Source organism: Spinacia oleracea, chromosome 6, assembly GCF_020520425.1.
Source record: "Spinacia oleracea cultivar Varoflay chromosome 6, BTI_SOV_V1, whole genome shotgun sequence".
Lineage (NCBI taxonomy): Eukaryota > Viridiplantae > Streptophyta > Magnoliopsida > Caryophyllales > Amaranthaceae > Spinacia > Spinacia oleracea.
In genome coordinates, this window is record NC_079492.1 from 62,688,465 (window position 1) to 62,760,553 (window position 72,089).

At 39.1% G+C, this 72,089-nt stretch overlaps 3 protein-coding genes across 3 annotated transcripts; 2 read left to right on the forward strand and 1 right to left on the reverse strand.

The window, feature by feature from the left end:
- The first annotated feature begins 8,883 nt into the window (after nucleotides 1-8,883).
- On the forward strand, nucleotides 8,884-10,464 carry LOC110801801 (uncharacterized). The gene is made up of 2 exons (XM_056832276.1): nucleotides 8,884-9,433; nucleotides 9,599-10,464. The coding sequence occupies exons 1-2, from the start codon at nucleotides 8,884-8,886 to the stop codon at nucleotides 10,462-10,464; spliced, it is 1,416 nt and encodes a 471-aa protein (XP_056688254.1).
- A 7,920-nt stretch (nucleotides 10,465-18,384) lies between these two features.
- LOC110801799 (uncharacterized mitochondrial protein AtMg00810-like) lies at nucleotides 18,385-18,891 on the reverse strand. The gene is made up of 2 exons (XM_056832277.1): nucleotides 18,523-18,891; nucleotides 18,385-18,459 (listed from the first exon to the last, which is right to left on the reverse strand). The coding sequence occupies exons 1-2, from the start codon at nucleotides 18,889-18,891 to the stop codon at nucleotides 18,385-18,387; spliced, it is 444 nt and encodes a 147-aa protein (XP_056688255.1).
- Nucleotides 18,892-20,065: 1,174 nt separating this feature from the next.
- LOC110801798 (G-type lectin S-receptor-like serine/threonine-protein kinase At1g11300) lies at nucleotides 20,066-36,903 on the forward strand. The gene is given in 10 exon segments (XM_056832278.1): nucleotides 20,066-20,086; nucleotides 20,214-20,267; nucleotides 20,371-20,458; nucleotides 20,549-20,740; nucleotides 21,369-21,523; nucleotides 21,627-21,837; nucleotides 21,932-22,126; nucleotides 22,129-22,171; nucleotides 36,421-36,568; nucleotides 36,670-36,903. Coding segments are annotated over 10 exon segments (1,341 nt in total).
- Nucleotides 36,904-72,089: the final 35,186 nt, after the last annotated feature.

Here is a 72,089-nt window from a genome sequence, read left to right on the forward strand (position 1 = left end):
GGTCTCGCAAATCTTCGATGGACATGTTTGGAGGTGCGAATCGAGGTTAGGGAAGCGGAGATCCTTGAAATGAGGGGCGACGGACGGAGCTTGGAGTTGCTAGAGGTGGTGATGTATCTTCGAGACGCACTAGCCATTGATTCCCTGATCAGCACCAAGTGGCAGGACCAGTCCTAGGCATAAGATAAGCTAAAGTTTAGGTTCCCAAAGTTTCAGGCATTACGTAGTCTAGACTTCGACTCTCGACATTGGTTTTTCACTTTTTCGCTCTTTCTTCTGTCGGTACACTTTTTTGGGGGGTTTTTTTTTATTTTGGTCATTCTTTGGATTTTCGAAACACTTGCCTGTGTGACATTCATAGTTGTCAGCATGTTCGGTTTTGGTGCCGAGCATTGCCGTCGTAGGAGGCCTAACGACGACACAAAGAGTTATTAATTTTTCGCGAGTCGCCTTTTGAAATCGAGTGCTTTTCTTACGCCCTCGTAGCAATTCTTTTGATGAACATTTTTTTGTGCTATGTACTTTCTTTTTGCTTGGGCACCGAGGCTGCTGCGCCTGACCAGAAAGTCAAGCAGCAACTTCAGCGCCCAGCAGTGGGCGTGAGAAATTTTGGCGCCCAGCCAGGGGCGTTGAAAATGCGTCCCTGGCTGGTTCTCGTTTTCTGTTTTCTGATTATGCGACTTCGATTTGCGTGCTTGCCTAATAACGTCCTTTACGCGTAACAGCGTTCGTGGGACTCGTTACAGGCCATCCCGAGCGTCGCTTACTTTGTGGCTATCATTCGGGTTTGCGGAACACGTGTTTCGGTATAACTCTTTGGCAAATTAGTCTATGAATGTTTGGGCAATTTTTAAGGTCATTGGTTTTCTAGGATAGTTTGTCACACACAATCACATATTTCGCTACACATAACTACAATACAAACATGGATTTGAAAATTAAATATGCCACGTAGTTTATGATAGGCTTCTATGGGTAGTATTTGCGCCTGGCTTGGTACCGCTTCTATCGTAGATCCAACACATGCCCCGGTCGAGGTAGTGTCTTCAACAGACGAATTTCACTCAAGAGGCCAACTCGCAAGTGCAAGCCAAGGGGGCAGGCAGGCGAGAGGGACCTAATGGGCGAGCGATTGGGTTCGGGATAGGTGTACTACCTGCACAAGTACCGAGTGGGAAACATGCGCGGCGTATTCACCCCCCTATTGGAGAAAAAAGGTATCCTTAGTCCCAACTCCCTAGGGAGCCGAGATTCGTTATGCGATTCTGCCCGTTCACATTAATATGCTGATTTTCAGGTCGTCCCAACTTGATGGGGAAATAAACGCGGGGTAGGATCGTTTCACCCTTCGGCTATTTTGATTACCTACAAGCACGAGCATTTCCTTCACTATCCCTAGTGGAGTCGCCACTGTGAGGGGGTCGAAAAAGCGCGAAGGCTAATGCGTGACCTTGTCCCTCGTGGGTGTGACGATTCTTTTTATTCAATCAAGTGTAATTGGATTTCCTGTGAGTATACACCCAATTGACTAGTAATATAGGAGTCGCCATTCAGTTTTTAACAACAATGAGAAAAACTGACAAAACCCGGTTATCGTGACATAAAGGGAGTGCAATTATGTTTGACCACGACGGCCGTAGGTTCCCTTGTGATCCCTGGTGTGGGGATCTCTCAATATACACCCGCAAGGTAGAGATTGAGGGTTCGGGGGACTGTAACTACCGAGAGGAGTAATTCGCTCGTCGATAACTCCAGAGGCAGGATATCCTTACTAGCTCAGCATAAATAATTGAAGGGACATGCGTTAACTTATTAAACTAATCTGAATTGATTTTAGCAATATGCAACATATAATACTAATTCGACCGTGATTATCTGATTTAAATAGCATTAAGGGACCTAGCATGATAATCCGATTTCCCAAAATATTATATTTATTAGGCGTGATAAAACAATCATATTAGGTTAGTTTAACAGTTCATAAAAAGGGCGAGGAAAGCAGTTAAATCATCGAAAAGGGACACATCACGACGCACCCTTGAGAGGTGCGTCACGGTTCTAAGAAAACTAACCACTTTGACTTTGCTATTTCTCCTTTTTATTTAACGAATCTCGATTATGGGACAGGATACGTTCTGTTCGATTTATGGATCGATTGCGACAGAACGCGTGAACAGTTTCGCAGCGAGAGGCTTAGGCTAAGGGGTTTAGAGTCAATACTTAGAATATATTATGTGTTGTTGTGTGTTGTTTTACGTCGAAACTAGGGGCCTATTTATAGGGAAGAGTTTGTGGAAAAATAGAATTGCAGAGTTCTAATCCGCAAAGAGTTAGGAAAAGAAACGTACCCAGGTATTTTCAGCGCCCAGGCCTGGGCGCCGAAGATTTCGGCGCCCAGAGCCAGGCGTTGAAAATAGGGTCTGGGCAGTTTTTTGTTTAGTCATATTCGGATTCTAAAATCCGTAGAGTTTGAGATTAATTTGAGTCTTTTAGCGCGTATCAATTTGTGACGGAATGCGTCTGGGCCCGTTACGAACTCTAGGCTCGTTAGGATTTAAATTAATACGTAACTCTTATTTCCGAATCCTATTAGGAATAGGATTCTCGCAGTTTTCTATCTCATTTAGGATTTATGTTGGAATGCAACACCTAATTCTGACAGGTTTCTATCTTTTATGATTTGCCACTTTTAGAAGCTACCTTTTACGGCAGTTACTTTTTTTAGCAGGTTTCCATAAATAGCAAGTTTCGGGTGAAATGAAATGGGGAATCGAGATTCGTTTATTTTATAGGAGATGCGTTGTCAAGTGGAGTTTTTATGCTTTCATCATCGAACCTTTCCCTTGCGGGAATGGGGACAAAAGTAGGCGTCTACAGTTAGCCCCCACTTTGACTGAGTCTTGGAGTAAGACGATGGTCAAAGTATTAGACGGAGTGCGTCACACAAGCCATGGTATATGTGACATGTTTTGCGAGGGTCTCACGAGCCCCCGAGTGATAACATTTGACTTAAGGGTCATCACTTGAAGTGTCGACATATCCCTCACGTGTCTTTGGGATTTGTCAACTGATAGTATAGAAACTTCCTCACTTTGTCATTGGAAGGATCTAAAGACGCGTAGAAACTCCCTCACTTTGTCATTGGGAGTAACTACAGATGTTTTCGAAATTAAAGCTGTAAAGTGTAATTGGGCCTGGCCAAGCCCAATCACGAGGTAAAACGTTTTTTAAAGATTCTCATTTTCAGGGTTAGCTAAACGAGAAAGCCCCCTTGTTTTTATAGGATGTAAAACGAAGGAAAATCCAACAAACCAATCCTTTAATTTTTGGAAAAAGGGAAAACCAATAAAAGTTATCGCTGCAGCAACTAAGGACCTGCGCTGTTAGTGACGTAGACCCCGCCCGCTGAAGGTGGGCGAGCCTGTCCTCTGAGGGTGGACCCCCCGTCCGATAGAAGTGGACGAATCCGTTTGATGTTTTTGAAAATAAGGACCTACGCGGTTTGTGATGTAGACCCCGCCCGCTGAAGGTGGCGAACCTTATCCGCTGAGGGTGGACACCCCGTCCGATAGAAGTGGACGAATCTGTTTGATGTTTTTGAAAATAAAGACCTACGCGGTTTGTGACGTAGACCCCGCCCGCTGAAGGTGGCGAACCTTGTCCGCTGAGGGTGGACACCCCGTCCAATAGAAGTGGACGAATCTGTTTGATGTTTTTGAAAATATGGACCTACGCGGTTTGTGACGTAGACCCCGCCCGCTGAAGGTGGCGAACCTTGTCCGCTGAGGGTGGACACCCCGTCCGATAGAAGTGGACGAATCTGTTTTGAAATTTAATGTAATACCTCTATTACAAATACACTCTTTAACTCGAGTTCTTCTCAAACACGAGTTCCTCACAGCAATCCCCGTTGATTACTGTGCTCCTCTTTCTCACTCTTTCTCTCTCTGACTTAACTCTAAGCCACTCAAGGATCACTCAACCCTTAACCCCAAAATACAATTTTTATAATAAATTCTAGTACGTAATAAAGCTTATACGCAATAAGAAACTCAAGGAACACACTTTTGTAAGCCGACTTTTTTAAAACGCTTAAGCTCTTTTTGGAATATTATTTTCAGAAATCAGTTGTGTTTGTAATAGTGAAAACTCTTCTCCTTTAATAGAGGAGTTTTACATAGGATTAGTTACCAATGTTTCCCTCAACTCCCACTAATTTTTACTGCTCAGTAACTTAGGCTTAGTTGGAGAGAAACAAGGGAGAGAATCCTATGTTTATTTTTATTAAAATAATTTTATTTATTTTCCAAAGATTTTCTAATTAAAATACTTTATATGAGGATCTCGTCTCAGGAACTCGCCTTAGGATTTTGCCCTCCGAAACTTGTCGAATGATTATTTTTTCAAATTAATGTCTGATATTGATCAACTGACTTGCGTATATTCCACTTTGCTTAGTTTATCCAACTCAGAATCTCCCTAACTTAGCACTGTCCATCAAAGGATCTCGGGACCTAAATAGCAACGTAACTTAATCAATAGTCAGGAGTTTACTTTGTCATCATCAAAACTTTAGGGTCAATAATATTCCCTCCTTTTTGGTGATGACAACAAAAGCAAACCTTCACTAAACATAGTTATAACCATTCAACATAAAATAAGTTATTAAAAATAAAATTAATTAATAAAATAACCTTATAAATTTTTAACTTACATTGAGAAGAGAGTAGTAAAACATGGACTTATGTGATCATTTGAAAGTGTTTGCATTCATTTCCCCCTGGTGGGATTTACAAAATGTAGGAAAACACAAGACTAATATATACCATTTATAGCCCCCTCCGATCAACGGATAAGTGTCAACGTACTCAAGTTGAATAAAAGACAAAAGATTAAACAAACCAAGTTTTAGAGATACAATTTTTAGAAGTTCCACTTAAATAGAAGAAATAAAAAGAATAACGTTTCCCAACAAAGGGTTACATACCAAAAGAAAAAGAAAAAGTTCCATCAAATAAAAAGCATAATGTAACACAATGGATAGGATCTGGTAAGAGAGGTAGGGGAAGAAGCAAGTTTAGGTTCTTCAACAAGATCCTCAAGCCTTGTGACTGTCATGTAGGGGATGTGGAAGACTTGAACCCATATTCTGAACCACAGACACTAAAGCACCCACTTGTTCCTGTAGTTGAAGCACCCTAGCATTTATAGTTTCTTAAATAAGTACCATACGATCCATATCTTTCCTTAACTGTACCACCCGTTCCTTGAGTCCCTCATTGGTGTGATCCTTTGATCCCAAGGAACTCGAGGAACCAAAAGCTGCAAATCCACCAAAACCTGTAAAGTTTGAAGAAACTGTTTGAGGGGGAGGAACTGGGACTAACCATGGTGGAGGAACTGGGATATCCACCTTAGGGGTAGGAACTGGGGGTGAGATCCTCTCAAGCATATCATGTTCCATTTCCTCCTTCAATTCCCAATTACTACTACTTCTTCCAATTATTCTTCCTCTTCATCATCCTCATTATCACAAGATATATCAACAAAAGACGGAGGACGGATCACATTAGGATCCCTAATGACTATGCTAATGCTCATTGGTTTTCCTTTAGGAACACCCTTAGGAACACCTTTAGGAGACCCCTTAGAAACTACCCTTTTAACCTTTACTACCACCACTAATTTTTTCTTCTTAACAACTTCTTCTTCCTTCTCACTTTGTTCCTCTTCCTTATCACCCGAGGGCCAGCATAATTTCCCATTCACCACTTGTAATTTGATTCTCTTCAATAAATCACGTTGAACAATTTTCTCACTTTTGAGAGGCAATTCTCCATAATCACGCAAATCCACAAAAAAACTCTGAAATACCAAGGTCAACAGAGAAGCATTGCCAACTCTATAATCGGAAGGAACACAATGGTATAGCTGTTTGATAATTAATGTAGGGAAATTTATTGGAATTTTGTGTTTAAGACAATACATTAGGAAAACATCATAGAAGGTTCTCTTTTGTGTTCGAGGAACAATCTCTCTCCTAACAAGATTAAATAATATTTTTTGAATAGGGAGTGGGAATTGGTTTTGGTTAGTCAATGAATTTGTGAAAGGTCACCACCAATGGCCTCTACAAGTCGCTCATTAGTGACGACACCAATTATAATTTTGGTTGTCTTCCCCTTAACATACAAATCATAACCTGCATTTAGCACACCCAAAAACTTCGCAATATAATCGGCATTAAAATCAAACGAAGTTCCATTGACAATACTATAGCACACACCATTAACACACCTAAAGTTTGCACGAAATTCATTCATAGCCTCTGGAATAATTGGAGTTCTAGAATGGACACAAAATAGGCTTACCCAATTTTGATGGGTTAGAATTTCCATGAGTTCCTCAAAATCGTTTCTCTGACACCATGTCTGATTAATAGCAAACCCTTTTACCAAATTTGCATCCTGATCCGAGAGGACCTGTGTTGGGGAAACATCCCCCTTAGATCGACCACCACCTTCGACCACGGTGACCTCTCACCCAACTGTTCTCAAAACCGGCGCCCCAACCACTGTGGTCGAAGGTGGTAGTCGATCTAAGGGGGAAGTTTCCCCAACTAAGGTCCTCTCGGGTCAGGATGCAAATTTGGCTAAAGGGTTTGCTATTAATCAAATATGGTGTGAGGCAAACGATTTTGAGGAACTCATAGAAATTCTAACCCATCAAAACCGGTAAGCCTATTTTGTGTCCATTCTAGAACTCCAATTATTCAAGAAGCTATGAATGAATTTTGTGCAAACTTTAGGTGTGTTGATGGTGTGTGCTATAGTAGTGTCAATGAAACTTCGTTTGATTTTAATGTCGATTATATTGCGAAGTTGTTGGGTGTGCCAAATGCAGGTTATGATTTGTATGTTAAGGGGAAGACAACCAAAATTAAAATTGATGTGGTCACTAATGAACGACTTATGTAGGCCATTGGTGGTGACCTTTCACAAAGTTCATTGACTAACCAAGACCAATTCCCACTCCCTATTCAAAAGATGCTATTTAATCTTGTAGGAGAGGGATTGTTCCTCGAACACAAGAGAACCTTGACAAACCTCTATGATGCTTTTCTAATGTATTGTCTTGAACACAAAATTCCAATAAATTTTCCTACTTTAAGGATCAAACACCTATCCCATTGTGTTCTTTCCGATTATAAAGTTGGCTATGCGTATCTAGAATTGCCTCTAAAAAATGAGCAAATTGTTCAACGTGATTTATTGAAGTGAATGAAATTAGAAGTGGTCCTCGGGTGACGAGGAAGAGGAACAAAGTGAGAAGAAAGTAGAAGTTGTACTGTTCCTAAAGGAAAACGAATGAGCATTAGGATAGCTATTAGGGATCCTAAGGTGATCCGTCCCCCGCCTTTTGTTGATATATCTTGTGATAATGAGGATGATAAATAGGAAAAAGAATTGGAGGAAACAGTAGTAATTGGGTAGGAGGAAATGGAACATCCTATGCTTGAGAGGATCACACCCCCAGTTCCTACACCTAAGGTGGATATCCCAATTCCTCCACCACAGTTAGTCCTAGTTCCTCCCCCTCAAACAGTTTCTTCAGGCTTTACTGGTTTTGGTCAGGGGCGGATTTAAGCCTGGCCTGCCTGGGCCAGGCCCCCCCAAACATAAAAATCAAAGTTAGGCTTTTCTATTGGGCCCCCCTGAAATATTTACACAATTCAGCCGGATGTTATCCTGCATACTTATAAAAAAAAAAGGACAAAATATATTATACAATTCATCAATCCTCTTGGATTTCTTATTCAGGGAATCACGTGGGTTTGTGTTTTGATTGGTGTATGTCACTATGTCAGACAAGAAGAGTAGAATACTACGGAGTACTTTTTACTTTTTCATCTCTTCCCCAAACTAGAAAAGTAAAAATTCTATAACATTTAAATTTTTTAAATTGCTGAAAATTTGCTTCCCATAGACCAAGAAAGAAGAAGCTCGAAGAACCAAGAAGGAGAAGAATTAAAGAATCATTGTTTCACAAAATTCCAAATTCTCAATTGGGGGTATTCTTTAATCCTTATTTCCTCTCTCAGTATATGTCTATATTCTGAGTTTTATTTGATTATTTGAACAATTAGGAATTAGGGTGTGAATTTTTTAATTTAAATAATTATATCTATTATGTTGTTGGCTTGTTGTGCATTCTTAATTTATTTTGTAGATTTCTCCTAATTAATGAATTAATGCAATTGATAATTTATGTAATTGTTGATTTGTTTCCCTCTGAAACTGTTCGAATTTCACTTAAAAATGAAAGAAAAGCACCATTGTTTTGGACTTTGCGGATTTTGGCTTCCAGCCTTCCACTAATCCACTATGCCTTGTTGGCATAAAAATGTACAATTGCAAATTAACAAGCAATTTGACATTATTAATTATTGTAATTTGATTATACTACAATTGCTCAATTATTTATAGTTTTGTGCTACAGTTGCAATTTGACCTTCTACTACAATTGTAATTTGACTATACTTTAAGCAATTGTAAAATCCACCATTGCCAACTAGCAAAGTAGCAAGAAGCAATAGTAGAACTGGATTTGTAATTTGACTACATTATTTGGACTTTTTGGGATTCGGGAGTAACCAGAGTAAGTACATTGTACATATATATACTACATATTTTGGCAGTCGTTTATTCATGAATCAATTAGTTAATTAGAGATAGAGAAAACAGTTAGATACCCTAAGTTATCTAAATAATTTTGGCATTTGTTTGTTTTAATGATTAAAGAGTAATGTTCTATGTATTTTCATTGATTAAAACATGTATGTTCAACCTTTCAGGTGGTTTTTGGTGATAAAAGTAGTCAATTATGGGCAAACAAAAACATATTACGTCGTTTTTTAATAAACGAAAAGACCCAGAGAAAGATACACCTACATCTACTGGAGAAGAAGGGCCTTCTTACATTCAAAGAACGAATGATGGAATTCCGTCCACTGAGGATGGTATAACACAAGAAGAAGTTCCTGCAACGCATAATATCAATATTGTGGATATTGGTATCAATTCTCTAGAACGTGATCCGGGATTAAGTCCACCAATGTGGGTTTATCCAGTTGGAAAACGAGATGAAATACGAAGAGCTTATAAGATTTTGAAGGTCTATCAACCTCGCTTGAAAAGATACCCATTGTCGGGGCAAATACAACATCGTCGTAGTTTTCAATGTGCTTGGTTTGATACGTTTCCTGACTGGTTAGAGTACTCACCTTCAAAGGATGCTGCATTTTGTCTACCGTGCTATTTATATTATGAAATACCTAATTCCCGAATGGAAACCTTTACAGTAAGTGGTTTCAAAAATTGGAAAAGGGTGAATAACGGAAAAGATTGTGCTTTTCTTACTCACATTGGAAAAGGTCCTTGCTCATCACATAAAAATGCAGTTCAATCTTTTAAAGGGATTCGGAAACAAAAGGGACATATTCGCAATGTTTTGAACAAGCAAAGTGAAGCACTAATCAAGCAGAATAGACTACGTCTTAAGGCCTGAATTGATGTGATTCGTTTATTAACTCTTTAAGCTTGTCCTTTGAGAGGCCATGATGAGTCTATCCATTCAGATAATCAAGGAAACTTTCTTGAGTACAGGAAATTTTTTGCCTTGTACAATAAAGATGTTGCCAAGGAAATAAGGCAAGCTCCATATAATGCTAAATACATAGCTCCTTCAATTCAAAAAGAGATTCTTCATATTATATCTTGTAAGGTTCGTAATTACATCAGAGAAGAAATTGGAGACTCAAAATTTTGTATCATTGTTGATGAGGCTCGAGATGAATCAAAGAGAGAGCAAATGGGTCTTGTTTTGAGATTTGTTGATAAACACGGGTCAATTATGGAGCTCTTCTTTGACCTTGTACATGTTTCAGATACTACAGCGGTAACCCTCAAAGGTGAGTTATGCACTGTTCTTGCTCGAAATAATTTAGCAATTGAAAATATACGTGGGCAGGGTTATGATGGTGCTAGTAATATGAGAGGTGAATGGAATGGGTTACAGACATTATTTCTTTCTGATTGTCCATATGCTTATTATGTGCACTGTTTTGCACATCGCTTACAACTTGCGTTGGTTGCTGCCTCTAGAGATGTCAGTCATGTTCATCAATTTTTTTCTCACTTGAGTTTCATTGTCAATGTCATATGTGCATCTCCTAAACGACAAGATGAATTGCAAACAACAAAGGCAATTGAAACAGAGTTCTTGTTATCTATTGGTGAGCTGGAGACCGGCAGAGGAGCTAATCAAAAGGGTACTTTGAAACGTGCTGGTGATACACGTTGGGGTTCACACATTTACTCTATTCGTAGTTTGATTAAAATGTATGATGCAATAGTGTCTGTTTTGGAAAAAATTAAGGTTGATAAGTCTTGCAATTATCATTAGCGTGGGGATGCTGATGGTGCTTTGGATTTATTGATTTCATATGACTTCGTATTTATTGCACATATGATGGAGAGTATCTTAGGAACTGCTGATGTCCTTTCTCAGGCTTTGCAACAAAAAAATCAAGATATTGTTAATGCCGTAAAGTTAGTATCTACTACTAAATCACTCCTTCAAAAGATGAGGGAAGATGGTTGGAGTAATCTTGTGGAGAAAGTTGGATCTTTTTGTGAACAACATAATATTTTGATACCTGATATGAGTTCTCCTTACATTGCTCGTAAAGGGAGAGCTCAACATCAACCAGATCAGGTAACAATGGATCACTATTATCGGGTTGAAATATTCATTGCTAGTATTGATAAACAGTTGCAGGAGAACAACCACAGATTTAGTGAGAGAGCAATGGAACTCTTGAAGTTCACATCAATGTTGGAGCCAAAAGAGGGGTTCAAAAATTTTGATGTTGATCAAATTTGTTCTCTTGCAGAAAAGTATTATCCAATGGATTTCACACCACAAGAGATTCACAATTTGAAATATCAATTAGAACACTTTATTTGTGATACAAAGGATGATCCCCATTTCACAGAGATGTCTACCTTACAAGAGGTGTGCCAACAATTGGCACAAACAGGATTGTCAAGCGTCTTATTCTGACTCTTCCTGTCTCGACAGCTACCGCAGAGAGGGCGTTCTCAGCCATGAAAATTATGAAGACAAGACTAAGGAATAAGATGGAAGACGATTATGTTACAGATAGCTTGGTTATCTACATTAAGAGGAAAATTTCTAAAACATTTAGTATAAAGTCTATTATTGATGATTTTAGATTGTTGAAATGTAGGGCATTATTTTGACTACGAAATTAAGAAGTAACACACATGTTTTGAAATGTAGAAACGATTTATATTATCATTATTTTGATTAGTATTTATGTGATTTAAATTTGCGAAGAAAATTTCCCTTGGCCCCCCCTAATAATTGGTTCAAGATCCGCCACTGGTTTTGGTGGATTTGTAGCTTTTGGTTCCTCGAGTTCCTTGGGATCAAAGGATCACACCAAGGAGGAACTCAAGGAACAGGTGATACAGTTAAGGAAATATATGGATCGTATGGTGCTTCTTCAAGAAACTACAAATGCTAGGGTGCTTCAACTACAGGAACAAGTGGGTGCTTTAGTGTCTCTTGTTCAGAATATGGGTTCAACTCTTCCACATCCCTACATGACAGTTACAAGGCTTGAGTATCTTGTTCACGAACCTAAACTTTCTTCCTCCCCGACCTCTCTTACCTGGTCCTATCCATTGTGTTACATTATGCTTTTTATTTGATGGAACTTGTTATTTTGGTATGTAACCCTTTGTTAGGAAACGTTATGCTTTTTATTTCTTCTGTTTAAGTGGAACTTCTAAAAATCGTATCTCTAAAACTTGGTTTGTTTAATCTTTTGTCTTATATTCACCTTGAGTACATTGACACTTACCCGTTGATCTAAGGGGGCTATAAATGGTATATATTAGTCTTGTGTTTTCCTACTTTTTGTAAATGCCGCCAGGGGAAATGAATGCAAACACTCTCAAATGATCACATGAGTCCATGTTTTACTACTCTCTTCTCAATGTAAGTTAAAAAAATTTAGGTTGTTTTATTAATTAATTTTATTTTTAATACCTTATTTTATTTTCGAAGTTTTAATTTATGTTTAATGTTTATAACTATGTTCAGTGAAGGTTTGCTTTTGTTGCCATCACCAAAAAGGGGGAATATTGTTGATCCTAAAGTTTTGATGATGACAAAGCAAACTCTTGACTATTGGTTAAGTTATGTTGCTATTTAGGTCCCGAGATCTTTTGATGGACAATGTTAAGTTAGGGAGATCCTGAGTTGGATAAACTAAGCAAACTGGAATATACGCAAGTCATTTGATCAATGTTAGACATTACTTTGAAGAAATAATCATTCGACAAGTTTAGAAGGGCAAGATCCTTAGGCGGGTTCCTGAGGCGAGATCCTCGTATATTATGTGGACCCTCGATGTTTTAGAGAAGGAATAAATTGTGAAGACTTCGAGTGAAGCTTCATAAAGGTGCAAGCATGAAGACTATGACATATGAGTTTATGTTTTAGGATTTATGTGAGTATTTAATATTGTCTATGTGTAATTTGGAACATGAACATTTTAGGTACGTTTTAATCGAAAATATTAACTGTAAATATGAGTAGTTTAATTAGAAAATATTTGAAAAATAAATAAAATGATTTTAATAAAAATAAACATAGGATTCTATTTTATATTTTCCTTGTTTTCCAAGCAAAAAGATTTTTCCTTGATCCTAAGATTACTCCCAGTATTTTCAATTGAACGTGCAAACTAGTGGTTGGAATTAGTCTCCCTTGTTTCTCTTCAATTATGCCCAAGTTACTAATTAGTAACAGTTAGTGGGAGTTGAGGGTAACATGGGTAACTAACCCTAGGCAAAACTCCTCTATAAACGGAGAAGATTTTTCACTATTACAAACACAATTGATTTCTGCAAATAATATTCCAAAAAGAGCTTAAGCGTTTTCACAAAGTCGGTTTACAAAAGGGTGTTCCTTGAGTTCCTTATTGCGTATAAGCTTTATTACGTATTAGAGTGTATTATCAAAATTGTATTTTGGGGTTAAGGGTTTAGTGATCCTTGAGTGACTTAGAGTTAAGTCAGAGAGAGAAATAGGAGCACAGTAATCAATGGGGATTGCTGTGAGGAGCTCTTGTTCGAGAAGAACTCGAGTTAAAGAGTGTATTCGTAATAGAGCTATTACATTAATACAAAAAAATTGTGAGGTTTTCCTTCTTGATTAGTGTCAAGAAGGTTCCTCAGTTTCATATATTTCTTTGTTAATGATCGTTGTTTTTATATTGTTTAAATTCTGTAAGAAACTTACCCAAATTCCCAAGAAACAATTCCCCTCTCTTGTCAAGTGTTCCTACTTAACTATTACGGTTGGACTTAAATCTTAATGCAATGTGCTATACTCACTTCCCATAGGGTTTCTAAACTCAATTCCTTTTGTTCATCAAACATAACAGCTGATCATGAGGTAAATAATTCATTTCTCAGCTTCTTGATAACTGAAACCTTGTTTTTCTTTCAAATACCAGAATTTCTTCTGGCACAATTTTAACATTCCTGTGGACACGATGTTTCCACTTATGGAACTAACCATTGTTGTGAAAACAAACACATGGTCACTGCTTTCGTCTTGGAAGAGCACTTCAGACCCATGAATTGGATGTTTCATTTCCGGTAATAATCAACCTGAAATTTTCATCTAGGATAGGACCGCCCTGTTGCGTATCGGACCTTTGGATGGCCATGTGTTTGTTGGAGTATGATCGATGTACTGTTTTGCACCAGTTAAGGGTTCGTTTTGAAAATGATGATGAAGGCACAATTAATTAGTTTGGCATTTTCTTCTGTGAGGGAAAAGTTATGAAACACTATGTATTGACTCATGAGTCATGATAGTGTCCTGTTAAAACACATTGGAAAGATGATAAAGGGCATTGGACAGTATTACGGAAGACCCTACAAACTGAGATTTAGTGTGATATGTATGGAAGTGTGGATAATTTGGGAGTTGTAACATAACTACTTTGTCAATTCATAGTTGCTTGAGGCTCTTTTCGGAATGAAAGAATAACCAGGAATTGAATGCAGGGAATCAGAATAGTGGGTATGACGTGACTACACGTGTGCAGTGTGGTACTAGTACTACTTAACGGCAAGAAGATGGGTTTTTGTGGCTTAGGAATATGGCTGCCAACTTGATTCTATAAAGTAGATGACACCAGGCACCATCAAATAGAGTATTGCACTCACAATGGTTGATGGGTACTTCTGCATTACACAATCAAATGAAGTATCAATTATACGGTGACATCTTCTGTTCTCTCACCAAATATATAATCTGTAAAATTATTTCTAGGAACGTTGATATGTATGGTTATTGCTTTAGCAGGGAAGACAACAAGCCAGGAAGTAAGTGGAAATGTTACATGGTTGTTGCTAGAACAAGTCATTATGAATTCCATGACTTACTAGCTGCGACTGACAGCTTTTCTGAAAGCAACAAGTTCAGTCGAGGTGGTTATTGGCGTACAAGGTAATAAATCGCTTTTACTAAGAAGACTTAGGTAGTAGAACTTTATGCAGATAGAAATCATATTAGGTATCCACATTTTTGAAAGTTGTATGCATACAAGGCCAGCAAGAATTTATGATTGAGTAGTTGTGAACTTGTAATCTTGAAACTTCAACACAGAAATCTTGTCAGATTGTTGCCTTGTTGGGCATGTTGTGTAGATGGGGAAGATAACCTATTTGATTTATCCGTTTATGAATACATGCCAAATAAAATATTTATGTATTCAGAAAAGCTAGTAATTGAATGGGGTTAGGGCCGCAGGTGAAGGTCAAGTTGCCAAGTTGGTGTTTAAAGAGGAGAGATTGCTTTGGCCTTCAGTTGCGTTTGGTTCGCATAATGGTACGAGTATAGAATCGTGAATGAAAGGTGGTGTGGGGTTGGTACTTGATTCTTAACATTATGTGTTTGGTCTTGTACGTGAATGAAGTTTTGTACGGGCCAGCTGTTGGGGGGGGGGGGGGAAGTGATAAATCCAAGGAAATTTTTACTTCTTCCAAGGAAATCCACATTTTTTCAAAGATAATTTCCTTGGAAGAAGTGAATTATTCCTTGGATTTATCATTTCCCGTGGGGGGGGGGGGGGGGGGGGGGTTAGAGCGATATCCGAGAATGAATTATCTCATGTTCTTCATAAATTTTCATTACCAATCATTACATCTTATGGGTGGTATTGGGTGAGAATCAAAATTCATGAAGAAAAACACAAGTTTGATATGAGGTTGCATTACTGTGAAGATTATTACTTCATATATTACTATAGATAGTTAGCCACCAGCTTGTACCATCTACCAAGGAGCTGTAAGGATTTTTTGGGAATGCAAGAATGCAGCTATACAAGGACGAAGTATTATTATTTAATGCTATTTATCAGTTGTGGGCCAAATACAATTACAAACATCACTCCGGCCAATTGTCCTATGCTTTCTGATGGGCTTATATGTGGACTGGTTTTTTTAACACAATGATAACAGGGGCCAGGCCCTTTGGGTTGTTGGGTGGAAGTTTCAAACGTAAGTAGAGCATCTGTATTTTCTTTCCTTTTAGATTTCAACATATGGGGGGAAAAACTGTAGACATAATGGTTTATGTGCACACTCTTGTTCTCTTTCTCTGTTGGTTATTTTTCAGTTCTGTTTAGCTCGAGAAAATATTACAACCACCCAATTTCTTAGAGACCCTGAAACAATAGAGTCTAGTGATGACATTTTTGTATTTGGTATATTTATCCCCATAAACTCGACGGATCATTATGCTGGAAAATGGTATAACACAAAGGCTGTTGATACATTGTAAGTGGTATGGGTAGCCAACAGGAATAACCCAATTAGTGATTCTTCAGGGGTATTTAGAATATCAGAAGATGGAAATCTTCAACTCTTGGATGGTAAAAACAAGGTGTGTTGGTCGTCAAATGTATCTCAACAAGGAAAGAATACAGTTGTTCAGCTTCTGGATACAGGAAATCTTGTTTTGCGTTGTGAGACAATCATTTGGCAGACTTTTGAGCATCCCACAAATTCACTTTTGCCGTACCATTCATGAGAGTGTGACGAACAAGCAATACCTATTTTGAAGTTGAAATTTGTGAATCTACCAGATAATGTTGTGTGGTATTCCGCACATGGAGCTGATGATTGTAGGATTATGTGCTTAAGGAATTGTACATGTGATTCTTATTCTTATTATCCAAGTATTGGGTGTATGATCTGGAATGGCAGCTTAATTGAGACAAATGAGTTATATACTAGAGGCTTCGATCTTTCCCTCCGTTTGGCTTATTCAGAATAAGTTACATCTCCTCTTCTTAGTTTCTTGCCCTTTATGTTATTCCCACAGACTTGTATTGCAGAATCATTTGGGTATTTAATATTCTTGTACATGATATTAAAAATTTGTCATGTTCTGTTTTCAGCTAATACTATCCCTAGGAAATGGAAAATAATTCTTATAGCGATGATCGTTATTAGAATAGCTACAACTTTTGTACTCATGTATAGTGTATGGTGGTGGATATTTTGAAGAAATGGTGATTCTCCCCCAATTTATTTGAGTTATACTGCATGTTATATTGTTAATCGAAACTCTTTTATGGCTATATTTTCTAATAGAACGTTTTTATTGTTGTAGAGATGAGTGTTACAAAGTCTATGCCTAAAGGCCGAAATAGGGAAGCTGTAGTTGGAGATTTACCGGTGTTTGGATTGAAAAAGTTGGCAGCCGCAACAGACAATTTCCAGGAAATTAACAAGCTTGGGCGAGGTGTTTTTGGCACAGTATACAAGGTAACTACATTGAAAACACTTTTTTTACCCTAATGTAATTTATTTTGTCTGTGGGTGATAACCAGGAACTGAAATCTGAAAAATGTTGTATATTCCTTTGCAGGGAAAATTAGAAAACGGGCAAGAGATAGCGGTTAAAAGACTTTCAAAATCATCTAGGCAAGGAGTTGAGGAGTTCACGAATGAAGTGTTGGTGATCTCAAAACTTCAGCACAGAAATCTTGTCAAGCTGCTGGGATGTTGTTTTGAAGGGGACGAAAAAATGCTTGTGTATGAATATATGCCAACTAAAAGCCTGGATGCACTTCTATTTGGTAATTGTGTTTACATCGTTAGATTAATCATTACTCTTATTTGTAATTTATCATCTTGTTAGTTATGGCTAATTCCAAATTCTTTGAATCTCAGATCCTACATTTCAGATAATTCTGTGCTGGAAAAAGCGATTCAACATTATCCTAGGCATATGCCTTGGACTTCTTTACCTGCATCGAGATTCTAGAGGAAGGATTATTCACAGGGATCTTAAAGCAAGCAACATATTGTTGGATGACAATCTCAATCCTAAGATATCAGACTTTGGAATAGCAAGAATTTTCGGAGGCAATCACAAGACCAAGGTGATACCAGCAGGATTGTTGGCACCTAGTGAGTTCTTAATTTGCTCGTACAAAAAATCTGTAAACAAAATAGAATTTAACCTTTTTAATTCTGAGTAGAACTAAATCCATGTACTCCTACGGCCCGTTTGGTAGTCGGGAATAAATGGTGGGAATGTGAATAAATCTAAGTGTAATTTTGAAAGAGAATAATATCATGGTAATGAAATTTTGTGTCAAACTTTGTGTTTTTCTTTACAAATTTGCATTCCCACCTAATACCACTCCCAAAATGGTAATGGATGGTGAGAGAATTGTAGTTCATGAGTTTTATTAAAATACAAAGCAATGCTTATATACATAGTACAGTAGGGTTAGGGTTTTTGGAGGCTTTCCATAATTACAGGATATTGTTACAAAATATAAAATATAAATATACGGTGTCTATCACACCCCCGGAGTCAAAGCGGGAGGTTCACGGACGCTTAGACTGTCCCGAAAATCATTAAAGAGTATGCGCGGAAGACCTTTGGTGAAGATGTCAGCAATCTGATAGCGAGACGGGACATGTAAGATACGAGCCTCACCCCGAGATACCTTTTCACGTATAAAGTGAATGTCCATTTCAATATGTTTAGTGCGTTTGTGTTGCATAGGATTGCCGGAAAGATAAATTGCACTAACATTATCGCAATACACCAATGTAGCTTTGCGGATCGGACTGAAAAGTTCCAAAAGTAGGTTACGGATCCAGCAAGATTCAGAAACAACATTGGCAACCCCCCTATATTCAGCTTCGGCACTAAAACGGGATAAGGTGGGTTGTCGTTTGGAGGACCAGGAGATCAGGTTGTCACCGAGAAAAACACAATAACCGGATGTGGATCGTGGAGTGTCAGGACAACCACCCCAGTCTGCATCTATATAAGATATGAGTGATGCAACAGATGATTTGTATAGATGCAAGCCAAAACTGAGAGTACCTTGAACAGAATGCGCTTAAGAGCATTCATATGCTTTGTCTTCGGATCATGCATGTGAAGACAAACCTGTTGCACCGCATAGGAGATATCCGGTCTGGTGAATGTGAGATACTGCAAAGCACCGGCAAGGCTACTATAAAACGTAGGATCATCATATGGAGTACCGGCGGTGGAGCTCAGTTTTGAGCCGGTGTCAACAGGTGTGGGTGACGGTTTGCAGGATGCCATACCTGCCCGTTCAATAATTTCCTCGGCATATTTTGTCTGAGATAGAAAGAGACCACCTGCATGGCGGGTTACTGCAATGCCCAAGAAATAACTAAGAGGACCTAAATCCTTCATCACAAATTCAGAACTCAGACGAGACATAATTGATAGACGAAGAGCATCAGTTGAGGCAGTCAGAATTATATCATCAACATATAATAGAAGATAGCAATATCAGAACCATGATGATAAATGAAGAGAGAGTGATCATATTTGCTGTGACAAAAGCCAATAGATGCGACAAAATCTGCAAATCGTTGATGCTAGGCTCGAGGAGCTTGTTTGAGACCATATAAAGATTTCTTCAACAAGCAAACATGATCTGGATATTTTGGATCACGGAAACCCATGGGCTGATGCATATAAACTGTTTTGGTGAGATTACCATGGAGAAATGCATTTTTGAGATCCAAATGATGAATAGACCAAGAATGGGATAAAGAGATGCTCAACACAGCCCGAATAGTTGCCGGTTTAACAACCGGGCTAAAAGTCTCAAAACAATCAACTCCCACCTGTTGAGATTGGCCATCACCTACAAGTCGGGCTTTATGCCTCTCAAAAGAACCGTCAGATTTCTTTTTATGACGAAAAATCCACAAAGAACGAATAATATTCACATTAGCAGGACGGGGTACTAATTCCCACGACTTATTTTCAATTAGAGCAGAATATTCATCTAACATTGCCAATTTCCAATTCGGGTCATTTAAAGCACTTACTGGATTTTTTGGCATTGGAGAAATGGAGGGAGGAGTGGTTGGGCTCAAATTGAAAAGTCGCTTTGGTTTAAATATACCATGCTGACTCCTTGTGCACATCTTTGTGGGTTGGGCGGACTGGGCCGAAGGGAGAGCAGTAGTCGGTTGGTGGGCCGAGCTAACTGCTGGGTTGGTGGATGGGGCAGGAGCAGGAGATTGGTGAGCCAGAGATGGAGGAGTAGTGTGGGCCGTTGGAGAGGGAGAAGATATTGGGCCAGGGTTGAATGGGGAGTTACGCTGCAAGGGGACAGGCGAGTGGACCTCTTGAGTTTGGGCCACTGGCTCCACATTAGGGATGGCCTGGTCTAGTTGAGACAGAATATAAGGTGAGGGTACATCCATGAATTCATATGAGATGGGGGTTGGGTTGTGGATTTTAGAGAATGGGAATTGGGTCTCGTCAAACTGAGGTTGCATTACTGTGAAGATTATTACTTCATATATTACTATAGATAGTTAGCCACCAGCTTGTACCATCTACCAAGGAGCTGTAAGGATTTTTTGGGAATGCAAGAATGCAGCTATACAAGGACGAAGTATTATTATTTAATGCTATTTATCAGTTGTGGGCCAAATACAATTACAAACATCACTCCGGCCAATAGTCCTATGCTTTCTGATGGGCTTATATGTGGACTGGTTTTTTTAACAAAATGATAACAGGGGCCAGGCCCTTTGGGTTGTTGGGTGGAAGTTTCAAACGTAAGTAGAGCATCTGTATTTTCTTTCCTTTTAGATTTCAACATATGGGGGGAAAAACTGTAGACATAATGGTTTATGTGCACACTCTTGTTCTCTTTCTCTGTTGGTTATTTTTCAGTTCTGTTTAGCTCGAGAAAATATTACAACCACCCAATTTCTTAGAGACCCTGAAACAATAGAGTCTAGTGATGACATTTTTGTATTTGGTATATTTATCCCCATAAACTCGACGGATCATTATGCTGGAAAATGGTATAACACAAAGGCTGTTGATACATTGTAAGTGGTATGGGTAGCCAACAGGAATAACCCAATTAGTGATTCTTCAGGGGTATTTAGAATATCAGAAGATGGAAATCTTCAACTCTTGGATGGTAAAAACAAGGTGTGTTGGTCGTCAAATGTATCTCAACAAGGAAAGAATACAGTTGTTCAGCTTCTGGATACAGGAAATCTTGTTTTGCGTTGTGAGACAATCATTTGGCAGAGTTTTGAGCATCCCACAAATTCACTTTTGCCGTACCATTCATGAGAGTGTGACGAACAAGCAATACCTATTTTGAAGTTGAAATTTGTGAATCTACCAGATAATGTTGTGTGGTATTCCGCACATGGAGCTGATGATTGTAGGATTATGTGCTTAAGGAATTGTACATGTGATTCTTATTCTTATTATCCAAGTATTGGGTGTATGATCTGGAATGGCAGCTTAATTGAGACAAATGAGTTATATACTAGAGGCTTCGATCTTTCCCTCCGTTTGGCTTATTCAGAATAAGGTACATCTCCTCTTCTTAGTTTCTTACCCTTTATGTTATTCCCACAGACTTGTATTGCAGAATCATTTGGGTATTTAATATTCTTGTACATGATATTAAAAATTTGTCATGTTCTGTTTTCAGCTAATACTATCCCTAGGAAATGTAAATAATTCTTATAGCGATGATCGTTATTAGAATAGCTACAACTTTTGTACTCATGTATAGTGTATGGTGGTGGATATTTTGAAGAAATGGTGATTCGCCCCCAATTTATTTGAGTTATACTGCATGTTATATTGTTAATCGAAACTCTTTTATGGCTATATTTGCTAATAGAACGTTTTTATTGTTGTAGAGATGAGTGTTACAAAGTCTATGCCTAAAGGCCGAAATAGGGAAGCTGTAGTTGGAGATTTACCGGTGTTTGGATTGAAAAAGTTGGCAGCCGCAACAGACAATTTCCAGGAAATTAACAAGCTTGGGCGAGGTGTTTTTGGCACAGTATACAAGGTAACTACATTGAAAACACTTTTTTTACCCTAATGTAATTTATTTTGTCTGTGGGTGATAACCAGGAACTGAAATCTGAAAAATGTTGTATATTCCTTTGCAGGGAAAATTAGAAAACGGGCAAGAGATAGCGGTTAAAAGACTTTCAAAATCATCTAGGCAAGGAGTTGAGGAGTTCACGAATGAAGTGTTGGTGATCTCAAAACTTCAGCACAGAAATCTTGTCAAGCTACTGGGATGTTGTTTTGAAGGGGACGAAAAAATGCTTGTGTATGAATATATGCCAACTAAAAGCCTGGATGCACTTCTATTTGGTAATTGTGTTTACATCGTTAGATTAATCATTACTCTTATTTGTAATTTATCATCTTGTTAGTTATGGCTAATTCCAAATTCTTTGAATCTCAGATCCTACATTTCAGATAATTCTGTGCTGGAAAAAGCGATTCAACATTATCCTAGGCATATGCCTTGGACTTCTTTACCTGCATCGAGATTCTAGAGGAAGGATTATTCACAGGGATCTTAAAGCAAGCAACATATTGTTGGATGACAATCTCAATCCTAAGATATCAGACTTTGGAATAGCAAGAATTTTCGGAGGCAATCACAAGACCAAGGTGATACCAGCAGGATTGTTGGCACCTAGTGAGTTCTTAATTTGCTCGTACAAAAAATCTGTAAACAAAATAGAATTTAACCTTTTTAATTCTGAGTAGAACTAAATCCATGTACTCCTACGGCCCGTTTGGTAGTCGGGAATAAATGGTGGGAATGTGAATAAATCTAAGTGTAATTTTGAAAGAGAATAATATCATGGTAATGAAATTTTGTGTCAAACTTTGTGTTTTTCTTTACAAATTTGCATTCCCACCTAATACCACTCCCAAAATGGTAATGGATGGTGAGAGAATTGTAGTTCATGAGTTTTATTAAAATACAAAGCAATGCTTATATACATAGTACAGTAGGGTTAGGGTTTTTGGAGGCTTTCCATAATTACAGGATATTGTTACAAAATATAAAATATAAATATACGGTGTCTATCACACCCCCGGAGTCAAAGCGGGAGGTTCACGGACGCTTAGACTGTCCCGAAAATCATTAAAGAGTATGCGCGGAAGACCTTTGGTGAAGATGTCAGCAATCTGATAGCGAGACGGGACATGTAAGATACGAGCCTCACCCCGAGATACCTTTTGACGTATAAAGTGAATGTCCATTTCAATATGTTTAGTGCGTTTGTGTTGCATAGGATTGCCGGAAAGATAAATTGCACTAACATTATCGCAATACACCAATGTAGCTTTGCGGATCGGACTGAAAAGTTCCAAAAGTAGGTTACGGATCCAGCAAGATTCAGAAACAACATTGGCAACCCCCCTATATTCAGCTTCGGCACTAAAACGGGATAAGGTGGGTTGTCGTTTGGAGGACCAGGAGATCAGGTTGTCACCGAGAAAAACACAATAACCGGATGTGGATCGTCGAGTGTCAGGACAACCACCCCAGTCTGCATCTATATAAGATATGAGTGATGCAACAGATGATTTGTATAGATGCAAGCCAAAACTGAGAGTACCTTGAACAGAATGCGCTTAAGAGCATTCATATGCTTTGTCTTCGGATCATGCATGTGAAGACAAACCTGTTGCACCGCATAGGAGATATCCGGTCTGGTGAATGTGAGATACTGCAAAGCACCGGCAAGGCTACTATAAAACGTAGGATCATCATATGGAGTACCGGCGGTGGAGCTCAGTTTTGAGCCAGTGTCAACAGGTGTGGGTGACGGTTTGCAGGATGCCATACCTGCCCGTTCAATAATTTCCTCGGCATATTTTGTCTGAGATAGAAAGAGACCACCTGCATGGCGGGTTACTGCAATGCCCAAGAAATAACTAAGAGGACCTAAATCCTTCATCACAAATTCAGAACTCAGACGAGACATAATTGATAGACGAAGAGCATCAGTTGAGGCAGTCAGAATTATATCATCAACATATAATAGAAGATAGCAATATCAGAACCATGATGATAAATGAAGAGAGAGTGATCATATTTGCTGTGACAAAAGCCAATAGATGCGACAAAATCTGCAAATCGTTGATGCTAGGCTCGAGGAGCTTGTTTGAGACCATATAAAGATTTCTTCAACAAGCAAACATGATCTGGATATTTTGGATCACGGAAACCCATGGGCTGATGCATATAAACTGTTTTGGTGAGATTACCATGGAGAAATGCATTTTTGAGATCCAACTGATGAATAGACCAAGAATGGGATAAAGAGATGCTCAACACAGCCCGAATAGTTGTCGGTTTAACAACCGGGCTAAAAGTCTCGAAACAATCAACTCCCACCTGTTGAGATTGGCCATCACCTACAAGTCGGGCTTTATGCCTCTCAAAAGAACCGTCAGATTTCTTTTTATGACGAAAAATCCACAAAGAACAAATAATATTCACATTAGCAGGACGGGGTACTAATTCCCACGTCTTATTTTCAATTAGAGCAGAATATTCATCTAACATTGCCAATTTCCAATTCGGGTCATTTAAAGCACTTACTGGATTTTTTGGCATTGGAGAAATGGAGGGAGGAGTGGTTGGGCTCAAATTGAAAAGTCGCTTTGGTTTAAATATACCATGCTGACTCCTTGTGCACATCTTTGTGGGTTGGGCGGACTGGGCCGAAGGGAGAGCAGTAGTCGGTTGGTGGGCCGAGCTAACTGCTGGGTTGGTGGATGGGGCAGGAGCAGGAGATTGGTGAGCCAGAGATGGAGGAGTAGTGTGGGCCGTTGGAGAGGGAGAAGATATTGGGCCAGGGTTGAATGGGGAGTTACGCTGCAAGGGGACAGGCGAGTGGACCTCCTGAGTTTGGGCCACTGGCTCCACATTAGGGATGGCCTGGTCTAGTTGAGACAGAATATAAGGTGAGGGTACATCCATGAATTCATATGAGATGGGGGTTGGGTTGTGGATTTTAGAGAATGGGAATTGGGTCTCGTCAAACTGAGGTTGCATTACTGTGAAGATTATTACTTCATATATTACTATAGATAGTTAGCCACCAGCTTGTACCATCTACCAAGGAGCTGTAAGGATTTTTTGGGAATGCAAGAATGCAGCTATACAAGGACGAAGTATTATTATTTAATGCTATTTATCAGTTGTGGGCCAAATACAATTACAAACATCACTCCGGCCAATAGTCCTATGCTTTCTGATGGGCTTATATGTGGACTGGTTTTTTTAACACAATGATAACAGGGGCCAGGCCCTTTGGGTTGTTGGGTGGAAGTTTCAAACGTAAGTAGAGCATCTGTATTTTCTTTCCTTTTAGATTTCAACATATGGGGGGAAAAACTGTAGACATAATGGTTTATGTGCACACTCTTGTTCTCTTTCTCTGTTGGTTATTTTTCAGTTCTGTTTAGCTCGAGAAAATATTACAACCACCCAATTTCTTAGAGACCCTGAAACAATAGAGTCTAGTGATGACATTTTTGTATTTGGTATATTTATCCCCATAAACTCGACGGATCATTATGCTGGAAAATGGTATAACACAAAGGCTGTTGATACATTGTAAGTGGTATGGGTAGCCAACAGGAATAACCCAATTAGTGATTCTTCAGGGGTATTTAGAATATCAGAAGATGGAAATCTTCAACTCTTGGATGGTAAAAACAAGGTGTGTTGGTCGTCAAATGTATCTCAACAAGGAAAGAATACAGTTGTTCAGCTTCTGGATACAGGAAATCTTGTTTTGCGTTGTGAGACAATCATTTGGCAGAGTTTTGAGCATCCCACAAATTCACTTTTGCCGTACCATTCATGAGAGTGTGACGAACAAGCAATACCTATTTTGAAGTTGAAATTTGTGAATCTACCAGATAATGTTGTGTGGTATTCCGCACATGGAGCTGATGATTGTAGGATTATGTGCTTAAGGAATTGTACATGTGATTCTTATTCTTATTATCCAAGTATTGGGTGTATGATCTGGAATGGCAGCTTAATTGAGACAAATGAGTTATATACTAGAGGCTTCGATCTTTCCCTCCGTTTGGCTTATTCAGAATAAGGTACATCTCCTCTTCTTAGTTTCTTACCCTTTATGTTATTCCCACAGACTTGTATTGCAGAATCATTTGGGTATTTAATATTCTTGTACATGATATTAAAAATTTGTCATGTTCTGTTTTCAGCTAATACTATCCCTAGGAAATGGAAAATAATTCTTATAGCGATGATCGTTATTAGAATAGCTACAACTTTTGTACTCATGTATAGTGTATGGTGGTGGATATTTTGAAGAAATGGTGATTCGCCCCCAATTTATTTGAGTTATACTGCATGTTATATTGTTAATCGAAACTCTTTTATGGCTATATTTGCTAATAGAACGTTTTTATTGTTGTAGAGATGAGTGTTACAAAGTCTATGCCTAAAGGCCGAAATAGGGAAGCTGTAGTTGGAGATTTACCGGTGTTTGGATTGAAAAAGTTGGCAGCCGCAACAGACAATTTCCAGGAAATTAACAAGCTTGGGCGAGGTGTTTTTGGCATAGTATACAAGGTAACTACATTGAAAACACTTTTTTTACCCTAATGTAATTTATTTTGTCTGTGGGTGATAACCAGGAACTGAAATCTGAAAAATGTTGTATATTCCTTTGCAGGGAAAATTAGAAAACGGGCAAGAGATAGCGGTTAAAAGACTTTCAAAATCATCTAGGCAAGGAGTTGAGGAGTTCACGAATGAAGTGTTGGTGATCTCAAAACTTCAGCACAGAAATCTTGTCAAGCTGCTGGGATGTTGTTTTGAAGGGGACGAAAAAATGCTTGTGTATGAATATATGCCAACTAAAAGCCTGGATGCACTTCTATTTGGTAATTGTGTTTACATCGTTAGATTAATCATTACTCTTATTTGTAATTTATCATCTTGTTAGTTATGGCTAATTCCAAATTCTTTGAATCTCAGATCCTACATTTCAGATAATTCTGTGCTGGAAAAAGCGATTCAACATTATCCTAGGCATATGCCTTGGACTTCTTTACCTGCATCGAGATTCTAGAGGAAGGATTATTCACAGGGATCTTAAAGCAAGCAACATATTGTTGGATGACAATCTCAATCCTAAGATATTAGACTTTGGAATAGCAAGAATTTTCGGAGGCAATCACAAGACCAAGGTGATACCAGCAGGATTGTTGGCACCTAGTGAGTTCTTAATTTGCTCGTACAAAAAATCTGTAAACAAAATAGAATTTAACCTTTTTAATTCTGAGTAGAACTAAATCCATGTACTCCTACGGCCCGTTTGGTAGTCGGGAATAAATGGTGGGAATGTGAATAAATCTAAGTGTAATTTTAAAAGAGAATAATATCATGGTAATGAAATTTTGTGTCAAACTTTGTGTTTTTCTTTACAAATTTGCATTCCCACCTAATACCACTCCCAAAATGGTAATGGATGGTGAGAGAATTGTAGTTCATGAGTTTTATTAAAATACAAAGCAATGCTTATATACATAGTACAGTAGGGTTAGGGTTTTTGGAGGCTTTCCATAATTACAGGATATTGTTACAAAATATAAAATATAAATATACGGTGTCTATCACACCCCCGGAGTCAAAGCGGGAGGTTCACGGACGCTTAGACTGTCCCGAAAATCATTAAAGAGTATGCGCGGAAGACCTTTGGTGAAGATGTCAGCAATCTGATAGCGAGACGGGACATGTAAGATACGAGCCTCACCCCGAGATACCTTTTCACGTATAAAGTGAATGTCCATTTCAATATGTTTAGTGCGTTTGTGTTGCATAGGATTGCCGGAAAGATAAATTGCACTAACATTATCGCAATACACCAATGTAGCTTTGCGGATCGGACTGAAAAGTTCCAAAAGTAGGTTACGGATCCAGCAAGATTCAGAAACAACATTGGCAACCCCCCTATATTCAGCTTCGGCACTAAAACGGGATAAGGTGGGTTGTCGTTTGGAGGACCAGGAGATCAGGTTGTCACCGAGAAAAACACAATAACCGGATGTGGATCGTCGAGTGTCAGGACAACCACCCCAGTCTGCATCTATATAAGATATGAGTGATGCAACAGATGATTTGTATAGATGCAAGCCAAAACTGAGAGTACCTTGAACAGAATGCGCTTAAGAGCATTCATATGCTTTGTCTTCGGATCATGCATGTGAAGACAAACCTGTTGCACCGCATAGGAGATATCCGGTCTGGTGAATGTGAGATACTGCAAAGCACCGGCAAGGCTACTATAAAACGTAGGATCATCATATGGAGTACCGGCGGTGGAGCTCAGTTTTGAGCCGGTGTCAACAGGTGTGGGTGACGGTTTGCAGGATGCCATACCTGCCCGTTCAATAATTTCCTCGGCATATTTTGTCTGAGATAGAAAGAGACCACCTGCATGGCGGGTTACTGCAATGCCCAAGAAATAACTAAGAGGACCTAAATCCTTCATCACAAATTCAGAACTCCGACGAGACATAATTGATAGACGAAGAGCATCAGTTGAGGCAGTCAGAATTATATCATCAACATATAATAGAAGATAGCAATATCAGAACCATGATGATAAATGAAGAGAGAGTGATCATATTTGCTGTGACAAAAGCCAATAGATGCGACAAAATCTGCAAATCGTTGATGCTAGGCTCGAGGAGCTTGTTTGAGACCATATAAAGATTTCTTCAACAAGCAAACATGATCTGGATATTTTGGATCACGGAAACCCATGGGCTGATGCATATAAACTGTTTTGGTGAGATTACCATGGAGAAATGCATTTTTGAGATCCAACTGATGAATAGACCAAGAATGGGATAAAGAGATGCTCAACACAGCCCGAATAGTTGCCGGTTTAACAACCGGGCTAAAAGTCTCGAAACAATCAACTCCCACCTGTTGAGATTGGCCATCACCTACAAGTCGGGCTTTATGCCTCTCAAAAGAACCGTCAGATTTCTTTTTATGACGAAAAATCCACAAAAAACGAATAATATTCACATTAGCAGGACGGGGTACTAATTCCCACGTCTTATTTTCAATTAGAGCAGAATATTCATCTAACATTGCCAATTTCCAATTCGGGTCATTTAAAGCACTTACTGGATTTTTTGGCATTGGAGAAATGGAGGGAGGAGTGGTTGGGCTCAAATTGAAAAGTCGCTTTGGTTTAAATATACCATGCTGACTCCTTGTGCACATCTTTGTGGGTTGGGCGGACTGGGCCGAAGGGAGAGCAGTAGTCGGTTGGTGGGCCGAGCTAACTGCTGGGTTGGTGGATGGGGCAGGAGCAGGAGATTGGTGAGCCAGAGATGGAGGAGTAGTGTGGGCCGTTGGAGAGGGAGAAGATATTGGGCCAGGGTTGAATGGGGAGTTACGCTGCAAGGGGACAGGCGAGTGGACCTCCTGAGTTTGGGCCACTGGCTCCACATTAGGGATGGCCTGGTCTAGTTGAGACAGAATATAAGGTGAGGGTACATCCATGAATTCATATGAGATGGGGGTTGGGTTGTGGATTTTAGAGAATGGGAATTGGGTCTCGTCAAACTGAGGTTGCATTACTGTGAAGATTATTACTTCATATATTATTATAGATAGTTAGCCACCAGCTTGTACCATCTACCAAGGAGCTGTAAGGATTTTTTGGGAATGCAAGAATGCAGCTATACAAGGACGAAGTATTATTATTTAATGCTATTTATCAGTTGTGGGCCAAATACAATTACAAACATCACTCCGGCCAATAGTCCTATGCTTTCTGATGGGCTTATATGTGGACTGGTTTTTTTAACACAATGATAACAGGGGCCAAGCCCTTTGGGTTGTTGGGTGGAAGTTTCAAACGTAAGTAGAGCATCTGTATTTTCTTTCCTTTTAGATTTCAACATATGGGGGGAAAAACTGTAGACATAATGGTTTATGTGCACACTCTTGTTCTCTTTCTCTGTTGGTTATTTTTCAGTTCTGTTTAGCTCGAGAAAATATTACAACCACCCAATTTCTTAGAGACCCTGAAACAATAGAGTCTAGTGATGACATTTTTTTATTTGGTATATTTATCCCCATAAACTCGACGGATCATTATGCTGGAAAATGGTATAACACAAAGGCTGTTGATACATTGTAAGTGGTATGGGTAGCCAACAGGAATAACCCAATTAGTGATTCTTCAGGGGTATTTAGAATATCAGAAGATGGAAATCTTCAACTCTTGGATGGTAAAAACAAGGTGTGTTGGTCGTCAAATGTATCTCAACAAGGAAAGAATACAGTTGTTCAGCTTCTGGATACAGGAAATCTTGTTTTGCGTTGTGAGACAATCATTTGGCAGACTTTTGAGCATCCCACAAATTCACTTTTGCCGTACCATTCATGAGAGTGTGACGAACAAGCAATACCTATTTTGAAGTTGAAATTTGTGAATCTACCAGATAATGTTGTGTGGTATTCCGCACATGGAGCTGATGATTGTAGGATTATGTGCTTAAGGAATTGTACATGTGATTCTTATTCTTATTATCCAAGTATTGGGTGTATGATCTGGAATGGCAGCTTAATTGAGACAAATGAGTTATATACTAGAGTCCTCGATCTTTCCCTCCGTTTGGCTTATTCAGAATAAGGTACATCTCCTCTTCTTAGTTTCTTACCCTTTATGTTATTCCCACAGACTTGTATTGCAGAATCATTTGGGTATTTAATATTCTTGTACATGATATTAAAAATTTGTCATGTTCTGTTTTCAGCTAATACTATCCCTAGGAAATGTAAATAATTCTTATAGCGATGATCGTTATTAGAATAGCTACAACTTTTGTACTCATGTATAGTGTATGGTGGTGGATATTTTGAAGAAATGGTGATTCGCCCCCAATTTATTTGAGTTATACTGCATGTTATATTGTTAATCGAAACTCTTTTATGGCTATATTTGCTAATAGAACGTTTTTATTGTTGTAGAGATGAGTGTTACAAAGTCTATGCCTAAAGGCCGAAATAGGGAAGCTGTAGTTGGAGATTTACCGGTGTTTGGATTGAAAAAGTTGGCAGCCGCAACAGACAATTTCCAGGAAATTAACAAGCTTGGGCGAGGTGTTTTTGGCACAGTATACAAGGTAACTACATTGAAAACACTTTTTTTACCCTAATGTAATTTATTTTGTCTGTGGGTGATAACCAGGAACTGAAATCTGAAAAATGTTGTATATTCCTTTGCAGGGAAAATTAGAAAACGGGCAAGAGATAGCGGTTAAAAGACTTTCAAAATCATCTAGGCAAGGAGTTGAGGAGTTCACGAATGAAGTGTTAGTGATCTCAAAACTTCAGCACAGAAATCTTGTCAAGCTGCTGGGATGTTGTTTTGAAGGGGACGAAAAAATGCTTGTGTATGAATATATGCCAACTAAAAGCCTGGATGCACTTCTATTTGGTAATTGTGTTTACATCGTTAGATTAATCATTACTCTTATTTGTAATTTATCATCTTGTTAGTTATGGCTAATTCCAAATTCTTTGAATCTCAGATCCTACATTTCAGATAATTCTGTGCTGGAAAAAGCGATTCAACATTATCCTAGGCATATGCCTTGGACTTCTTTACCTGCATCGAGATTCTAGAGGAAGGATTATTCACAGGGATCTTAAAGCAAGCAACATATTGTTGGATGACAATCTCAATCCTAAGATATTAGACTTTGGAATAGCAAGAATTTTCGGAGGCAATCACAAGACCAAGGTGATACCAGCAGGATTGTTGGCACCTAGTGAGTTCTTAATTTGCTCGTACAAAAAATCTGTAAACAAAATAGAATTTAACCTTTTTAATTCTGAGTAGAACTAAATCCATGTACTCCTACGGCCCGTTTGGTAGTCGGGAATAAATGGTGGGAATGTGAATAAATCTAAGTGTAATTTTGAAAGAGAATAATATCATGGTAATGAAATTTTGTGTCAAACTTTGTGTTTTTCTTTACAAATTTGCATTCCCACCTAATACCACTCCCAAAATGGTAATGGATGGTGAGAGAATTGTAGTTCATGAGTTTTATTAAAATACAAAGCAATGCTTATATACATAGTACAGTAGGGTTAGGGTTTTTGGAGGCTTTCCATAATTACAGGATATTGTTACAAAATATAAAATATAAATATACGGTGTCTATCACACCCCCGGAGTCAAAGCGGGAGGTTCACGGACGCTTAGACTGTCCCGAAAATCATTAAAGAGTATGCGCGGAAGACCTTTGGTGAAGATGTCAGCAATCTGATAGCGAGACGGGACATGTAAGATACGAGCCTCACCCCGAGATACCTTTTCACGTATAAAGTGAATGTCCATTTCAATATGTTTAGTGCGTTTTTGTTGCATAGGATTGCCGGAAAGATAAATTGCACTAACATTATCGCAATACACCAATGTAGCTTTGCGGATCGGACTGAAAAGTTCCAAAAGTAGGTTACGGATCCAGCAAGATTCAGAAACAACATTGGCAACCCCCCTATATTCAGCTTCGGCACTAAAACGGGATAAGGTGGGTTGTCGTTTGGAGGACCAGGAGATCAGGTTGTCACCGAGAAAAACACAATAACCGGATGTGGATCGTCGAGTGTCAGGACAACCACCCCAGTCTGCATCTATATAAGATATGAGTGATGCAACAGATGAATTGTATAGATGCAAGCCAAAACTGAGAGTACCTTGAACAGAATGCGCTTAAGAGCATTCATATGCTTTGTCTTCGGATCATGCATGTGAAGACAAACCTGTTGCACCGCATAGGAGATATCCGGTCTGGTGAATGTGAGATACTGCAAAGCACCGGCAAGGCTACTATAAAACGTAGGATCATCATATGGAGTACCGGCGGTGGAGCTCAGTTTTGAGCCGGTGTCAACAGGTGTGGGTGACGGTTTGCAGGATGCCATACCTGCCCGTTCAATAATTTCCTCGGCATATTTTGTCTGAGATAGAAAGAGACCACCTGCATGGCGGGTTACTGCAATGCCCAAGAAATAACTAAGAGGACCTAAATCCTTCATCACAAATTCAGAACTCAGACGAGACATAATTGATAGACGAAGAGCATCAGTTGAGGCAGTCAGAATTATATCATCAACATATAATAGAAGATAGCAATATCAGAACCATGATGATAAATGAAGAGAGAGTGATCATATTTGCTGTGACAAAAGCAAATAGATGCGACAAAATCTGCAAATCGTTGATGCTAGGCTCGAGGAGCTTGTTTGAGACCATATAAAGATTTCTTCAACAAGCAAACATGATCTGGATATTTTGGATCACGGAAACCCATGGGCTGATGCATATAAACTGTTTTGGTGAGATTACCATGGAGAAATGCATTTTTGAGATCCAACTGATGAATAGACCAAGAATGGGATAAAGAGATGCTCAACACAGCCCGAATAGTTGCCGGTTTAACAACCGGGCTAAAAGTCTCGAAACAATCAACTCCCACCTGTTGAGATTGGCCATCACCTACAAGTCGGGCTTTATGCCTCTCAAAAGAACCGTCAGATTTCTTTTTATGACGAAAAATCCACAAAGAACGAATAATATTCACATTAGCAGGACGGGGTACTAATTCCCACGTCTTATTTTCAATTAGAGCAGAATATTCATCTAACATTGCCAATTTCCAATTCGGGTCATTTAAAGCACTTACTGGATTTTTTGGCATTGGAGAAATGGAGGGAGGAGTGGTTGGGCTCAAATTGAAAAGTCGCTTTGGTTTAAATATACCATGCTGACTCCTTGTGCACATCTTTGTGGGTTGGGCGGACTGGGCCGAAGGGAGAGCAGTAGTCGGTTGGTGGGCCGAGCTAACTTCTGGGTTGGTGGATGGGGCAGGAGCAGGAGATTGGTGAGCCAGAGATGGAGGAGTAGTGTGGGCCGTTGGAGAGGGAGAAGATATTGGGCCAGGGTTGAATGGGGAGTTACGCTGCAAGGGGACAGGCGAGTGGACCTCCTGAGTTTGGGCCACTGGCTCCACATTAGGGATGGCCTGGTCTAGTTGAGACAGAATATAAGGTGAGGGTACATCCATGAATTCATATGAGATGGGGGTTGGGTTGTGGATTTTAGAGAATGGGAATTGGGTCTCGTCAAACTGAACATGACGGGAAATAAATATTTTCCGAGTTGATAAGTCATAGCATTTGTAACCCCGATGATTCGAAGGATAACCCAAGAAAACGCACGGTGTGGATAGTGGTTGAAGTTTATTGATGGTGGTGGATGGGAAGAGTAGCACAAACACCCGAATACACGAAGGTGAGTGAAAGTCGGATCTTTTTGAAAGAGAATTTGAGTCGGTGACTTATACCCCAAAACTTTTGTAGGAAGAATGTTAATAAGATATGTTTTCATTTGAAGAGCATGGTGCCAGAAAGAGGGGGGCATGGAAGAGTGAGCAAGAAGAGCCCGAACAATGTTGTTAATGGACTTTATTTTTCGCTCAGATTTTCCATTTTGTGGCGAAGTATGAGGGCAGAAAAACGAAATTGCATACCATTTTGGTCACAAAGCTTATGGAAAGGTGCGTTGTCAAATTCTCGCCCGTTATCACATTGAAATTTTTTTATATTTCTTTCGAACTGAGTTGTGACATAGGCATGGAATTTTTGAAAAATCAGTACTTGTGATTTTTTGGAGATGGCAAAAGTCCACAAATAATTCGAATAATTATCCAAGAATAAGACATAATAGCGGTGAGCAGATGAACTTATAATGGGAGAAGTCCATAAATCACTGTGCACAATTTCAAATGGCAAGAAAGTAAATGACATAGAATTTTGAAATGGAAGTTTCATGTGTTTCCCAAGTGGACACGAGGGACAAAAAAAAATTGCGGGCCTTATTACATTCAATAAAATTGTTGCTACGGAGAGAGTTTAAAACTGATTCCCCGGGATGCCCTAAACGGCTATGCCATAAACTAGAAGATAAAGCATTAAAAGCTGAAGGAGAATTGGCCCGATTTTTGGTAATAGGATAGAGTTCGCCCGAGCTCTCACATCTCATTAGAGGATTCCCCGTCTATAAATCCTTCACAGAAAACCCAAAAGGATCAAACTCAATAGAACAAGCATTATCAGTAGTAAATTTTGAACGGAAACAAGATTCTTAATGAGTTTGGGAGCATGCAATACATTTTTTAGAGTTAAGGGGGGGTTAGGTTTTGTGAGAGTCGTGCTTCCATAACCAAGAATTGGGATTGAGTGGCCATTCCCGACAACAATTTCTCGATTAGTGCTCAAATTGAAATAAGACGTGAGAGTACCTGGATTGGCCGTCATATGGGAGGTAGCACCGGTGTCCATGTACCAATTATCATCCGGTGGTGTGAGGGAGAATGTGTGCATTGCCTCCTCGATGTTAGTAGGTTCATAAGCCGAAGTAGGGGGAGCAGCTGCATGATAGGCTTGGGGTGGACGTGCACCTAAGATTCCTGGTTGCTTAGGGCTTGGTGCACGTGGCTGCCATGTTGAGGGATAAGGGCATGGTGGAGTTGCCCATGGTTGCAGTGACCGAGCTCCCCATGGTGAGAATTTCCAGCCGGCTGGCCAAGGTTGTGCTTGTGGTGTTGCAGGTTGTTGGGAGGTGTTGTTGCCACGACCACCGCCGCGGCCTCCCCTGTTGTTATTGTTGTTGTTGCCGCGACCTCGACCACCGCCTCTCCTATTGTTATTGTTGTTGTTGTGCCCACGACCACCACCACCACGGGCAGTAGGGGCAGGTGGGTCATCCGGAAGGTTTGAACCCGCAAAGAGAGCAACATCTCGAGCAGCACGCTTTCCCATATTTGACTCCTCCAACACGAGCATGGACCGAGCCTTGGAAAAAGAAACAAGAGAGCTGCTATGTCGGATAAGTGTAGAAACACCACTATAGGCTTCATTGAGACCAGCAACAAGATGAAGCACCTTCCTTTGATCGGTAACCGGAGCCCCGGCATTGCCAAGTTGGTCAGCCAACATTTTGATACGCTGACAATAGGATGTGACGTTTGGAAAGTCATCAAGGTGGACATGGGATAACTGATTTTCGAGCTGTACCGCCCTAGTGGTTTGATTATCACGGAAGAGGTCAGCCAACCGATTCCAAGCGTCCATGGTTGTAGCATCGGGCTCGAGAATAGTGTGTAGAACGTCGTTTGATATCGTTCCATAAAACAACTGCAAGACAATCGCGTCTAGGCGATCCCACAATTCGGTGTCCTTGACGGAAGAAGAGTCCTGGTCAGGGGTGGATTTCTTCTTGTTCGTAGCGCCGGCAGGAGGTTGAATGATATGGTCGAGGACCTGATATGCTCGAGCATGTATCTTGAATAGGGTAGCCCAAGAGTTGTATTGAGAACTCTCCATATCAAGGGTGACCGGAATGAAGTTTTTCACATTATTTACAGCGAGGGCCGGGTGAAACTTGGGGTTGTCAGCCATGGAGAGATGCAAAGAAGAAGAGGAAGAGAGAAGATAGAGGAAGAAGAGAGTGGCGGCTGTAGAGCAGACCTAGTCTGATACCATGAGAGAATTGTAGTTCGTGAGTTTTATTAAAATACAAAGCAATGCTTATATACATAGTACAGTAGGGTTAGGGTTTTTGGAGGCTTTCCATAATTACAGGATATCGTTACAAAATATAAAATATAAATATATGGTGTCTATCAGATGGTAATGGAAATTTATAAAGAAAAAGAGACAATATTGAGTGAATTAGCATTACCATGGAAATAAATATTGATTTTCCTTACAAATTCATTCCCATTGACACCATTTATGGCCGGCTCCAAACGGGCCACTAATTTATTATGCTTGAAATGCAGTGGTTATATGTCTCCAGAGTATATGGTGGAAGGCCGGTTTTCAGAAAAGTCAGATGTGTTCAGCTTTGGGGTACTGCTGCTAGAGGTCTTAAGTGGAAGGAGGAGCAGTAGCTTTAAGGATGAGGACTCATTGAGGCTTTTAACTCATGTGAGATATATCTTGTAAATGTCCATAGCTATATTTACGCCTATTGCTGTATAGAAACATTGTGTATTTTCTAACTAATCTTATTGTTTTTATGGTTTTAGGCATGGAAATTGTGGAATGAGGACAATATTTTGTCATTGATTGATCCAACAATCTCAGAACCGACCTTCCATGCAGAGTTTCTGAAGTGCATACAACTAGGGTTGTTATGTGTGCGAGAAATTCCTGAAGATAGACCCAGCGTTTCCACACTACTTTCTATGATTGAAAGTAGTGAGGTTATAGATCTTCCACTTCCATCTCAACCTGGCTTTACCACAAATAAGAATTCATAATGAAGCCCAAAAAAACTATCTGGAATATTGTTCTGTTGATGGAGTCTCCATGACTTCCTTAAGTTGTCGTTGACTGCAGTTTCGGGCAGGGAGTGTCAAATGAGATTGAAGATATTGTGTGAAATCAGAGGTACTTGTGTCATTTTGTTTCTGAGAGGATCGATGTAAAAGCAAGACCCGTGTAATATGTGGAAATCTTCTAGTTATAATAGTTTATTTTAGTTTAAAATAAGACGAATATGTGTCTGTGTTAATGCACGAGATAACTAACAATATTGATTGAGAATCAATATGAAAATGTACACGAGCAACATGTGATGTCCAAGTGACATATTTGTGTCTATACTTTAACACTAAGGCTCCGATTGGTAGGGCGTAAAACGTTTTCATTGTAAAATAATTTCAATGGAAAACATTTTTCAAGGGAAAACACAATTCCAGACTAGTTTTCCTTTGTTTGGTAATTTAAAGGAAAATGGGAGAAGATGGTGAAGATCGAGGGGAAGAAAGGAGAGGGAGGTAAGGAGGAAAGAAGGAAAAGTGGTTTCCCTCCCTTTCAAATGAAAAAGGGTTTTCCATCTTTTAGGGAGTTATGGAAAATTGTTTTACATCCCTTACCCAACCAAACAACGTAAAATGATTGAAAAGCGGAAAATCATTTTCCATAAAAACGTTTTACGCCCTACCAAACGGAGCCTAAGATGTAAAACGGTTACTCGAATGCCCTGTAGATATGGATTACTCCCTCCGTCCCGGAATACTTGACCTGTTTTCCTTATCGGGCCGTCCCTTAATACTTGACCTGTTTCTAAAAATGGAAATATTCTAACAATATTATATTATTTCTCACTCCACCCCTATTAACCCACCTACCCCTACTCCATACAAAAAATAATTAAAAATTCAACCCCTACTCTCCCCCAACCCCACCCCTTTACACATTTCCCACTAACTACATTAAAATAATACCCCACTATCAACTACTACCTCTTAAATTAAATAAGTCAATTCAAGTCCTTTAAACTCTGTGCCGGTCAAATCGGGTCGAGTATTCCGGGACGGAGGGAGTAGTATTTAGGAAGAGGAGTGCTCTTCGCGGTTAAGTGTAAAGAGTTGATACCTAACTAAATAATTCTAAGGGACGGAGTAAAGTTAGAGAGAGAAAGTTAGAGAGAAAAGAGATCAAGTCTGAATTGTATTCTAAACAAAACCTAGATCCATATGGAGGAGGAGACGTCGTCTCCTAATCCAAATGATCTGCATGGAGCTCAAGATCAACGGCATCATGAAGATAATTGGGAGCATAAAGATGAGGAGATGGATCAAGTGGAAGAGATTATGAAGGAAACTAATATAACAAGTAAAGTTGCATCAGATCAAGGTGTGGCGAGGACTACAAAGCCACCAATTTCATTCAGGGAGGAAGTTAGGAAATCCACACAATGGTTCGAGGAGGCGAAGGATATTGTGGCTATATCAAAAGATTGGACCGAAGAACATGATGACATAGCACCAGAAGGTAATTTAGTTGTTCAATTTGGTAAAGAAACCTTATCTAGACTAAGAAATCCATGGAAATACATGTTAATGGGAAAATGTTTAGGACTAAATATTAGATCAACGTACATGGATACAAGAGTTAGGGCCATGTGGATAATTAAGGGTTCCTTAGAAATTATTGATGTGGGAAAAGGAGTCTTTTATTTTCGATTCTCAACGGAAGAGGATTATGAAAAAGCTTTATTTGGAGGACCTTGGTTTATTTTAGATTACTACCTTATGTTAACTACTTGGAAACCTAATTTTAGGCCATCATTAAATGAATTTGATAAGATTATGGTTTGGGCTAGATTTTGTGAACTACCAGTGGAATATTATGATAAGGAAGCCTTGTTTTGTATTGCAAGATTAGTGGGAAGACCTATTCGAGTGGATTATGCTACTGATAAATTAACGCGTGCTAGGTACGCCCGGGTTTTTATTGAGATAAATCTGGATAAGCCTTTAATTACTAAGGTTTGGATTGGAGGGAATTGGCAGAATATAGTTTATGAGAATCTAGATACCTTGTGTTTCGAGTGTGAAAGAATTGGCCATGTTAAGCAAAATTGTTTAAATAATAAATATTTGAGTCAAGAAGATCGGGAGGCTAATATAAATACGAATGACCATATTAATAAAGAACGACTTCATATTAATGTCAGTGGAAATAACTTAGGGCCAGAACATCACCTAGGGGTAGAACAACATTTACAAAACTCTTCAAGCCAGGAGTATGGTCCTTGGACTTTGGTTACCAATAAAAAGATATAATAACCAAAGAATGGATAATATTAAAGGGAAATCTAGTGGGTATCCATTAAATAACTCGAGAATAAATGAGTATGGGAAGAAATCAAATAATCCGCAAGTTAATTCCAGAATAAATACTGGGAGTTCTTCAAAAAATGCAGGTGACTATCCCTCTCCCTCTTTTGCCCAATCAACAAAGCATTTGCATTTGGCAACTAACAAATTTCCGATCTTGAATAATGAGGAAAATTTATTTTCCAGTACAACAAGCAAGAGCAATGAAGAAAACAACGAGTTCCAACACGTGGCTCATGGCTCGAAGCATTTGGGGGATGTTGTATTGGTCACTGATACTTTAAACCTTTCTTCTTCCCCCACCAAAATCACTTTAAATAGTTCAATGAACCCAGAAGCTGCAAAAAATCACCCACTTTTCTTCTTCTCGGTCTCTCTCTTCAAAAAAAAAACAAACCCTTCTTCTTCTTCTCTTTTTACTTCTCATGGAGTCCGATCAAAGGGGGAAATCAACATGCATGGAGATATCAATGCCATTGATAACTACATATCAGAGGAGAACCCCGAAGCTCAGGAAAAGGAAGGAATATTTCATGATTCCAGTCAATATTCAGGCGAGGTTACCGGAGGATCCGTGGGAGCTAACCACCTCGAACAATTAATTTATTCCCTTCATCGCCGATGTCGACATGCACGACGAGGAGAGGACAGCCAGCGACGTTGAAAAATTACGGAGCAGCTTGACAACTCTCAACTACCGAGGTCCACCATACTCAGTACCGATGAGGAACCAGGGTCGCAATTGGGAGAGGAGTCCAAATTCGCCGATTGCAGTGGGGCCAAGACAGAATTCGGGGGGACGGAATTGGGTTTTCGGACCACCATCACGAACTCCGGTATTGAATCGTCAACCTTTACCACCTCTTCCAAGAGGAGTTCCCATAGGGCCCTTGCATTTCGAAACACGAGGTCAAGACATGGGTCATCTAGAACGCCATACAGTAATGTACGTAACCAGGGAGGAGGTAGTAGGGCTTCAAATTCAAGAGAAGTACTGGAATCCGGTGTTGGGTCAGAGACAGATCTTCACTTACCTCACACCAATTCGAGTGGAAGACATTATGATAATAGGCAAGCCCCAATTTTGGAAGGACTTGGAGGGTTATTGGATTCATCATCCCTCGGACCCAATTAATCCTTATCGAAAGAATTTGTTCATTCAACGTCCTGATTTAAAAATGTAGATCTTCATGTGGAACGTTTTAGGGGCGTGTAGAAGTTTGTTTATGCCTCATGCAAAGGAATTTGTTAATTCTCAACATCCTGAAATGTCATTTTTCTGGAAACGAAATCTGATGCTGCTAGAGGTAGGGAAGTAATGAACTATCTTCATTACGATGATTATAGAATTGTCAGACCTGTTGACAAGAGGGGTGGTATTTGGGTTTTCTGGAAAAGAGGATTTGATTGATTTTGATGCAGAGAATAATCATTTCCACTCTTTATTTCACTTTAAAAACCTGGGTAAGGAAGCTCTGGTCTCTGGCATTCATGCTCCAAGTTCTTCGGGTTCAAGGCACAAATATTGGAGGGACATGCAATCAGATTTACCACCTCCTAACTCACCCTGGTTGGTTCTTGGTGATCTAAATGAGGTCACTTCTCAATCAGAGAAGAAAGGAGGGAGAGCTTTTAAACCCTCTCAATGCACAGATTTGGTCAACTTTATGGATGATGCTGGGCTTGTTGACATCGGGTATAATGGTTGTCCTTATACTTGGACAAATGCTCGTCAAGGTGTTGCGCTAATTCAGGAAAGGCTCGATCGTGCACTGGTGAATTCGGTATGGTTGGATTCTTTCCCTTTTACTAGAGTTCATCATTTGCCTCTCACGTATTCTGATCATTCTCCCATTTTAATTTCGTTGCTTAATCCTGTTGTTAAAGGTAATTATCCCTTTAGATGCAAGGAAGTATGGTTAACGCACCCTGATTTTGCTTCTTATTTTGCTAATAATTGGAAACCTCCTTCTAAGGATTTTTTACAAGGAAGACATAATTTCCTTCAATCTATTAAATTTTGGAATCATAATATCTTTGGAAATTTACGAAATAAAAAGAAAAATACCTTGGCTCGTATTAATGGAATACAGATTTCTCTAAGTAAACATTACTCGCAATTTTTAGTAAACCTGGAGGCTACCCTTATTGAGGAGCTTAATGACATCTACAAAAAGGAAAGAATTATTTGGCTAAAAAAGCCGGAGTAAATTGGAGAAAATTTGGAGATTATAATACGAAGTATTTTAATACTTTAACTAAAATTAAAAAGTCTCAAGGAAAGATTTTAACTTTAAAAAATGACTCAGGGAATTGGATTACAAACCAAAAGATTTTAAGATTCCTAGCTACAAATTACTTTACTTCTCTTTTTAGTACGTCTCATTCTTATAGTCCGTTAAACAATAATATTAATAGTAGAATGATTTTGACCGATTCTGAAAAGTCTTTGATTTTGTCTACTGTGACCTTGGAAGAAGTCCGGTTAAATCTTTTTAATATGGATCCTACTAAATCTCCGGGCCCAGATGGTATTCAACCTATTTTCTTTCAAAGATTTTGGAGTGAATTGGAAAATTCTATTTATAAATTTTGTTCCTCCTGCTTTGAAAATTAATGGCAAGATTCCTTCAGATATTAATTATTCATATATTCCTTTAATCCCAAAAATTTCATGTTGTTCCTAGGTTTTGGTTGATGACACACACATATTGCAAACTTCCTGATTATGGTTGCTAATGACTTTAGACAGGTAAGTGCCTGAGTTCCTAATATGATAGGAACTTGAAACAGATGTTGAAGTTCCTGATATGCACTTGGAACAACTACTGGAGTTCCTGAGCTGGAAGCAGTACAAGCTAGAGTTTCAAAATCACAAAAGGGGCAACACATATTACAAATCGAGTGTTCTTCATAATCACAAGAACAAAATGCAGACTCATGGTTACTAGTTCCTCTGTAAACATAAGAGGAACTCATCAATGTTCCTGATCTGGAACAAGTGAAGCTTCAGTGTTGAATGCCTCATCAAAGGGAAGACATATATATCTAGGTAGTCTAGTTTGCTTAGATTGTATGTAAAATATTAGTATGCTAGGTGATATATAAGGAACTGGAGGAACTTGGATTACTTAGCTATTTTTGTCTAAATGTCTGGCAATGCGTTTTAAGGAAAATGTTTTTAAATAAAATATCTCTTTGTGTTTAATAAAAATCAGATTCCTATTATATCTTGTTAATTAAATAAAAACAGTTTTTATCTTCCTAAAACTTCTCCTAAATATTTTGATAAAATAAATAAAAGTTTTTAAGAAAACAAAAGTGATTGACTTAGTCTTAAACACGTCCAGCAGTTGAGGAAGTTGAGTGGGAAGTGGTCTTCCCTTGTTCCTCAAGTCTAGGGATGTGACAAACAAAGTGTCAGTTGTTGGTAGTTGAGTTTTTGGAGGAAACAAACCCTAAGGACAAAACTCTATATAAGGCCACGAAGTTTTCTGAAACAAATACACAAACATTCCTAGAGCTTTGCATTTCCTAAAACGTTTTAAAGAGTTTTCTAAAAACGAGTTTGTGTCCTAGTTTAATCCAAGTTCCTAAAGGTCTTTATATATATACTTAAGCTTATTAATATCTAGAGTTCTCGAAACAAAACTGTATTTCAGATTAGAAAGGATAGAGTTATCCTGTAAAGACTTAGAGTGTAAGTATGAGAGAAAGAGAAGAAAAGTGAGTTGTAATCAGAGTAGGTTACTGTGAGGAACTCGAGTTTGAGAGAAACTCGAGTCAGAGAGTTATTGTAATCAAGGTATTACCATAATATAAAGAAATTCTCTTCTTGATTAGTTTCAAGAAGTTTTCTAAATCATTTCTTTTTACTTTCTTAATACTCAGTTCCTTTAATATTTCTAAGTTCCGCAAGAAACTCTCTTAAAGTTCGAAATACAATTCACCCCCCCCCCCCCTCTTATGTGTGTTCCTACTGGAATATCAATTGGTATCAGAGCCAGTACTCACTAAAATCGCAGGAAACCCTGTTTGAGTCAAGTTCCTGATAGTATGAACTCACAAGAGAAACTGGAAGAAGGCTACTCCACGCAAAGGCCACCTATGTTCAATGGCAAGTTTTACTCATACTGGAAGAACAGGATGGAGAATATTCATCAAAGCTGAAAAATACCAAGTGTGGCGTGTGATAGAAGTTGGAGATTTTGAGGTAACAAAAACCAATGCAGAAAACGAGGTAGTTCCTAAACCAATGTCTGAATTTGCCAAAGAAGATTTTGAAAAATATGAGATAAATGCTATGGCTGTTAAAATCTTACATTGTGGACTTGGACCCCATGAACACAATAGGGTCATGGGGTGCAAGAACGCAAAACAGATTTGGGAACTACTACAAGTAACCCACGAAGGAGCTAATGAAGTTAAGCGTTCCAAAATTGATCTTTTGATGTCTAAATATGAAAGATTTGAAATGCTTCCAAAAGAAACTATTCAAGAGATGTTCGCTAGATTTACTAACATAACTAATGAATTAGTTTCTCTTGGTAGAATCATTCCCACAGATGAACATGTAAGAAAAATACTAAGGAGCATGCCACAAGATGATCGTTGGAGAACAAAGGTCACTGCACTAATTGAGACCAAGGACTTCATAAAGTTTAACATTGAACAACTTGATGGTTCCTTGATGACACATGAATTACATCTTGGAGCTGTTGTTCCTGAGAGCTCCAGAAACCGAGGACTTGCTCTAAAAGCTGAGGAACTTGACGAATCTGAGCCAGATGAGGAAGAGGCTTCCATGCTGGTTAGAAGAATGAGAAAGCTCTACAAGAACTTCAAACCAGGCAACCAGAAAGGAAGGAACTTTGCAAGGAAAACTATCAGTTCCAAAACTGAGCAAGGTTGTTTCAAATGTGGAGAAACTGATCATCAAATCCGTGAATGCCCTCTGTGGGAAAATGACAAAGCCAAAGGAAAAGGAAAGGAACAGGTCAAGGAACGCTACAATAAGTCTACCTTTAACAAGCCAAACTTAAAAAAGGCTATGATAGCTGCATGGGGCGAAGCAACAGATTCAGAAGATGATGAGGAACAGCCAAATGAAGAAACTGCAAATATTTGCCTAATGGTAAGGACAGATGGAACTGAACAAGTTCCATCAGAAGAAGTAAGTTCCTCCACCCTTCAGTGTCTTTCAAGGTCGAAGCTAATTGAACTGTTGTTAGAAACTCTAGATGACTATAAAAAGCTAAGTATATTAAAATCCCAAAGAGATAGAGCCTTGGAACTCAGTAAAGACCATATGAGATATCTAAACAATGTTAGATCTGATGTTCAAAGTAGGTTCTTTGAATTGCTAGATAGGAATACCACCATAAATGAATCATTCGAGAAAGTTAGGAATGAAAACATCCTTCTTCAAGTGGAACTCAGTCAATACAAGATGTTTAACTTAAGCCTAGACCCCACAAAATCCTTAGAAATTAACATGGGAATTTTCAATATCGACCTAGAAAGATTAAACAAAGACCTGATCACCACAAAGGAACAGAAAGTGAAACTAGAAAGGGAACTAGCCATGGCCAGGGCCCAGAAACAACCACCTAAGGTTCCTCCTAAATGGATTGAGAATGCTCAATCCAAGAGAACAAAAGGTTTAGGTTTTAGCCACAAAACTAGTCATAAGAAACGATGTGTGGAACTCCCTAGTATAAAAGTCTGTTTCTCATGTGAAAGTGGAAATCATGTAAATACTGAATGTTCCAAGGTGAAGGAACAGGATCAAAAGAACATGAATTATGTTAAGCAAAAATGGGTTAAGAAGACAGATATTGTGGTTGAAAAGGAACTCGAGGAAACCCGAGTTCCTGTAACTAACCATTGATTTCTTTACAGGTTCTAGTGAGAGGGAACAGCTCGTGGTACCTCGACAGCGGGTGTTCCAAATACATGACAGGAAACAAATCTAAATTTATCTCACTAGAAGCCTACAATGGAGGAACTGTGACCTTTGGAGACAACATGAAAGGAGAAATTGTTGGAATTGGAAAAGTCGGAAGGTCAAGTTCCCATGCCATTGAAAATGTAATTTTAGTCGAGGGCTTAATGCACAGTCTACTAAGTATTTCCCAATTTTGTGACAAAGGGAACTTTGTAAGTTTCACTTCTGAAAATTATCAAATTATTAACAATAACACTGGGAAGGTTATTTTGGAAGGAACTCGTAAAGGGAACACATATTCTGTGGATCTCAATCCGGTTCCAAGGAACAACTTAACCTGCCTCAATGCCATTGAAGAAGATCCCCTGCTATGGCACAGGAGGTTTGGACATGCTAGTTTCTCATTACTCGACAAACTAAGATCAAAGGAACTAGTTCGAGGACTCCCTCAATCAAGTTTCTAAATGATAAAGTCTGTGATGCATGTGCAAAAGGCAAGCATGTCCGAAGTTCCTTTAAGCCTAAGAAATTGGTAAGCACAACAAAGCCTTTGGAACTCATCCATAAGGACTTGTTTGGACCAATGCGAATCCAAAGTAGAAGTGGGAAAAGATATGTTTTAGTTATTGTTGATGATTATTCTCGCTTTACTTGGGTTATATTTCTAACAAGCAAGGATGAAACATTTGATGAGTTTGTCACATTTTCGAAGAAAATCCAGAAAACTATAGGTCATCAACTAATCCATATAAGATCTGATCATTGAGTAGAGTTTGAAAACTACAAATTCGATGATTACTGCAAGGAACAAGGTATGGATCACAATTTCCCAGCTCCCAGAACTCCACAACAAAATGGAGTAGTTGAGAGGAAAAACAGAACCTTAGAGGACATGGTAAGAACCATGTTAATAGCCAGTTCCTTGCCCAGGAACTTCTGGGATGAAGCAGTTAATACAACTTGTTATATTGTTAATAGAGGTATGATTCGAGCAATCCTAAACAAAACTCCCTATGAACTGTTAAAAGGTATAAAACCCAACATCTCTTACTTTAGAGCTTTTGGTAGTAAATGTTTTGTTCACAACAATGGCAAAAGGAACTTGGGGAAGTTTGATGAAAGAAGCGATGAGGCAGTGTTCCTAGGATATGCTTTAAACAGCAAAGCTTACAGAGTCTATAACAAAAGGTCAATGTGCGTTGAGGAAAGTGTACATATAATATTTGATAAATCTAACAAAAATGATGTAGTACAGGAACGAGAACACTTTGAAATTGGGTTGTCTCGTGCTGTAGACAATGATGAAGAGTTCCAACAAAATAAACAAACAGCCAGAGGAACTGCTCAACAAAATCAAGAAGTTCTTGTACAAGAGGAACACGAAGAAATCCAAGAAAATCCAGAAACCACTCCAGAACCTGAGGAACTCCACAATGATCTACAAGGAACTCAAGTCACGGAAGGAACTAAGGAAAATGGCACAACACCAGCAGCTCAGTTTCAACCCAGACCTTGGAAACATCACAAATCCCATCCAATGGAACTCATTCTGAATGATATTAGAAAAGGAACTCAGACAAGGTCATAGCTGAGGAACTTCACGCGTTCCACTCCATATTTGAGCCAAGAAATCACATTGAGGCTCTGGAAGATGCTGACTGGATTATAGCCATACAAGAAGAGTTAAATGAATTCAAAAGAAACAAAGTATGGCACTTCGAACCCAAACCAAAACACCAGAAAGTAATAGGACTGAAGTGGGTGTTCCGGAACAAGAAGGATGAGCATGCTACAATCATAAAGAACAAGGCGCGGCAAGGTTAGTGGTCAAAGGCTACAACCAATTGGAAGGTATTGACTTTGAAGAAACTTTTTCACCTGTTGTTAGATTAGAAGCCATTAGAATTTTAATTGCTTTTGCTGCCTTTATGGGTTTTAAACTTTATCAAATGGATGTTAAATGTGCTTTCTTAAATGGTTTCTTAGAAGAGGATATCTATGTGGAACAACCTCCTGGATTTGAAAATCCCGAATTTCCAAATCATATTTACAAACTAGATAAGGCTCTCTATGTATTAAAACAAGCCCCTATGTCTTGGTATGAAAGATTATCAAAGTTCCTTCTACAAAATGATTTCAAAAGAGGTAGAATAGATAAAACCTTATTTCTAAAATCTAGAGGAACTGACCTATTAGTAGTTCAAATCTATGTTGATGATATATTGTTTGGAGAAACTAATGAGAACTTGTGCAAGGATTTTGCAAACTTAATGAGCAGTGAGTTCGAAATAAGCATGATGGGGGAACTCAACTTTTTCCTTGGTTTGCAAATCAAACAAACTGAGGAAGGAATCATGATACACCAACAAAAGTATGTGAAGGAACTCCTAAAGAAGTACGAGCTAGAATCAGCCAAAGTGAATCATACCCCCATGGGAACAGCTACCAGATTAGACATTGATCCAAATGGAAAAAGTGTAAATCAAACAAAGTATAGAGGTATGATTGGATCACTATTATACTTAACAGCTAGTAGACCTGAAATTTGTTTTAGTGTAGGACTATGTGCAAGGTTTCAATCAAATCCAAAGGAGTCCCACCTAACTGATGTAAAAAGGATACTAAGATATCTCAAAGGATTTGATGATCTATGCCTATTCTATCCAAGAAGTGGATCATTTGAATTAAAAGGATATGCTGATGCTGAGTATGCAAGTGACTTAGTGAATAGAAAAATCACATCAGGTATGGTACAGTTCCTAGGTCCATGCATGGTTTCTTGGGGTTCCAAGAAACAGAACACTATTGCTCTATCCACAGCTGAAGCTGAGTACGTAGCTGCTGCAGCTTGTTGCTCACAAATACTATGGATAAAACAAGAGTTAAGAGACTTTGGTATTATCTATGATTGTGTTCCTATCTATTGTGATAACACAAGTGCTATTTGTATTTCAAAAGATCCGGTTCATCATTCCCGGGTCAAACACATCCACATTAGACACCATTTTCTTAAAGATAATGTTGAGAAAGGATTAATTAAGTTAGATTTTTGCCAAACTGATCACCAAATTGCTGACATTTTGACTAAGCCTTTAAACAGGGAGAAACATGAGAAAATGAGGATGGAACTTGGAATGATCAAGCTAAGGTAATTGCAAATTGAAGTTCCTCCAAGATAAAGACAAAAATTATGGTACATATAGACTATTACAAACACAAAATCTTGTGTGCAAACATAGTTGACGCTTACCATCGTGGCAAACAGACTCATACTACAAATGTGCTAGGTAAGCAGTTCCTTTCAAACTAGTTAATTCTAAGATGCAAGATTAGGCAAGTCAAAACCAAGTCAAACAAGTTTTATTTTATTTTCCATTTTATATTTTTCTTTAAAATTTGTGTTTTAACAAACTTTTAAAATTCAAAATCAAATACCCACATTCAAAGAATATTTGGAACGGTTCCATTTGCAATAAATAGGAGACACTCTTCACTTCCCGCATTCATCCCACACAACCCCTCTTTTCCACTCTCACACGCTTTCTCCACTGACACCACCTCTCCTCCCACCTATAAAAACTCCTCACCATGGTTCTCACTAGCAACAACACCGATCTCACTTCTCTCAAACGAAAAAGAAATACCTCTTCTCCATGGATACCTCACCCATGCAATCACCAATTCCCCTTCGATCTCACAACCCCATACTCGCAATTACTCAGGGGGAACCAATCGACACTGACATTGAAATGAAATCCCCAATTTCAAACCCTAGATCCTCCACAAGAAAATCCAAAAAGCGTCGAGTAGAAACTTCTGGTGAACAAATTGAGGAAACTGAGGAACTACAGGAGAGTGCTCAAACTCAGGGGGAAGGAAAGAGCTCCAAGAAACTCTCTGCAAAGGAGAACAATCTAGTCGAAGGGTTTACAATCAACTCAACATGGTGTGAAGCTACGAAGTTCAATGAGTTGATGGAGATCCTCGAACACCAAAAATAGGTAAGCCTGTTGAGTAACTATGCCAAATCTCCTTTAATTCCTGAAGCTATGAAAGAATTTTGCAAAAACTTTACTTGTGTTGATAATGTATGTTCAAGTAAAGTGAATGAAACTCGCATCGAATTTGATGCCTCTTATCTGGAACAGCTGTTTGGTACACCCAATAGGGGTTTTGATATGTGGTTGAAAGGTCAAATTACAGTGACAATTGATAATGTAGATGAGAATGATATTGTTGGTTCTATCGGAGGAGATTCCAAAGTTTCCACCTCCATAACACACAACTGCTTCTCTCCCCTTCAAAAATTATTATTCAATATTGTGTGGAGAGGTGTAGTTCCTCGAACTCAGAAAAGAAACATAGCCAGTCTGTTTGATACATGCCTCATGTATTGCCTCGAAAGAAAAATTCCCATAAACTTTCCAGCAATCATGATCAAACATCTCTCCACCTGTATTCCCAAATACAAAATCCCATACTCTTCCCTTCTCACTGAAATCTTCAAAAGCTTCTCTGTTGACCTTAGTCCCTACTATGTCATCCCTCTAAAATCGACCCAAATCCTACAACTTGAAATGCTCAATCTGTTAAACCTTAAGGTGGTTCAGGGCAAAGTCATTAGGGCTGGAAAAGAAGAGAAAAAGGATGAAGAAGATCAAGAGGGCATCGAAGTTAAGGAAGAAGAAGAGGAGGAACTCGATCACTTGGAGGTGACTTTGTCTCGAGTTCCTAAAGGGAAAAAGAAGAGTGTAGGATCCCAAGAAAAAAGGGAAAGCATGAGTGTGGCTATGCAAGAAAACAAGAAGAGAGGCCCTATCTTTATGGAAATTAATGAGGAAGGGGAGGTCAAGGAGATGCCCATAGAAGAAGATATTGTTCCCATCAAGCATGAGGAACTGCCTAAAGCTGCTGTGCCAAGAACCAGGACACCTAAATCTTCCAAGAAATCCAAATCTCGTCGTGTTCCATCTACACAGGAACATATTCAAGATCATGGGGATTCCCGGAACACAAAAGATGATCAGATATTGGAGCTCAAGGCAACAGTTGCTCGTCTGGTGGAACTGTAGGAAGGAACAGACCATAGGATCAGTACAATGCAAGCTCACATTGGTGCCTTGGTTGACAGTGTCAAGACCCTTCAAACCAATCTCCAACACTACTCAGATCAAGTCAATGCCACTCGTGCCACTATTCTCACCAAAATCAACATTCTAGAATCCTTCGAGGAGACAGTGGTCGAAGAAACAGCTGGTTCTGGTTCCCCGTCCCAAGCCTAATCACCCTCTCCTATGTTTAAATTTCTTTTTCCATGGAACAACTTTTTTTCTTTTGGTCTGTATAATTTTTAAAACTTGGGTATTTGTTCCATCTTATCTCGACTTGCTTGATTAGTACCTTTGTGTTTTCTGGTCTTGATCATTACTGCTTGCTCTCTAATTTATTGTGTGATTTAGTCTAATACTTTGAGGCTATCTTAACTTACCGAACGTTGATCGTGGGGCACTGTGTTTGGAATGGCAATATTTCGTGCTTTGCTTTTTGTTGATGTCAACAGGGGGAAGTCAAGGTGGAAACTTCCAAGGTAAAATAATTCTAGTTCCTGATTCACCTTCTTGTGTACTCTCTTAAGTTTTTTTTCTTCTTTAAATTTTTTTTTCAATTGAAGTCTGCATCAGTTCCTGTTTATGTTTACTCTCATTGTAAAAAGTTTGCAAGTGTTGTCATCACCAAAAAGGGGGAATATTGTTGTTCCTAGGTTTTGGTTGATGACACACATATATTGCAAACTTCCTGATTATGGTTGCTAATGACTTTAGACAGGTAAGTGCCTGAGTTCCTAATAGGATAGGAACTTGATTCAGATGTTGAAGTTCCTGATATGCACTTGGAACAGCTACTGAAGTTACGTTCCTAAGTTGGAAGCAGTACAAGCTAGAGTTTCAAAATCACAAAAGGAGCAACACATATTACAAATCGAGTGTTCTTCATAATCACAAGAACAAAATGCAGACTCATGGCTACTAGTTCCTCTGTAAACATAAGAGGAACTCATCAATGTTCCTGAGCTGGAACAAGTGAAGCTTCAGAGTTGAATGCCTCATCAAAGGGAAGACATATATGTCTAGGTAGTCTACTTTGCTTAGATTGTATGTAAAGTATTAGTATGATAGGTGATATATAAGGAACTGGAGGAACTTGGATTACTTAGCTGTTTTTGTCTATATATCTGGCAATGCGTTTTAAGGAAAATGTTTTTAAAAAAAATATCTCTTTGTGTTTAATAAAAATCAGATTCCTATTATATTTTGTTAATTAAATAAAAACAGTTTTTATCTCCCTAAAACTTTTCCTAAATATTTTGATAAAATAAATAAACGTTTTTAAGAAAACAAAAATGATTGACTTAGTCTTAAACACGTCCAGCAGTTGAGGAAGTTGAGTGGGAAGTGGTCTTCCCTTGTTCCTCAAGTCTAGGGACGTGACAAACAAAGTGTCAGTTGTTGGCAGTTGAGTTTTTGAAGGAAACAACCCTAAGGACAAAACTCTATATAAGACCACGAAGTTTTCTAAAACAAATACAGAAACATTCCTAGAGCTTTGCATTTCCTAAAACATTTTAAAGAGTTTTCTAAAAATGAGTTTGTGTCCTAGTTTAATCCAAGTTCCTAAAGGTCTTTATATATACTTAAGCTTATTAATATCTAGAGTTCTCGAAATAAAACTGTATTTCAGATTAGAAAGGATAGAGTTATCCTGTAAAGACTTAGAGTGTAAGTCTGAGAGAAAGAGAAGAAAAGTGAGTTGTAATCAGGGTAGGTTACTGTGAGGAACTCGAGTTTGAGAGAAACTCGAGTCAGATTTCAGACCTATTGGGCTGTGTAATACAATCTACAAACTAATTACTAAAATTATCTCCTCAAGATTTAACTTGTCCTGACAAACTTTGGGTTAGGGTTTTTAAAGAAAAGTATATTAAAAAATCAAACTTTATGGATTGCATTCCGAATAGTAACCAGTCGCCGTTATGGAGGGACATCCTTAAAGGACGGGATATTCTCAAAAAAGGAATGATTATTGATATCGGGAATGGGAAGAATACATCTTTATGGTTTCATCATTGGATTGGGGATGGTCATTTATATACCATAGAAGGGGTTCATGTCCCAGATTCCAAGGCTCATTGGTTTGTTAATAGGATTATTAGACAGGGGAAATGGTATTTAAATGACATACAACACCTGATTCCTAATCCTAACACATCTAAATGCTTGAACTCCTATTACTATTCCTGGAACAGTGAGTTCCCTATATTTCCCTTTGCTATCCTTCGAATTTACAGAGTGTGCCCTCCCTCCAGATGCTGCCACGTCTTTAAACATGATCTCACCCTTTTTGCCACGCTCCTCTTTTCTCTTTCCTCGGATTCCTTCCCATGTCGCTGCTTTTCTTTTTCGGATTTCTTAACCCTTGCCCCTCTCCTCTTCTCTTCTATGTTGTTATTTCTAGTTTCTTCGCCTTCCTTCTCTTCGATCAGATTGGAATATCTCCTCATTTCCTCTCCCATGGCTTTCTCACTGATAATTTGGCTGCTAGGGTTTTTAATGAATCTTCTACTGTGGCTAGGGTTCTTGATTAAAATCTCAAAGGTTATTGTCTCTCCTTTATTTTCTTATTCTGTGAATTCACAAAATGGGAGAACTGATTGTGGAAAAAATTTCCCATTTTGTTGCTTTTTCCGTTCCTCCTGCTGTCAGGCTCAATAATGGATATACATCGTTGCTTTCCGGGAAATCTAGGGGTTCTTCCAATGATTCTCAGTTCCTCGTCGACAGCGGTGAAGGGGAGGGAATGGAAGCGCAGAGTTTTCTGGAAATTTTTACGGTTGAGAGAGAGTTAAAGTGGTGATGACGCTGATGTTACCTCTCGCTCTCTGTAATGCTGATCGTGTTGTTACTTCTGTCGCCATTGTCCCTCTTTCTCAATCGCATGGTTGGAGCCAAGCGTTTGCTGGTGTTTTTCATGTCTATGTTCTTTGATTGCAGGAATATTAATCTTGGCATTTAAAGCTTTCAGAATTTATTTTGAGCTGCTTAAATTTTTAACAACTTTTCAGGTTTCGATTGTTTGACTAATTCTTGTGCAAGCAGTATAACATACTTGAATTAAAAGCTACTTGAAATTGCTTTCACTCGTGAGATAATTTAACATTGTTTATGAAGTTTTATGTAATGACTGAACCTTCTTTGTCAAACTTTGTCCAGTTTCTAAGCTTTTAGCATTCTTGGATTTGAGTTTGAATTTGTCATCGTTTGAATTTGTTTTGTTTCTCATTTGGTTATTAGTAGGGGGGTCTATATCCTAATGATACCTCTTTAATGGAAGAAAATTTAAAGTTCAGTTAGGGATTGAGAACTTCAGGATTCAACTGCAAAATTATGGGGGCTTGGACAGATATAGCAATTCTTTATCAAAGAAATCGAGTAATTTTCTATGTAGGAGAATGGGTGTATGGCTTACATCACTCTTATCGTTCACTATCTTCTCATCATAAAAGAAAATTTGCTTATGTGCCTGAAGATGAATTTCGTGGGCCAATCAGTGATAATGACGAGGCTTGTGTCTTGGCAGAATTTTTTACGACTTGTTAACCGCTTTGGAGTATTCTTAACTATGTGTTTAATTGGGGATATATGTCCTCATTCTCTCTTTTTTTATTGACTTTAATGTCGTATGTTTAAAGTCGTATAATGTTGTTAGGTTAATTAATTTAGTATTGGATCTGACTGAGTAATTGTTTTATGTGGAGATGTTAGTTGGGTTATTAGGGTTTTGATAGTGAACTGAATTTGAACTGGAATTTTGTGTCTTTTCTCTTAAAAAATTGATAGAGGGTACAAACAGAGTCTACAATACAACGATTCTCGATCACAAGAAGTCGTTGAAGCGGTTGGTCGTTGATGAAGCCATCAATGATGACACATTGATAATGCAATTGCAATTGTTGCTATGCTCCTGGTACAACGGAAACGTTTCAGACAATACTTTTCTAATCAAGGTATAACTTTTATCATTGATGTATTTTTATTTGGTTATATTTTTATAATTTATGTTGTTTTATTGTTACATTGTCTATTTGAGGTTCCAAGTTTGTTAGGGTTATAGGAATTTATGTCTATTGAAGATGTGTTGGTTATATTGTTTGTGTAAATCTCAGTTTGTCCATGCAGACCAGTAAAAAGTAAAGTTGAATTTATGAACAAATTGAACACCCAAGAGATAAGAGGGAGTTTTACACAATGACTGGCATCCACCAAGAAATAAGAAGCATTCCGTATTGTAAAGAACCAATTCAAAGACATGATACAAAGTCCAAAATAACTTTCATGGAAAAACCATCCAAGGTACCTAAAATGTGAAGGACTAAGTTAGTTAGATACCTCAGAAATTGGGCTCCTTGGTGATCTACGCTCCGAAACTTTTGGACTTCGGTTAGGAGTTTTAGCAGTAGCGTTACTTGACGAGGATGAGGAGCTCAGCTCAACTGAAGTTATTTTCAGCTGTCTGACCGGTCTTGCGGAAACTTTCTAAAGTGACTCCTTGGGACTTCCTCTGCTTTGGAGGAGAGGTTAGGTAATGAACAAACAAGTAATAACTCGAAATAGAAAGTAAAACACAAAGCAAGACATTATTTTAGTTAAGTTCTTGAATAAAACAGAAAGCAACTTCCTGTTGAGTGCATGAGTATGACTAGGTCTTTTTTTCTGTTGGAGTTGTCCGCTGTCTTAAGGCTCCAGTGGTGCATTCACGTGTATTCCTGATGGGAATTTTTAGTGACTTGTGACTATACATCTGCAATTTTTTGGGTGTGAGTGAAGTAGGTAAAGCGGTTATTCTAATGAGTAACAACAGAGATGAACAAAACTTTATGTTATTTCAATATAATTCTTATTACACGTGGGAACAATTTTCAGTTGAGAGTTACTTGTCCCTATAAATTAAGTTGCATTCTACTTTTGTGTCAATCATTGTTAACTTTAATCTTTAATTTCTATCACCATGTCCATGTTTGTAGTAAAATTCATTTACTGGGTATATTTTTGGGGGGTAAATAAGCAAATTTAAGTTTAATAAATTTCCCTCTTAAGTTAGTATTGGCTTATTATTTCGGGATGGAGACAATACAAAAGATGCGAGTTTAGATGTTTTGAGGTTTGGTTCTTTGGGAAAGCTGGAGGGATTATATGCCATGAGACTTAAAAGAACTTTACCTAAGCAAGATAGTCTTATATTTATGAACTTTGACTTGATGCTTTGTTACCTTTTCTTTCCTGTGCTTGTGAGCTGTTGGTGTTTTCTAATACTCTTGCATTAACAACCACTTCCTTGACCGTTTTGTTTTGGTTTATTTATTTATTTATTTATTTATTTATTTATTTTGTTTTGATTTTTTTTTATCTTGGCCTCTATGTTTAAAGAATTTCTCTACTTGTAAGTTGTAACCTCTGGGGATTGTGACTTGTGAGGCTTTCTTTTGTTTAGGGTAGTTTCTCTATTGTGCTACGTGTTTTGAGGATATGGCAATCGTTGCTTATGTTGGACATTTTCTTTTTGCAGGAGAATCGATCGTTTGTCGATGCTGGCGTCCAAATGGAGCCTTTAAGTTTCGAAAGACAAAGAGAAGAAGTTTGGCCTCTATGTTAAGTGAATTTCTCTACTTGTAAGTTGTAACCTCTAGGGATTGTGACTTGTGAGGCTTTCTTTTGTTTAGGGTAGTTTCTCTATTGTGCTACGTGTTTTTGAGGACAGGGCAATCGTTGCTTATGTTTAACATTTTCTTTTTGCAGGGGAATGAATCGTTTTTCGATGATGGTGTCCAAATGGAGCCTTTTAATTTTGAAAGAGAAAGTGAAGAACGTTACTTCGATGAAGCAGGGAACTTTGTGGAATATGTAACGGAAAAGGAAGAGAAGGTGTGATATTTACTATTAAGCACTTGTTTTCAGATTTTTGTACCGATTAGACCTTTACATGATCTTTCTTGAATGCTTGTATGAATATTTGCAGGATGCATGGCTTAATAGCCTTGAAGTGTACCCAAAGCTTGCTAAATAAATGAGTCATATAGTCTGACAACTATCAGTTTGCAACTTCGCATCAACGTGATATTTGTTTTTATTACCTTATGAGATATTTGGTTATGATTACCTTCTGAATATTATCTGCTAACATATTCCGCTCCCTCCTTATCCTTACACTTTTAAAAGAGCAAACTTGAAGTTACTATTGCAGCAATAGTGCTCTGACCCTTTTGCCCCCACCTCCATCTCTTTACTTCTCATTTACCCTTCTCCCCAGATCTTGCCACCTGCCCTCTCCAGCTTATTTCTCTGGTCTCCTGTTTCATTCTTTCATGCTTCCCTTCTCCCTCTTCACTTCTTCCATTTTAAACTAACCCTAGCTCTCATCTCTGTAATATCCTGCACGGCTGCACCCCCTTCGCCTCTCTCCTTCCATTATCCTAGATTTTCAGATCGTCAATCTCTGTTCTTCTTTAAGAGGATGTTGGTTTATGGTGATCAAAGGCCCACGTTCGAAGATTATGAGGAGGAGTCTAACTATGGAACCATTGATACATTCGTAAGGTGAAAATTTACACTTTCTTTGATATTTTATCGTTCTCGTAACTAATTTAATCATGCTAATTTAACACAATTGGTTTGTTTTCGGTGGGTTTGTTCTTGATTTTTCCATTTTAGCTCAGTTTTTAGTGTTTGATTGTTAGTTGATTTGTGGTATTTTTTTTGCTTGATTGTTAATTCAAATTTTTTTTAATTAATTGTTAGTTTTGACGAGTGGAATCAAGCAAACATGGTGATGAGGGTAATTCAAATCAAACTGAAAACCTAATTTCTTTAATTAGGTTATATCAAAGCCAACTTCGGTGTCGCAAGAAAACCCTAATTGGCCCTATGAGTACTCTTATATTGATGAAATTCATATCTCTATTCCTGATTGCAATTTTGCTGCTCCTAATTCTGCCTTCAATAACTGTCCATTGCAGATTTGCAGCAGGCTTTGACTGTTCCATTTAATATCAAGTATTCCCTCTATTTTCTCTTTCATTTTGGTTGCTCGTATTTTTTTTGGGGGTTTTCTTGTGAATTTTTTTGAGGCTATGGTTTTTAATTTTGAACCCACTTGATGATTTTGCTAAATTGTGTGGCTAAAATTTGAAACTTTTGGAAATTTGAAAATTGCTCATTTGTTGATTTTGGTGAATTATTTGGGTTTTTATTCTTATTTGAGTGTGTAGAATTATGCTCTTTTGTTGAATTTTTTGATTCGCCTTTCTTCTCCTGGAATCTGATAGAAGTTAGAACTAGAGTTTGCTACTTTATTTTAATTATTCCTGGTTTTTCCAATAGCTTTTTTCAGTTTGCAACGTTCCTACGGTAAATGTCAGTTTTGATGATGATTTAATTCTATTGAATTTCAATGAATTTAGTGATAATGATTTTACTGGAATATCTGGTAGATTCCAAGGTGCAATTGCTAGCGAGTTGGTAGGCTTGTTTGGAAAATTAAATGAAAAGGCTAACAAATATGATGTGATTCAATCGTATGTAGTACTACTATTTGTATGCAACTAAAAATTATTTTTTAGGATGAGATATTAGGTTAGCTGATTATGATAAACTCTTGTTTTAGTTGTTCGTGATAAATTATTGTTTTAGCTGTTCGTGACAAATTATTGTTTTAGCTGATTGTGATAAACTCTTGTTTTAGTTGTTTGCGATAAACCCTATATTAGTGTCCTGGCAAAAAAAACCTAGTGAGTAGACTGCACGGAATTGAAGCTGGGAGTTGGGCTCCCATAATTTTAGATGTATTCAATTACTCATCCAAGTCATATGTTGGCCATTTTTTCTGAGTAAGGCTCATATAGTTGCTTCATTACGGCCACTTATTGTTTATGAGTGGCATCGTGTTAGCATTTTGGTTTGCAAAATAAGCTACTCCGTATTGAGGTAGCAGTACTGCTTGTTACTTTTGAACGGTCTTTTGGTGTTGTAGTCATTGAGAATCCTTGCTGGTGCTTCAGTTTAACTGAATGATACTGACAGATTTTTATTTGTAAACGTTTTTGCAGGGATAAGGGTTTCATATAAGTTTCCTCTTATCAAGTAGAGATGGCAGCTTTGGAATATTTCCGATATTTATTTTGACTATGATGGCACTCCCTTTAGTGCCTTATACAATTTCAAAACTGTATCGTTTTGCTAAGAAAATGGCGAAAAGCTTACATTCAATGTCGTATGCTCCCGCTCTGGAAAATACCATAAATCTCTATTCAAAAGGGTTTGTGTCTTTGTGATCACTGTGTTTGTCCATAATATATTGTTGTTACTATTTCAGTTTTTGATTTTACTTGTTTTTCATTACATCATTTGCTTGATTTTGTTCATTTGTTCATACTTGTTGTTCATTACAATCAGTATCATTTGCTCAGGCAAACTATACATAGCTTTTGAAACAGGTTTGAAATACAAGAAAATGATACTGATTGTTCAGGTAAACTGAAATATTTTACCTTTTGTTCATTACATCATTTGCTAAAATACAGATCTCCCTGTTGGTGCTGTACTTTTTATCGTGAAACAGGTTTCCCCTAAATCTATTATCTTTTGCTTGGTATTTAGGTTGAAGTTTTTGAGCCATTCAACATTCTTGGTTTGAAACCTAGAGCTTCTGATTCGGAAATTAAAAGCCTTATAGGAAACTTTCTATTTTGTACCATCCTGACAAAAATCCAGATCCTGGTAGATGTTGTTTGTGCAGATGCTACTTTACTTTTTCTTGTTGATTTATTTGCCTACCTATTCCTAAGGTGTTGTTGTATTTTGTTTTCTTTGCAGAGGATAACAAGTATTTTGTGGAGTTTATTTCAAAAGCTTAACAGGCCTTGACTGATCCCGTTTCCCGTGAGATTTATGAAAAGTATGGTCATCCAGATGGGAGACAGGTACATTCTCTTATTTTGTTTAAAAGTATGTTGTATGTATCATCAATTTTATGAGATCATGTATTTCTCCGCCAGTCATCCAGGTATATACTGAGCATCTCACTGCAGTTATTGTCTTGAATATCAGTAGAGATTTCAACTGGGAATTGCTCTCCCCCATTTCCTATTAAATATTGAAGGTGCATCTGGCGGGATACTGTTAATTTAGATTGTTGGAATATATATCTTGTTGACGTTGGTCATAGATGTTGTCTATCTCTCAAGGTCATCCAAGTACTCAGGGAACGATGTCATGCATCAGACTCTTTGACTTATTATCACTTGATGATGCCATCACTTGCCCCAAAGTAAGCTTTTACTATCAGTAGCAGTTTTTAATTGATAGATATCTGGTCTATTAAAAGTTTTATATAGTATACCTTTTACTATCAGTGCTTTCATTGTTTCATTTTACTTAGCATTAGCAACACACGTCGATGTGATTTTTGCCATGGATTAGTGTTTGGAATTCAGTTCTAGACGTGCACAGTTTTACACTCCATTCCTAGATTATCACCCATTTTGATGCATTTGTTTCCCAAAAGGTAAATGGTTTTTTATTTTTCTTACATTAATACCAATACCCATGTTTTAGTTTCTGTAAATTGAGTTTTTTATTTTTGATTTCTGGGATTGTCAATGAATTTTTAGGATTTATGATTTTTGTTTTGTTTTGTTTGTGTTATCTATTAATTTTATTGACCTTTCTTCTAATACAACTGTTTAGGTTGTTAGTGTAAGCTTTATATTATAATAGATGTTTGTTGAGCTATATTTTTTATGGAAGTTTTAGCCTTAAAGTTGTTTTGATCTGTAATACTTGGCTAATTCCAAGTTATAGTAGTTTGCAATTTGTTATGTTTGTTTGAAAAGTTGGGGAAAGGAAACTGGAGTATCTGGTAGATTTCAAGGTGCAACTGCTTGCAATTTGTTAGGTTTGTTTGGAAAGTTAGATAAAAAGGCTAACAAGTATGCAGATATTCAATCGTATGTAGTACTACTATACTTATCTTCATTGTTATCACTGCCATAACCCACAAACAAAATACAGAATAAATTTATAGCGTTTTAGTGGAAAAGTGATGGGGAATGGGGTGCTTGAGTGTCAATCTTATGCTTAGCTGATTCGATCTCAAAGGAAATAAATTAGGGATGCCAAAGATAATACAATGATTAACACAGGAAAACAAAATTTGTGAGTTAAAGGGAGAATAGGGAGTCTCATAATTGGTTATAGGGTTGTCTAGAACATGCATGAATGTGTGTTCTCTTCAGGGCATACTTTGCAGCCAGTCTGTTGCTTCTTAGTGACGAGGTTTTGGATCTCTCTAAGGAAGTAGTTGGATGCCAAACATTAACTTGATTTATCTATAGTCAGGTAAAGTACGAGATCTGCTTTTTTTTCTTTTTGCATAATTATAGAGAAAATTTTGGCTTCCATATTGCATAATTATAGAGAAAATTTTGTGTTTTAGGGGAATGTTCGTTCACTCTCTTTTTAGAAGAGTTGTTCAAGTAGAGCTTTAGTGATAATCACGTTTGTTAGATTTTGGGCTTCAATTTATGTCCACCTTTTTGTTAATTGCTCATTCCATAAAACCTTGTCATCAATTGTGGCCTTTGTTCATTTATATAATTTCCATTTACTCTCTCTATTATGGATGTAAATACCACAACCACAGTTCACTGAACATATCCAATTATTTACCGATAAAGCCCATTAGATATTTACTTGAAGCACAACATATTGTTCATACTGTATCTGAAGTTTACGGAAAGGAGTACAAATTATCCTGCTAGTTTTACTTGAGGTTGGGCCTTCAAGGTTTATAAGCCTTGGACCCTTGGTTAGCAATACACTTATATATGGCACATGTGATCGACCTTGTAGGGTAGGTGTCATGTTATTAAAAAATAAATTACGCTACCTGTTTTAATATGTAGTATGTGCTACAATTATTTTTTCTGTTACTGGGGTTCCTTACAAGAACTTGACACATGCACGGACTGGTAGCACTTATGCCTGCAATATTGCGAGTCGTGTTAACAAAGTCTGCATGTTAGCTCGAGAAACGGGGGTAGAACATCAGAAACATTCCTTGAGAGCCTCATGCCTACAATGCCTTTCAGCTATGGTAACTTCTCAATTTTGATCTTCACTGCAAACTTGGTTTGGCTAGCTCTGTATTTTGTTTAGAATGATTCACTCATTCAGCATTATAGATTTATAAGTATTGTAGACACCTACTTTTGTCCCATTTCCCGCAAGGGAAAGGTTCGATGATGAAAGCATAAAAACTCCACTTGACAACGCATCTCCTATAAAATAAACGAATCTCGATTCCCCATTTCATTTCACCCGAAACCAGCTATTTATGGGAAACCTGCTAAAAATAGTAACTGCCGTAAAAGGTAGCGTCTAAAAGCGGCAAATCATAAAAGATAGAAACCTGTCAGAATTAGGCGTTGCACTCCGGCATAAATCCTAAAAGAGATAGAAAACCGCGAGAATCCTATTCCTAATAGGATTCGAAAATAGGAGTTACGTATTAATTAAAATCCTAACGAACCTAGAGTTCGTAACGGGCCCAGACGCATTCCGTCATAAAATTGATACGCGCTAAAAGACTCGAATTAATCTCAAACTCTACAGATTTTAGGAATCCGAATCTGACTAAACAAAACTGCCCAGACCCTATTTTCAACGCCTGGCTCTGGGCGCCGAAATCTTCGGCGCCCAGGCCTGGGCGCTGAAAATACCTGGGTACGTCTCTTTTCCTAATTCTTTGTGGATTAGAACTCTGCAATTCTATCTTTCCACGAACTCTTCCCTATAAATAGGCCCCTAGTTTCGACGTGAAACAACACACAACAACACACAATTATATTCTGAGTATTGACTCCAACCCTTAGCCTAAGCCTCTCGCTGCGAAACTGTTCACGCGTTCTGTCGCAGTCGATCCATAAATCGAACAGAACGTATCCTGTCCCATAATTGAGATTCGTTAAATAAAAAGGAGAAATAGCAAAGTCAAAGTGGTTAGTTTTCTGAGAACCGTGACGCACCTCTCAAGGGTGCGTCGTAATGTGTCCCTTTTCGATGATTTAACTGCTTTCCTCGCCCTTTTTATGAACTATTAAACTAACCTAATCTGATTGTTCTATCACGCCTAACAAATATAATATCTTTGGGAAATCGGATTATCATGCTAGGTCCCTTAATGCTATTTAAATCAGATAATCACGATCGAATTAGTATTATATGTTGCATATTGCTAAAATCAACTCAGATTAGTTTAATAGTTAACGCATGTCCCTTCAATTATTTTTGCTGAGCTAGTAAGGATATCCTGCCTCTGGAGTTATCGACGAGCGAAGTACTCCTCTCGGTAGTTACAGTCCCCCGAACCCTCAATCTCTACCTTGCGGGTGTATATTGAGAGATCCCCACACCAGAGATCACAAGGGAACCTACGGTCGTCGTAGTCAAACATAATTGCATTCCCTTTATGTCACGATAACCGGGTTTTGTCAGTTTTTCTCATTGTCGTTAAAAACTGAATGGCGACTCCTATATTAATAGTCAATTGGGTGTATACTCACAGGAAATCCAATTACACTTGATTGAATAAAAAGAATCGTCACACCCACGAGGGACAAGGTCATGCATTAGCCTCGTGCTTTTTCGACCCCCTCACAATGGCGACTCCACTGGGGATAGTGAAGGAAATACTCGTGCTTGTAGGTAATCAAAATAGCCGAAGGGTGAAACGATCCTACCCCGCGTTTATTTCCCCATCAAGTAGGGACGACCTGAAAATCAGCATATTAATGTGAACGGGCAGAACATCATAACGAATCTCGGCTCCCTCGGGAGTTGGGACTAAGGATACCTTTTTTCGCCAATAGGGGGGTGCATACGCCGCGCATGTTTCCCACTCGGTACTTGTGCAGGTAGTACACCTATCCCGAACCCAATCAATCGCCCATTAGGTCCCTCTCGCCTGCATGCCCCCTTGGCTTGCACTTGCGGGTTGGCCTCTTGAGCGAAATTCGTCTGTTGAAGACACTACCTCGACCGGGGCATGTGTTGGATCTACGATAGAAGCGGTACCAAGCCAGGCGCAAATAAACTACCCATAGAAGCCTATCATAAACTACATGGCATATTTAATTTTCAAATCCATGTTTGTAATGTAATTATGTGTAGCGAAATACGTGATTGTGTGTGACAAACTATCCTAGAAGACTAACGACCTTAAAAACTGCCCAAACATTCATAGACTAATTGGCCAAAGAGTTATACCGAAACACGTGTTCCGCAAACCCGAATGATCGCCACAAAATAAGCGACGCTCGGGAGGGCCTGTAACGAATCCCACAAACGCTGTTACGCGTAAAGGACGTTATTAGGCAAGCACGCAAGTCGAAGTCGCATAAACAAAAGACAGAAAACGAGAACCATCCGGGACGCATTTTCAACGCCCCTGGCTGGGCGCCGAAATTTCTCACGCCCACTGCTGGGCGCTTAAGTTGCTGCTTGGCCTTCTGGTCAGGCACAGCAGCCTCGGCGCCCGAGCGAAAGGAAAATACGTAGCGCAAAAAAAAATTTCATCAAAAGAATTGCTACGAGGGCGTAAGAAAAGCACTCGATTTCAAAAAGCGACTCGTGAAAAATTAATAACTCTTTGTGTCGTTGTTGGGCCTCCTACGACGGCAATGCTCGGCATCAAAACCGAACATGCTAACAACTACGAATGTCACACGGGCAAGTGTTTCGAAAATCCAAAGAATGACCAAAATAAATAAATAAACCAAAAAGTGTACCGACAGAAGAAAGAGCGAAAAAAAAAACCAATTTAGAGAGTCGAAGTCTAGACTATGTAATGCTTGAAACTTTGGGAACCTAAACTTTAGCTTATCTTATGCCTAGGACTGGTCCTGCCACTTGGTGCCGATCAGGGAATCAACGGCTAGTGCGTCTCGAAGATACATCGCCAACACCAGGTTTAGTAACTCCAAGCTCCGTCCGTCGTCCCTCATTTCAAGGATCTCCGCTTCCCCAACCTCGATTCGCACCACCAAACATGTCCATCGAAGATTTGCGAGACCAGATGGTCCAAATGACCCAACTTATGGGCCAACTGAAAATGGAAAACGAAGCCTTAGCGGCTGCGCAAGCCAAAAATGACCTCGAAAAAGAGAAGAGGATTGAAAAAATGGTCCTACAGCAAACCATGGGGAGCAAATACTTCTCCCTCGAGCCTGAACCTTTTCCTGGCAAATTACCAGAAAAGTTCAGTTCATCTGACTTACCAAAGTTCAAGGCCACGGACAACCCCCGTGATCATCTACTGAGCTTTCTGAATACCATAAACTTGAAAGGCGTGGACAAGTCCATGTACTTACCTGCCTTTCCTTTGTCCTTGGAACCTGTGCCGCTCAAATGGTACTATCACCAGGACCCTAAGCTCTTCCCCACTTGGGAAGACTTTGTCAATGTCTTCATCAAGCAATACTCGTCGAACATGGATTTCCAAGTCACCATGCGCGAGCTGGAAGTTCTCTTCCAAAAGAAAAATGAGGGTTTCACAACCTACTTTTCTAGATGGAGGGACTAGGCGGCCCAGCTAATCAATAGGCCTCCCGAAACAGAATTGGCCCAAAAATTCATTGACAACCTGGACCCGGCTTACAGACAACACCTTAGGTACCTGGGATTCGACACTTTCAAAAGAGTTTATGATGTGGGAATAAAGATCGAGGACGACCTCGCCAAAACCATACAGAGCAAACCCACATATAAGACCAACACCTATAATCGGGGTAACACATCCCAAGCCCAAGAAGTCCATGCTGTAGAAGAGGCTCCCGCCCGAAGAAACCCTGTAAGATGGGTCCGAGACCGAAAGTTTGCCCCACTCGGGTCAACTTTGGTACAAGCCTTTGAAAGACTAACCAATCAAGGAAAGTTGAGACCTATAGGCCCCACCCGTGACCCTCTTGTCAAAAACAAATATTGGGTCGAAGGTACTTACTGTAAATTCCATCAAGGAAATGGGCATGACACTGAAAACTGCTGGACTCTAAAACATACGATCCAGGACATGATAGAGGATGAAGTAATACCTCTCCCTAACGTTGGCAAACCCAAAAACAACAAGATCCCACTCGGCTCTTGTCACATCTCTCTCGACCAACCAGAGAATTTCGACCCCACGGTGTATATTACACCTCAAGGTGCACCACTCGCTGTGGTCCCTGTGGATCGAATCGAGAGGGAAGTGTGCGGTGTGTGGAACGATGATGCTGAAGATGTTTACCTATCTCAAGTCTCGGGCCAGGACCTCTTCACTGAAACTTGGCCCGGGTATGCTCTCATTGACACCACCCCTCAGGAGTCCGAGGTCGACAACCTCACCCGATACGGAAGGATATACCAACCGGATATTCACCCACCTCCTATGGACGACATCCCAGTCAGGCAAACTCCTGAGAATGGGCGGCACGCCACCGTCGCGGAAGTCATTGAAAATCCTCTCCTGAAACAACTAAAAAGAACCAAGGCTGAGATTACCATCTGGGATCTTATGTGTACTTCAAAGGAACATCGCGAAAAGCTTATTCGCTGACTTGACCTCATCTCAGTACCTACGGATATCACACCTGACTCATTGGTTAGCCATGTCACGAGAGATGCCGGAGAAAAGGCCGTAGTTTTCACTGATAAAGACTTACCCAGAGAGGGGGGTGCTCACAATAAAGCTCTTTACCTAGTGGTTGGATGCAAAGGACAAAACATCCCCCTAGCGCTCGTAGATAATGGTTCGGCGGTTAATGTCTGCCCATTGCGAACCGCCCATTGCTTGGGGCTAGGAAACGATGATTTCCAAACCTCCACGCAAGGGGTACGAGCTTATGATAACTCCCGAAGGCCTGTATTGGGAAAAATCAACCTTACCATACAAACCGGGCCTGTGGCACGCACCACGGAGTTTCAAATTATCGACATCAAGCCCACTTTCAACCTCCTCTTGGGGCGACCTTGGCTCCATGACTTAGGAGGTGTGGCTTCTACCTTGCACCAAATGGTTAAACTTAACCATAACGGGGTAATACTAGAAATCCGCGCCCCTCCTCTCGACGTCAGTTGTACTATGGTTGGAACGGCCGAAACTGCAGACGACCTTTATGGGTTTCAAATGGAAGAAACAATCCAGTTCATCGAAGATTATGATCCGGCATTCCTAGACCCGCATGCATCCCGAGTCATCCCCAGAATGTTGTTAGCTCAAGGCTATTTTCCAGGAACCCCATTGGGCATAAGGAAGAAGGAATGCATATTCCATCCTTTTCCCGACAAATCTACTCCCTTTGGCTTAGGTTATGAACCAACGGAGGAAGATATTGCTGACCGCCTATCCAGGCTACGCCTTAACAAAACCAAACAAACCACCCTCCTTCCCCCATATCAAAGGACCCTTAACGGGATGTTCATTCGGGAAGGAGAAGAACACCCATGCTGTGATTTCCCTGAACCCTTCGTTTAGGATGGCTTGCTAAAACCCGGATTTGAAATTTTCCATGACTGCCACACCTTGGATGAGGCACCCCACCTCACCAAGACTAAAACAGCTGAAATATTGGACAACCAGGCTCTATGGGCATTGTTTAACGAATCGAGGCCTATGGAGAACGAGACTGTGATGACTACCCTAGCTTTACAAGATGAAGGTTTCGATCCAACCCGATTAATCTCTCATGCATCAACACTAGAAGAGGTCGAGAACGGATGGGTGAAGACATATCAGTGGGTCAACACAAAAGGAATGGAATTCAAGATGAGTACCGGTGAAGGACCGAAGTTTTATGAGACTAAACCCCAGGCTTGAGCCACATAGAGCACCATTAGTAAAAAGCGCCTAGTAGTTCTTTAGATTGATAGAAAAAATAATAGAGACTTTAGATGGTCCTAAGGCCCTTTAGAATATGGGTCAGTTTTATTTTAGTGTGTTTTCCTTACTTTCCGAATCAATAAAGGGGTAACATTTCTCCTGAAAATTTTATTCTAACACTAAATAAACACCAAATGTACTTGCAAAATAAAAAAAATAAAGAAGCGGCCCACTATAGGCCCAACAAACAAAGCCCACTCGGTTTTGAAATAGTGCCATGAGAATCAATTCCCGAAACCCACAAAATAAACCACACTATCCCATTCATATCCCCAAAACCTCAAAAGCCAACCAGTGTCAGAACCAATCCATGCAACCTAAAATCAAAGGAAATCAAAAATTTAAAACAATGCAAATGTTACCAAAAAAAGAGATTCATAAAACATAGATTCCATCATACCCTTCACTACCAACCTACCTCCAAAGCCTACACAAAGATCTTCATAAATTCCGCACCCTAACTCCATTTTCAAAACTGTTTTGAGTCACCAATAGAAAAAATTAATCTGGACAAAAATGCGTTTCACGCTAACAGTCAAAATAGCCTCAAAATTAACTTTAGCTACAAAGCAAAATATCAAGGCACAAAAAAAAAAGATATAGAAATAAACGCAAGAACATGTGAAGCAAAGCGTCAAAAACTGACCGCCCAAGTCATTTTCAGCGCCCAGGGCTGGGCGCCGAAATTTCTGACGCCCCAGCCTGGGCGTTGAAACTCTCTGCCTGCCAAAAGTTTTCTTTTTCGAAAGTGCTCGTCATTTAACGAACACTTGGGGGGTACAATACGTATCCAAATAGGTTTACCAAGAATACAGCTATACAAATTGGTCGAATTTTACGCAACCTATGAAAAAAAAAACGGCAGATGAAAATAATGGCAAATACTTCACTCATTTGACCAATTAAGTAATATGTTTCCACTTCAGGACATATCTACCGAAATCCGGCATACTAGAACTTATTCTAAAGCTAGAACTACGCGCGACCAGATTCTGACAAGATACGTAGGCAATCCTTACCAAGGATTCGGTCCAAATAATAATAAAAAAAAATTATATTCTTTGTGTAAAAAAGTGTTAGACATATAAAAGAGGAGAAACAAAATCGAATGGAAACTAAAAATACGCCTTTATTAAAATATAATAAGAAGGAAAACAAAGTGCTAGGAATAAAAACAAACACAACTGAAATAAATAAAAGGGCACCTACACCCTAGCAAAGAACTACACTACTCTAGTTCTTCCGGATCATCAAATAAAGTCTTGTAGAGAGCAATGTTCGCAGGATCCACCCCCATAGTCTTCTGCGCTGCCCCAATATCAATCTCCATAAGAACCGGCTCCTGGACACTAACTTCCAAGGATGTCAAGGCTTCAGAAACATTCTCAATTATAGCCCGCTCAGCCTCGAAGGCACAGGCAATGGTGGGATAAGGGTTATTATCATCAACTAGACTAGCCACTGTTTCTACAGGCGGCTGAGCCTTTCTAACCCATACATTGTTCCGGCGACGATCTCCGCGAGAGCTTGCATTTCTTTTAACAATAGCAGGCCCCTTCATGTTAGGCATCTTTTTAGGCCTGACACTGGAACGGGGAAGAACTTCCTTTCGCTTTCGATCAGGACGAGCTTTCACAGTCTTAAAACTATAGGTACGAGGTCTGGCAGAATCAGGACCCTCATACTTAACACGAATACGAGGTATCAAAAGCTCAGCCGGCTCCCCATTACGAGCCTCGGTCCTCACATCTTTGTCATCGGAACTCATCCACAACTTATAGTTTTCAGAAAGACCCACAAACCCATTTGTAGCTACGGCCCAACGCGGGAGAGCATCATAATACCTAGCCCCACTAAGACCCGTGTTTGTGAAAAGGCCGCTACCTTAGGTGGTACCGTATCAGAAAAGGGGATAGTCTGCCTTAAACCATATTGACGCATGACTCGGTAAGGGAAAATATAAATGGGACGAGATAGCCCCAACAAAGAAACATAAACCGATACATCAGACCCCCCTGTCATATTAGTCAAACCCCACCATGGTACCACCCACTTAATAGAACAAATGCCATAAGTAAAAAAAGAGGTCCATTCGGCCTCGTCCTGGCCTTGGTGCAAGTATTTTCGGTTACCCAAAACTATAGGGCGATAATGTTTAGGATCGGCAGGAGCTTCCAAAAGTCTAAGCCGTTCCGCAAGGCAAATCTGCAAAAACAGGTACGATCGAATCAAAAGAATGAAAAGTAAGAAAAAAGGGTTCCTGGGGCGCAGTTTCAACGCCCAGGACCAGGCGCTGATTATTCCAGCGCCCAGCCCTGGGCGCTGGAACTCAGCCCCAGGCAGAAAGAAATATGTGCAAAAAAAATATACATGTGCGCAAGGAAAAGACCGATTACCTGCAGCAATAGGGGGCTCCCCTTAAAATATTCAGATTTGGCGCCTTTCTTCAGTTCATCCGCACTCAGTAAAGTCTCAGCAACAACCAACGGCATAATAGAATAGCAACTTTCCATCTGGCTAATCAAGGGGATCAACCTTATGTCACCGAACTCACCATTATTATTCGACAGCAAGTAATGATTCAGCAAGCAAAATACAAGGGCTCGAATGTTCAATTTTTGTTCGGTCATATTCTTACTAGGCCTAAAGTGATGTTTTACAAGTTTTGCCAAATCAACCTTATCATCTACAGCAATCTCAGCAAACATGTTATCATCTAGCCCTAGGAAAGCCCTTATGGTTGTTTTACCCTCTTCAACAGTGCCAGGGGTAACAGGAGTAGCATTAGTAGGATAACCAAGGATCGCAGCAAATTCATCAGGCAAAGGACATATTTCATTGCCCCGAAAGGCAAAAACATGATGATCGGAGTCCCAAAAGTCTAGGGCAGCATGCAGAAAATTATAATCAATATTAATTTGTTGTAAGCCTAAAAGTGCCGCTAAGTGGTATTCTTTTAACAAAGCTTTTTCTGTGGGAGTAAGGGCTCGTAGCCAATGCCTAACAGTCCGTTGGAGTGAGAAAGTAGGGATCGACATGGCAAAAGCAGTGAATAATTAGAGCACAGCAAAAGAGAGAAAGAATTTGAGAGTGGTGGAAAATAAGGACGTATCTAGCCCCTATATATAGCTGAACGCACCCAATAACATCCTGATCCCATTCGGAAACGTGTTTAGAAATCCGAAAATCAAATATTACCAGGAAAGAACTTTCGGCGCCCACCCCTGGGCGCCGAAATGTTTAACGCCTGAGCTTGGGCGCTGAAAATGCAGCCCAAGGCCCAGATTTCACAAAACACGGAATAGGAAAAGACTTAAGACCGTGTTGCTAAAACACGAGGCCCTATTGCAAGAAGGATCAAGCCCAAAGCACCTTTAGCTCCCAAATAAGCAAAAAATAATAACATTAAAAACTTGTTTGAAACTTAGACTCGTCTCAGAAAATGCTCATGTACACTTTTCAAAAAAAAAAGGCAAGTTAAATATCATGGTCATTCTTCGAAACACCAAAAATATGTGTCGTCAAGTCATTGGTTTTCCAAATAGAAAATGTCTGTCTGTCAAAGGGATAATCCGGGCCAAGCCAAGACCGGATGTCGCCTGAAAACTAAAGTTGCACTCCACGGCTTCGCTAAAATAGCACACTACTATAGGAGGTCACTCGCACATACGAGCGTGACCCCAGACATGATTACAAGATACAAAAACAACCGACGAGCCCCAACGCTTGGGGGCTCGCAAAAAATGGACTCCAACAAGGAGCGCGCAATCAAAATCACATTCCCAGACTGCGCCACACACCATATCATGTTTGGATATCTCAAAAAAAATATTGTTAAACAAAAACATACACAGTGTGGACCCACTTATAGGACACATCTAATCAGGAAATACTACGACCCACCAACAGGTTGTAATCACAAAAGCCCTTCTACATAGGCCAAAATAAGAAATTCAAAATGGGCTCGCCCACCCTCAGCGGGCAGGGTCTGCGTCACTAGCCGCGCAGGTCCTCAGTTTTCGAAAGAAATAAAATCTTCAAATTTAAAATAGGCTCGCCATCTTCAGCCGGCGGGGTCTACGGCGCAAACCACGTAGGTCCTTATTTTCAAAAAAAAAAAAAAAATTCAAAACAGATTCGTCCACTTCTATCGGACGGGGCGTCCACCCTCAGCGGACAGGTTCGCCATCTTCAGACGGCGGGGTCTACGTCACAAACCGCGTAGGTCCTTATTTTCAAAAACATCAAAACAGATTCGTCCACTTCTATCGGACGGGGCGTCCACCCTCAGCGGACAGGCTCGCCCACCTTCAGCGGGCGGGGTCTGCGTCACTAACCGCGCAGGTCCTTAGTCGCTGCAGCGATAACCTTTTTCGGTTTTCCCTTTTTCCAAAAATTAAAGGATTGGTTTTCCCTTTTTCCAAAAATTAAAGGATCGGTTTTCGCTTTTTCCAAAAATTAAAGGATTGGTTTTCCGTTTTTCCAAAAAAGAACGATGTGCTGGATTTTCCTTCGTTTTACGTCCTATAAAAACAAGGGGGTTTTCTCGTTTAGCTAACCCTGAAAATGAGAATCTTTAAAAACGTTTTATCTCGTGATTGGGCTTGGCCAGGCCCAATTACACTTTACAGCTTTGATTTCGAAAACATCCGTAGCTACTCCCAATGACAAAGTGAGGGAGTTTTTACGCACCTTTAGATCCTTCCAATGACAAAGTGAGGAAGTTTCTATACTATCCCAATGACACGTGAGGGATATGTCGACACTTCAAGTGATGACCCTTAAGTCAAATGTTATCACTCGGGGGCTCGTGAGACCCTCGCAAAACATGTCACATACACCATGGCTT

Bases quoted from the DNA above. Each gene is read 5' to 3' on its own strand.
- LOC110801801 (XM_056832276.1), top strand. From the start codon at position 8,884: ATGGGCAAACAAAAACATATTACGTCGTTTTTTAATAAACGAAAAGAC. The intron at 9,434-9,598 runs GTCCTTGCTCAT...TAACTCTTTAAG, and splicing joins TCTTACTCACATTGGAAAAG to CTTGTCCTTTGAGAGGCCAT.
- LOC110801799 (XM_056832277.1), bottom strand. From the start codon at position 18,891: ATGTCTCGTCTGAGTTCTGAATTTGTGATGAAGGATTTAGGTCCTCTT. The intron at 18,460-18,522 runs GTACTCTCAGTT...TATCTTATATAG, and splicing joins TTAAGCGCATTCTGTTCAAG to ATGCAGACTGGGGTGGTTGT.